Source organism: Benincasa hispida, chromosome 5, assembly GCF_009727055.1.
Source record: "Benincasa hispida cultivar B227 chromosome 5, ASM972705v1, whole genome shotgun sequence".
NCBI classification, from domain to species: domain Eukaryota; kingdom Viridiplantae; phylum Streptophyta; class Magnoliopsida; order Cucurbitales; family Cucurbitaceae; genus Benincasa; species Benincasa hispida.
This window is the reverse complement of record NC_052353.1, coordinates 23,086,004-23,158,092: the sequence shown is the minus strand read 5'-3', so window position 1 is coordinate 23,158,092 and position 72,089 is coordinate 23,086,004. Positions and strand designations below refer to the sequence as shown.

Sequence of the window (72,089 nt, the reverse complement as noted above, 5' to 3'; positions counted from 1 at the left end):
GGAAGGCATTCGATTAATGAGATGGGTTGCAGTGAGTACAACATCGCCCCATAGGTACGAGGGTATGAATGCAAGAATCATGAGTGCCCGAGCAACCTCAATAAAGGTGACGATTTTTTTGTTCGGCCACCCCATTTTGTTGTGGGGTATAGGCATAGGAGTTCTGGTGAATAATACCTTTAGAATTTAAAAACTCACGGAGGGACTGATTAACGAACTCACGGCCATTGTCACTTTGAAGGATAGCAATTTTGGTATTGAATTGGGTTTCGACCGTGGTGTAGAATTGCTAAAAGACTGTAGTCACTTCAAACTTATCCGTAAGAAGGAACACCCATGTAAGATGAGTGTGATCATCTATGAAGGTGACAAACCACCACTTACCCGACACGGTTGTGATATTAGATGGGCCTCACACATCACTATGTATCAGGTGGAAAGGTTGGGAAGGTTTATAAGGCTGGGAAGTAAAAGACACCCGAGGTTGTTTTGCACGAATACACATATCGCAAGATAAAGATGAAATATTAACATTACGAAATAAATTGGGAGATAAATACTTCATATAATGAAAATTCGAATGTCCAAGATGAAAATTCCATAACAGGAAATCCGTTTCAGAAATAGTAAGGGAAGATAGTAAACAAGTGTTATATAAACTCCTAGATAAAGCATCCTCCGAGAGGAAGTAGAGCCCTCTACTGTGCCGGACAGTATCAATCGTCTTCCCCGAGCTCAGGTCCTGAAACAAAACATTAACAGTGAGAAAACGACATTACAATTCAGATCTCTGGTTATTTTACTGAAAGATAGCAGATTATAAGATATCTTTGGCACATGCAAGACATTCTGTAAAATCAACCCTTGAATCGGAGATAGGTGACCTTTCCCAGCAACAGAAGTAAAGGACCCATCTGCAATTCGTAATCTCTCATTTCCCGCACTTGGATAATAAGAGAAGAATTGATCAGGTGATCCAGTTAGGTGGTCGGATCCACGATTCATCCCCTTCGACCAAGAAGCTAAAAGACTGAGAAGTACCTGATTACGCGACATTGCTGGTTCCAACCATGCTGGACTCTACCTGGCTAGTGGCTAATGATGTACCATCCCCTATTTCACTGATAAGGGCCCGACCGGTTTTTGACTTATCATTCACAGACCATCGCTTGCCATTCGGTGGGCGACCGTGTAACTTCCAGCATTGATCTTTGGTGTGCCACGATTTCTTACAGTGCTCACAGATTGGTGGGGATTTTCTGTTTTATTTTTGCTCTCTGGTCCCGAAGACTTGGCTCCAAACGCAGCAGAATCTAAGTGGTTGTTGCTAGTGCCATTTATAGCTCTGGTTCTGTCCTCTTCTAACTTGACCTCTAAGCATACTTCCATTAGAGATGGTATTGGTCTCTGTCCCAAAATTCGACTTCGGACACCATCAAATTTAGGGTTTAAGCCAGCCAGAAAATCATACACCCGGTCCGCCTCCTCAATCTTTGAGTACTGAACTCCGTCAACAGGACAATTCCACACGACTTCGCGGCACAAGTCCATTTCTTGCCACAACAGGGACAATTTATTAAAATAAGACGTTACGTTAAGAGTCCTTTGTTTGCACTCATGAATATGTTTCCTCAAGGTATAAAGACATGAGGCATTTTGCCTCTGTGAATAGAGCTTCTGGACAGCTTCCCAAATATCCCGAGCAGAGGCTGAGTATAGAAGTGGCTTCCCGATCTGGGGTTCCATGCTGTTTATCAGAATTGAGCGAAGAAGAGAGTCCTCTCCTTTCCATAATCGTTCCTGGGGATCACCGGGGTTTGGTTTTGGTATTTATCTAGTTAGATACCCAAACTTATGACGTCTCTTAAAGACCATTCTTACCGATTAGGACCAAGAAAAGTAATTCTCACCATTAAGTTTCTCACCAATAGACATCTCTGCAGAGTTTCCCACAGAACCAGACATAATATTTGCTACAGGTAAAGTAGAGTAAGAATTTACCGGCGTTTCTGAGCATAAAGAGAAGTTTGAATGTGGATGAAAACCAGTCGTAGGATTTGTCGTGGATCTAAGGGTCGATATTTGCTACTATAAGTTTGCCAACTACTGTTCAAAACCAACGGTTTCGCCAGAATTTGCCATAGGTTGGTTTTGCCCATAAATCCCTGGAAAGGTAGCTTCATTTTGGCTCGAGGACAAACCAAAAGAAGGGCTGGGAACTGGCTGACTATACTGGTTCGGCTGGACCGAATTTGGTTGGACCTAGTTCGGTTGAACTGGGTTTAGTTGAATCGGTTGGTTCGGCTGGACCGGCTGAGAAGAGTGGGTCATCCATGGACGAGCTGGAACGTATGATAGGGCCGACGACTGACTTGCAAACGCAGGCTGAAGATCGGCTGAAGACCGCTAGTCATGAGCAGTGATGTCGGGTTGTGCAAAAACTCCCAAGGTTGATGATTTCCCGTGCATCGGTGGGATCTGAGGCAGAATATGGTGGAAATCAGATGGGTCGTGGTCAGCACAGCTTCGATCGATTACTGGTTTGATGAGATCTGTGTAATCCATTGGTCCGTGCATCGTGGAGAAGCTCGAATCTGTGTGCCGATCGAGTCTAGGAGTTCTGGTGGTCGGGTCTGCAAAGGAAGTCCACTGGCTACAGATTTGAGGATTGGGTCGGGTATGGCTGGAAGTTAGATCAGACATGGATTTGAGGAGTTGAGGCAAAGCAGCGTGAAAATAATGTTAACGGCTTCTCTTATGGCTACAGCAACTTCAGCGTTCATGGATCCCTTCGTTCCAATGGAGGTTTCTGTTGAAGTTTCTGGTTTGTTCTCATCAATGATGACCAGGGCTTCGTCGCCATGCTCTGATACCATATTGAAAAGAGAAGAGAAGAAAAGAAACACAGATTTACGTGGAAACCCTAGATCAGGGAGAAAAACCACGATAAGAGAATTTTTATTCTTTTAATTTTTCTGATACACGGTACTCAACACAAGATAGGTATAAACAACCAAACAAAGAGAAACCCTAGACAGTAGACACTAAGAAAAAGACTAAAATGCCCTTAGGGCTAAAACACCATTTCAACATAGGGACGGTGGAGAAAGGGGAGAGACGATGGAGAAGGGGAAGAGGAAGGGAAAGAGATGAAAGAGGCTAGGGTTTGTTCGATTTTAATATTACATTTTTATATTTTATTTAAAAAATTTAGGGTGGATCTTTAATGTCGGTTTTAAACCGACATTGTAGCCTATCTTTAATGTCGGTTCAAAACCGACCTTAAAGATCCATTTTTTTAAACCGACATTATATACCCGATTTCACTTTTCCCAACTGACATTAAAGCCCAAAATTCTTGTAGTGTATAGGCGAAGGACTCCTAGTAATGCATGTTTAGCTCAATACCTCGAAGTGGTAATTGGGTTTAGAGACGATTGATGACGGAATCCTCGCTACATACTCGTAAGGTCAGTATAACTAGGAAGGTGATGGATAGAGGATCCACATCCCAAGAGATGAATTCAAGTTTTAGTAAAACTTGTTAATGAAGAATGTTATGCGTTGAGTTGGCTCCGTATTAGCAAGGACTGAAGAGGGATGGACTATGTCATTTATTGATAACAGTTGATAAGTTCATAGGTCTCAAGAAAATAAGCTACATGAGGTTGCTTAGCATCTTCCTCAAGTATGTGCTTGGGTGATCGCATTCCAAGGTAACATGATAGCCTTATTGCATAAAAGGTATCCTATGTTGAAGCATGCATTATAAGGATTGTAGCTAAGTTTCCACCAATTCTAAGTGTAAAGCTACGTTCTTGAAGGTTTTATAAAAGATATGATGTTAAGCATGATATTTCTTTAGTAAATCGGACACTGAAAGCATGGAAGGTGTCCAGGAAGTACCTAAGGTGTTGACGATACTTAATAACTCCACGTGCACATAGAAGGTTCGGAAGAAGAGGCTGAAGTATGGGTCTCTTGGGCCATAAGCGAAAGGTCGATGTGTGGATCTCCTAGGCCATATTAGTAACTAAGGCTGAAGTATGGGTCACTTATAGTGATACAGACGTTGGAGGCTTGAGCAATGAATGCTCATTCTCAACTAAGGTTCAAAACGTATACACATAACGTTACCATGTTTTATGCTTCGAGTGTTATGAAGCTGTTCGATGAGTTACAGTTAATGGTTTAAGTATTGGTCATAAGTGACACATTTTGACTAAGGTAATAGTGGTAGTTGGGCCGGAGGGTCCCTCCCCCAACCAAGTTGAGGTTCAGTAAGGTTATGTACAAGAGTAGACTAGAGGAGTCGCTCTCTTGTAAAGATATTTAATGTGGAAGCTGAGGCCTACGAGTCTCCCAGAGTTGAGGCTTATGACGCGTATGTTATGGTTAAATTCTAGTAAGAAGAGTTTTATGTAATTACTTGCTTGGCTAGTTTCTCATTTTCAGCAACGCTTTTCATTTCATGATCTCCTTGTTAAACATGACTGATGTATATGTCGTTTATGTTCAAAGGTTAGTCACTCAATGGGCTTCTAGCTCCCCTCTTTAAATGTTTTCTCCACATGTAGCGGTCATTCCCAGAGGATGGCTCTGCTGTTGCTCTGCCACTCAAGACCAAAATGTTAGAAGTCTATGTGAGGGTTTTGTAATAAGTAGTACACATGTACTATGTCTTGTAGGGACTGTTGGGATTTGTGCCCTAAAGTCTTGTGTCCTGTAGTTTGTAAACAACTTTGTACGAACACTTGTGATGTATAATATATGATATTTACTTCACCTCTTGACTTTGCACATTTAGATGTTTTTCCACAAACCAATAAACTTAATATCTCTGGTTGTCTTTATGTAACTTAAGCATGTATGTAGTGACATACAAGTGGATCATGTCTTAAATGACAACCAAAATAGTCTGTAGTATATGAATGTAGGAGGGAAACCTTATCATGGTAACACTACTGACGCGACTCGCTTTGTGGAATTGTTACAAATGTTGTGACTTGTCATAAATGGTCTAATCCTGATCATTCGTGTAGTGGATATGCAAGCGGGGGCATCCTATACAAAGAGTTTGTATAAGACCTGACCTTGAAGTGTTAATGTCTTGTCATATAACTCCGTTCATGACTGAGACTTCACTTCACTAGGATGACCATAAGTAACATGACCTCAATCCTTAGTGAGTTGGGAACTCCTGCCATTGAGGGTGACCTTTTGATTTGCATGGGTGCGAGTGGCCAGAGCGCCGACTCAAACCTACCATTTTGGGGATTCGTCTGATTTGGGAGCTGAGAACTCAGTTTCATAAGATGGAGTTCACTTATTCCTCAAAGTAGGGGTAAGTAGATAGATTGTTCGCTTAAAGGCTGATCCCGGGGCTTGAACGATGTGGCGCTACACACCTTCTCATGGCTCAAGAGGTGTTCACACATAGTAAGGACTATGTTGTATTGTTCACTAAAGGGATCAGTGGTACTTAAGGAGAAAGATGTAATTACAGGGGCAAAACGATAAATTAGCCTGCTGTAATTACGAGCATCTGTGAAGGGTCATCGTACTAATGATTGATTATATTCAATGGATATAGAAATATATCTATGGCAAGAAGAGTTCAACTGTCGATCTTTAATGGAATGCCTGGCAGTTAACAGATGGTGGATATCGTGACTAAAGAGTTTAGTCAGTTATTCACGTACGATTGGAGCTTCGAGCCATAGGTCCATAAGGTCCCCTTGGTAGCTTGGATACAAATTGAGAGTAGTTTTTGGGTCAGTTTGAAATATTCAAATTAACAAGAGGGAGTTCGATTATATATGATATAATTGAACGAGTTAATTAAATATGATATGATTAACTTTATGTATGAGATACATTAATTTGGAGGAAATTGAATATAAATATGATTTATATCTAGTAGAGGAAAATATTGTAATTAATATATGATATTAATTTATATGTTATGAATATGATGAGATCACATTCATTGGACAGTTATAAAGGAAATGAGACGGCGTCTCTTCTATTCTAATAATAGATGAGTGTATTGAAAGATCACTTTGAGATCCATAAATAGCTGACGGTGTTTTAAGCATGAGATACACGGATATTGTGTGAAAGAGAGTGTCATCGCTTAGAAAATCAGTGCTTATACGATAATGCCTACACGATCGCTTACATATACGATATTGATAAGCGATCGGTTATCAATTACACCTTCGCGTGCTATTAACGAAACAATCGTTTACCTTTTCTTAAGCGATCGTCTAGCTCCCGATATCTACTAGACGATCGCTTAGTTTTTCCTACACGATCGTTTAGATGATCGCTCACCCTTTTCCTACACGATCATTTAGACGACCGCTTACTTTTTCCTACACGATCGTATACTTCACCTAAACGATCAAGCATCTTGTCTATGCGATAGACAACCTCATCTTGCTTGATCATTGTGTACGGTCTCTCTTCCACCTTTCCTCTACCAAATCCGAACAAAGCCCACACTTTGGATTCTCACTCCAAGAATACTGAGGTCTCTGAGTGGTGGTGTCATATCCGTTTCATTCTATTCGAGTGTGATTGTTCAAGGTAGATGGTTGGGTTTTAGACTTACTATGAAGAAGAAATCTTCGTTTGGTATGACCTCTTGATCTCTTTAGCATTATGAATGCATAATAGTATGTTTGAATGTATATGTGGTAATTATATCACAATGAATTGGAAAAGATCCGCTTCTGCTCGTAGGTACTCTTGAATGAGAGTTCCTTCAATTTATCAGAGCCAGGTTTCTGATATTCCAATTCATTGCTGCAAAAGAATTGCATTTACATTCGCGGTGGGTGCAGCATGTCTACTCTCTGTTCTAATTTTAATTTGTTTATGGATGTGTGGATTAATGGAAATTTTTGGGATGTAACCTCAGTTTGTGGAATTCTCTAGTTAATTATTAAGGCCCCTGCATTTTTTTGGGCACAATTAATTGCTTTCGAGTTTGTAAATTCAAAGTTTGTTTGAGTCATGAGTCGTTCGTGATGAAGTTCGGAGCAAGGGTTGTTGTTCTTCATGGAAGAAGACGATCAAGTGTTGGNAGTCATGAGTCGTTCGTGATGAAGTTCGGAGCAAGGGTTGTTGTTCTTCATGGAAGAAGACGATCAAGTGTTGGTCGAGTCGTGTAGATGATGAGGTAGACGATCGCTGAGTATCGGATGCTCGGCTGTCGTTCAACACGCGCGCGTACTAAACGATCTTATAGTTGAGTTTGGTGGGCTTTCTGCTTATGTAAAGTGTATAAGTCATATTATTGAAGAGTAGTGTATAACTCGGTTAATGATTGTCATTTGTTCTTAAGTTGATGATTGAGTATATTTATATATATGCATTTCACGGTTCTAAGTTAGGTTAAACAGGTTAGTAGGCAGTAAGTGCAAGCAAGAGGGTTGGTAACTGTTGCGATCACACCTCCTTGCAGGTTTAAAGGGTAATCTATGAGGGGTGTGACAATTTATCTACTTACCTCTACTTCAAGGAAGGAGTGAATTCCATCTTGTGTAGCTGAGTTTCCAACTCCCTAATCAGACGAATCCCCAGAATGGTAGGCTTGTTGAGTCGGCGATCTTGCCACTCTCACCCATGCAAATCAAAGGACCGCCCTCATAGGCAAGAGTTCACAACTCATTCAAGATTAAGGTCATATTACTTATGGTCATCCTAATGAAATGAAAGTCTCTATTATGAACGGCATAACGAGACTAAACATTTTGTGGTCTGGTCTTATACAGACTTCTTTGTATAGAATATCCCCGCTCGCATGTCTAATACATGAATGATCAGGATATCATTTGTAGCACTTTACAACATATGTAACACTTACAAAGCGGGCCATACTTGTAGTGTCACCAAGATAAGGTATCCAACCGTATCTATATACTATAGACCATTTAGGTTATCATTTAAACATGATCCACCTGTATGTCTCCACATACATGTTTAAGTTACAACGATAACCATGGATGTTAGTTTATTGGTTTGTGGTTAATGCAACTAAAATATCAAATATTTCATAGACAAAGTGAATAAAATATCATATATTATTAATCACAGAAATGTTTGTTCATACAAGGTTTACAAACTATAGGACTCTACGAGATTTAGGGCATCAATCCCAACACACTGAGTATAAAAAATCAAACAAAACTTGTGAATAAAAACACTTTTGAAACCAAGTTGTGTAACATTTTGAAACATCCAACTTATAGACTGCCATTGTAAAAATTAGGCATCAAAATTGGTGTATGAACCGTAAAAAATATCTAAAAGTAGGAAAAAGATTGTTTTTTAGATTTTTATCTAGTTGTATGAAAAAAAGTTCCAATACAAACACAAATTTTAATAAAAATACACATTTAACATTTATATAACTAACTAAAAGTTTAAGGACCAAAATTATATAAATATTTGCATGTCTTTGGGTCCAATTTTAATAAATGGTATAAACTTGAGTGTCGTTGATCTATGCACAAATTAAAAAATAAGTTTGCTTAATTTATGTAGTTGACAAAATATGATATTTAAGGGGATGTTTTGCTCACCAACATGAGTTAAGTTGATACCAACTCAATATTTGACCCACCAACTTTAAATGTTGGTAGAGTTGAGTTGGTATAATACCAACTCAATATTTGATCCATCAACTTTAAATATTGGTAGAGTTGAGTTGGTATATTTTACCAACTCACCACAATTCACCTTCAATTCTCCATTCTTCCAATGTTTTCATGGCTCCACCCATCGGTGATTATCATTGTCACACTCCGAGAACTAGCTTCGGGATTCGACAACCACCTTCGATGGCAAATCTCGCGACCAATTCCAACCACCTTTGATCTCGTGACCAATTCCAACCACCTTTGTGCAACCAACTCTGACGACTAATTTCAAGCTCCAACCACCTCTGATGACAACTCCAGTGACCCAACTCTGACGACCACCTTCATGCTACCAACTTCGACGACCAATTTTAGGCTTCGACAACCACTTCCAATGACCAACTCCGACAACCACCTTTAACTACAAACTCTAACGAAAATCACCTTCAATGATCAACTTTTATGATCACCTTCAAGTGAGAAACTCTGATAACCAACTCTGGGCTTCGACAACCACCTTCGAGGACAAACTCTAACAACCAACTCCAATACCACCTTTAGGCTTTGACAATCACCTAGGACTATAAACTCCAACGAAAATTATCTTCAATGATAAACTTTGATGACCACCTTCGTGGGACCAACTATGGGCTCCAAAAACCACCTTCGACGACAAACTCCAATACCACTTTCATGCGACCAACTTCAAGCTCCGACAACCACCTCCAACTACGAACTTCAGTGAAAATCATCTTCGATAATCAACTTCAACAACCACTTCCGACTATTATAAGATTGATGACTGTTAAAGTATGTTGTAGGGTTGTTAATTATATAATAATAGTGTTTTGTCTATATTAAGTGCAATATTTATACGTAGAAATTTGTAAAATATGTTTTATTTAATTGAATTCACATATCAAACACTATAAGGATATTTGGAAAAGTATGTATGGAGTTGAAAAGTATGTAACATATATATATATATATATAAACCATAAAATATAGATCTTTTTTCCTAGAAAATTTTCTAGCAATAATTAGTGAAAAATGGAAATATATTTTATGATGATCCTCTGTCACACCCTTTCCTAGGCTTATCTCTTTCACCCAAAAGGAGGCGTGAAGACAACAAATACCACCCTTTTGTGATACTTACTACCTGTTTAGACCTGTCCTACCTAACTACTTTTAAAACCAAATAGACGTTTGAACTTGAAAATTTATTTATTGTGTTGCAACAAATCAAGGTTTATACAACTCAATGTTCATATAAATTGTTTACAAACTCCAAACCCTTCAATTATCCTAACCCTTATAATTGAATTTATAGAAAGAAGACTAATCTTCTGGTGTGGCAGACCTCGTCCTCGTCATTGTATGGCACCCAAAACTCTACTCTTTTGTTGTTGGATTTGTGTCCTAAATCTCATATATCTTGTAGTTTGTAAAAAAAAAAATATGTATTTAATAAAATAAGAGGTATTTTATTAATGTTTAGACTGCATTAATTCAATCCAATAAACTAAGATACAAGGTTATTTTATGAAACTTAAAACACGTATATGGTTGACATACATGTGGATCATGTTTAAGTAATAACCTAAATGGTCTATAATAGATGGATAAGGTTGGATACCTTATTCTGGTGACACTACGAATATGACCCACTTTGTAGTTGTTACAATTGTTGCAAAGTGCTACAAATGATCTGATCCTAATCATTCATGTGGAGACATGTGAGGGGAGTATTCTATACAAAGAGTTTGTATAAGATCAAACCACGAAATGAATAATCTCTCCATATAAAAACCAGTGTTAGAAGAGATTTACATTTCACTAGGATGATCATAGGTGACTTAACCTTAATCATGAGTGAGTTGTGAACTCCTGTTTATGAAGGAAATCTTTTGATTTGTACAATTAAGAGTGGCCATGTTAATCGACTCAACAAGCCTATCATTTTGGGGATTTATCCGAGTAGGGAGCTAGGAACACAAATACACAAGATGGAATTCAGTCCTTCTAATCTTAGGACAAGTAGAGAAATTGCTCCCTTAATAGCTGATTTCGGGTCTTGAACAATGAGGCCTCACCCTCTCATTGGCCTCAGAAAGGTTTGGTTATAGTTGAACTATAACTAATTGTTCATTAGAGAGATCAGTGATACTTAAGGAGTTAGATGTAATTACAGGGGCAAAACGATAATTTTGGCCTAATTGTATTTATGAGCAATTTGTAAAGGGTCAACACACTGTTAATTGGTTATATCCATGGACACAAAAATATATTTGCAGTGCAAAAAATGCAGCTATTGATCTTTAGTAGAGTGACCGACAGTTAATGAATATTGATTAATTTAATTAAAGAGTTTAATGAATTAATCTCATATCTTTGGAGCTTCTAATATATAAGTCCATAAGGTCCCCTTATTAGCTCACTGAGGATAGTAATAAGGAATGATTTGAATTGTTCAAATCAATTGAGGGAATGTTATATTAATTATAGATGTGATATGTAATCCAAATTATATTTGAATGAGATTTGAATATTAAATGCATATGAATTAGATTCATATAGGATTGCAGTATAAAAGAGATATATTTGAATGAGATTCAAATACTAGATTTATATGAATTGGATTCCTAAAGAGATGTATACATATAAATATATGATATTTATATGTTAATAAACTCTATATTAAATATGATTTAATATAGTTATTTAATTGATTATGATGGAGATTAGAGGCTAGTGTAAATATGTAATATTTATGTTAATTAATTAACTATATATTGTAAATATGTAATATTTATGTTAATTAATTAACTATATATTAAAGTGGATTTAATATATGGTTATTTAATTTATATGCCAATTAATTAAATAAAAGGTTATATAATTAATTAACTTAAAATGGTGGAAAAGAGAAAACTTGGAGAATGGGTTAACCCTTCTCCATATAAATTCACAATTTTGACCCATTTAGGGCCAAAGGTTTCATTTGTGTGAAAAATCCTAGTCCTCACCAAAACAACCTATCTACTCTCTCAACAATTCCTCCATACCTCTTCCTCCTCTAAGTGCTAGAGACCACATTTCTACTCTTGGAATCCTAAAGAATAACAAGGTAACACTCATGGTGGTGTCCTTGTTCGTTGAAAAGGCGTTCGTGAGAAGACGGAGAGAAAATCATGAAGATCGAGATTCGACAAAGGTAAGATCCTTTTATGCCTTTGCTTCTCCTTCTAAAGCATGCTTATTATGATGTTTATCCTCTGTTCTTCACGTTTTGTTTGCTGCATTTTGTTTTTGTAAAATCGAATTTTAAAATGCAAGGCGATCTCACACTTCCACGGAAATTCGATTCCTTTCATTCGCTACTTGGGGGATGAGACAAAACATTTAGAAAATGTGAGCTGGGAAGCCCAGTGAATGGTGATTTTAATATGAACATAGGTTTTTCTTTTGAAAACCTTTTTCAAATAATTTTAAATGTAAATCAAAACTAGAATACTAAAATATTCAATTATTTTCCAAAACACGAGCATCAACCGATAAGGTATAATAAATAGTAATATGGCATGATCATAAATTTCCTCAAACATATCCAAATTTCGAAAGCCAAACCAAATCTTGTACTCTCAAGCCTTAATTGAAGCTGAGAACTGTCAATCATCAGCTTCATCTCCTTGACTAATGAAGAGTAACCTTTAAAATTCAACATTGTTATTTTTCTAACTCTCATATGTGTATGCAGAAATGCCCCAAAAGGCTAAGCACCTCTTGCACATAGTCCAAAGCCTATATGTGTACCAAGGTGGGTTCTAGAGATCTTTCCCAAATACCCTCTCCTCGTACTTTAGTATTGGGTCTCCCATATACTTTCTCCTCGTACTTCGGTAACGGGTCTCTCGTATACCTTCTCCTCGTACTTCAGTATCGAGAGTTATAAGTTTTCTCATATACCTTCTCCTTGTACTTGAGTATAGGAAGTTATGGATTTCTCTTATATCTTCTCCATGTACTTAAGTGTAGGGAATCCTTATTTCATTCAGGGTACAAAATATGATGGCATTCCAGTGGTTTGATATCCAGTTCCATCAAAACCACCATTAATTCTAAATCAACCAATTCTAGAGTTCTAAATTCATAAACCATTTCCATGTTAAAATAGTAAATGAAATATGACTTAAAACATGTTCTCATAGATAAAGTATTTTTATCTAAATCCATAGTTTATATTAGCAAAAAGGCTTATAAAACAAACCATGCCAACATTCCAAATCATACATATATATATGTATATAATATCAATAAAAAAAATTGAAAGTAAACCACTGACTGTTCACCGGCGAGGATTCCTCTCTCTCCAAGCCTCTCCAGCTTCCTAGTTTCCTCTTGGATTCTTAGTTTCTTCCAAATACCAACTTACCCTGAGTTTGTCGAAATTTAGCATAGAATCCAAAATTAGGGGTAAAAATAACCTCAGAATACCTTCTTAGCCCTAATTTAGCTTACTAACTCCAATGGATGTAAAACTAGACTTTCGGTAACCAACAGCAAAAGTGGGCACAAAGATGACATTTTCAGACTTGTTGGGTGCATAATTTGCTCAATTGGGCACATAGCCAGCTTCCCTGGCTAGGTTGGACATATAGCCCTTTAAGTTGGACGCCTAGATGAACTCCTCAGCTCATACTCAGCCTTTTGGATGCATCCTAGTCACCAGTTGAGCACAAAGCATGTCGACGGACGATGTCGACGACGGTCGACCTCATTTTTCTCACTTCAATTTCTTAAGTTATTCCTCTCACACCTCTCTTTTGAGTTTCTTTAAGAGCTTCACAAATTTATGAAGTAAATGATCTCTTCATCTTGGTATTTATAGGCCTTTCCAAACCATCCTTGTCACTCCTAGCTCACCATTTTGTTTGACACCTCCTTCTTGCATGCATGTCTAGGTGACTTCACATGCACATCCCAACACAATACTCCCCTTTGAGGTATGTTCACCAGCTCGTAGCATGGTTTTTCCTTGCTCCATAGGTGGCCACGTCCCATTTGAACTTAGTCAAGACTTTTTCCAAATTCGCCACATACACTTTCTAACTGTCAACTTAGCCTTGTTCCCCAAGTAACCTCTCTCAACGCATCCTACCTACTTATTTTGGATGCATGGTCCATACCATGTGCCCAACTTGTTTTTTTTCTTCCTTATTTGGTTTTGGTCTCCTTCTCATAGCATGGTTTCTCCCCTTGATTATTTTCCTAAGTGCTCAAGCTTACTGATGACATGCAGAAATGCATGTCATCTTAGGCCTTTTACTTAGAATTATGAAGGTTGTTAGGCAGAATATGTGTCAATCATGATAGAAATTCACAAGAATATGGGCCTGCGTCGATCAGCATGGCGAAATTTCAGCTAACCCATTACTTTGCATTAATTGTGCGTTCAATGCTATATTTTTGTAGCCAATGTAGGACATGAACGCAAATGCGGAAACCGAAACACCGCATAGACGACCGCATGCGGAGAAACACTCCATCGCAAAGGCAAACGCATCGATCAATGCATGGATGTTGCGGTAATCAGCCATATACGTCNCGATCAATGCATGGATGTTGCGGTAATCAGCCATATACGTCCATCGCATGGGAGTTGCGCTCGTCAAGCAATTGTTTTCATCATGTAGAGTTGCGATGTTAAGCGAATGCGGCCATTGAATGATTGCGGCTACGCGACAACGCATTCTAATGGGATCAATACAAGGTAGGTGGAATGAACGCATCAACGCATCTACCTTGAGAAAATCCAAAGATGATGTTGACATTTCACCTACCACGCCGTTAGTGGTAGAGGTTCAGAAAGGACGAACGCGCCGAACATCAGACTCAGAGCAGTCCAATTAATGTTGTCGGTGACCCAAGCTCTATAAATAGAGGCCAATGAGCTGAAATTCAATCATCCGGAGATTATCCCTCAGCTGGAGATTCTCTCCGCGATCCAGACAAACACGTGAGAAGATGGCTGAGGTTCTTCACCTCCTTCATCCATTCCGAGTGACAACTAGAGACTTTGACCAGAGTTAGATTTCGAGAGAGTCAGCTCCTCTGCCCATCCATTGCACCACCGGCAGCCTTAACGCACATCTGCTGGAAGCAAAGTTTTGCTTCCAGCCGATCATTCCTTTTTCCTTTCTTTTCCTATATTGTATTGTATAACTTTTTGAATTAAAAAATTAATACAATGTGTTTTTCAATGCATTTCTCTATTCCTTCGACTTCATCTCCATCTTCTTGCTTAGCATCTTTACTTTCATTGCAACACTTAGTGGGATTGCATGGGTATTGCACACTTAATCATGTGGATTAGGGATATGAAGCATGTAGCAACCCACCAAGAGGTGTACGTTGTACAAGTGTGTGAGTAACCTTATTTGCTTAGTGTGAAGCTGCTGCAATGCCTGTCTATAGGCTAACGCATTGCTTGTCTATGAATGAAGTCAACAACAATCAACTGCCCAAGAGGGTAAGTGGTTGGATGCATTAAGCAAGGTATGCGTTGTTCACTAGGGATAGTAACAATCTTGTGTCAACCAAGTTCATGCATTTATCTTGTCTTATGTTGTGCCCAACACCCCTTTAGAGCTACTCGAGAGAGAGTCTAAAGAAAGAACCTAATGACTCAAGAGAGCTAGGTTAGAATCTAGACTCGAAAGAGCGAGATTAGATTGGCATGAGCAAGAGATAGGGACTTAAAGATAAGCTCTGTTTGTCGACACTGCATCGCATGCATCCTAGGAATAGGAATAATGATATGTGGTCACCTTGTTTGTGTATCATCACATAGACAAGAATTAGAGGCTTATGTGTAGGACCTATAGACACCTCTGCACATACATCGCATGCGTTCTAGCATTAGAAGCCGTAACATTCGCACTGAAAGGTGGTTTACTATTGTGTGAGTGTTGCATGATCGCATTAGTTTGCGTTGACTAGGGTTACCCTTGCGGTCACTCTTAAGGGTTGCAATGAAAACATCTCCGCATTTTATCTACTTTCCCATACATTTATTTCATGTCAAGGTTTGTCGCATCTCTACCTTTCATGCATATTCTCATTGCGTTGTCTGATAGATAGGAGGAGTAGGATTACCGTAGCAATATCCCCTCCATTATTTTATTCAACCACCGCATGCACAATCATTGCAAACATATAGTTACAAGTCCCTGTGTTCGACCTCGGATTACCCGAGAAACTTACGTTCATGTTATACTTAGCGTGAACGCAAGAAAACTTGTGGCAGGACGCATGGTCATTGCATACATTCGTTAACGCAATTTTCATTCCAACGTATGACCATCGACGCATGACTATCAATGCATATCTTAGGAACATGCATCACATACTGCGTCCGAGGGAAGTTGGTTGTCGAGTAAAATTGACATCCAAATTTCTGTCATCACTTACTCACCCCCTTACTTTCCAAGTATGCACCCAAGCATGGTTCTCTTAGGCTTCCAAGTTGTTTTCTATGCGTTCAAGGTATATCAAGCTTAAATCATTGAGATTATGCATCCAAGATGACCTTCCCTCCTCTTATTTAGTGTTGATATCTAATGGTACAGCTCATATGCATCCAAACTCATATCTTCCCCTAGTATGTGCTCAAGTATTCTCATTTCCTCAAAGCATGTGTCCAAGAAGTTTTCCTTTGGTTTCTTGGTACAACTCTCCTCAAGGTAGTTGTTTCATGCTTCGATTATGCTTCTCATGTGTCCAAGATAGTGTTCAAATAACCTTCTAGATGTCCAAAATACCATTCCATGGTCCCAACACTTAGAAATTTTCTAAGTACCATTGCTTCCTTCAAAGCGTAGTTTGGACACTTAGCCAAATTTTTACCTTAAAAAAATTCTAGCATGCATCCCATTTTAAATTCTTGGCTCAAGTGTTTGTATAGGGCATCTTAAGCTTAAATGTAGGGAAAAAGGAGTCGAGGGTTTGCCTCCAAATTTAAAGTAATTGAAAGTGAAGTTGTTGAAAGAAATGTGGTGACATTCCATTGGCTCTTAAGATGATGGAGGAGATTCAATTAAAAAAATCATGACAGAGTAAAAATACAGAGCAACAAGAAGAAGAAGGAAAAAAAAAGATGTGATGATGAAATTCATGTAGAAAAAATAGGGATCAAAAGTTTTGATTTCTCTGTGGTTTCTCATTTTATTTAACCATATATTTTTGCAAGAAATGTAGTGGATTAATTGTTGTTCATTACCGGAAAAAGAAAGAAGAAGAAAAAAAGAAAGAAAGAAAAGCTTTAAAAATTAAAAGAAAAAAATTGCAATCCATATTTTATTCAAACAAAGATGAGTAGAATTATTGAATAAAAAAGTTTCAAAACAAAATTAGCAATCATAAAATCAAATTATAAGACCTCGGGGTAACTATTTTATTTTCCGGTTTTGTTTTTGAAAATTAAGCTTATAGACATTACTTCCACTTCCGAATTTCTTCATTTGTTATGTACTTTTCACCAATAATTTAAAAAAAACCAAGTTGAATTTTGAGAACTAGTTTTCAAAAAGTTGTTTTATTTTTAGAATTTAGCTAAGAATTCAACCATGGTACTTAAGAAAGATACAAGTCATTATAAGAAATGTAAATGATATAAACTTAATTCTAAAAAACAAAACAAAAAAAAAACCAAATGGTTACTCAATGGGGGCTTAGAGTTAAAAAAATCAGTCCATATATATGAACTCAATTCTAACCGAAAAAGAGAGATATGAACTCAAACCAAACAATTTTTCAGACATCATATCTCAGCACCCCCAACATCCCTATAGTAACATACAAAATCCTCAAAATAATAAGGGAAATTTGTATGGATGACCCAATTTTTGGGTCCAAAATGTCAAATGACCCTTTTTAAAAATTAATGTCAATTGATCCTCTGCTTACGTCATCACGGGATGAGATCACATGAATTGCCCCTGATAACCATCTCACTCTCACTTCGCTAATGTCGCTCTCGCTGTCTATTCATCTTCCATCGTGATGTGATTGTTTGTCATTGTACGATTGATTTGACAATTTTCATGAAATATGTCTACAACATAAAATCGTTAACATACAGCAAAATGGTGAATTCTTTAAAATCTAAACTTCTCATTTTGTTGAACGGAGATTTATTGAACGAGGTTTTCCAGAGTGGGGTTTTTTGGAACCAAACGGCGTTTTCAGAACGGGTTTTTCAGAATGGAACATACTTTTCTTGAACTTGGTTTTATTGGTGTTTGTAGAAATGTGGTCTCAAAACAGGTATGTAAATAGACATTATAAAATAGCATAACGAAAGGGGTGTGAGAAAGAGGAACAAAGAGAAAGGTGGAGAGAGCGACATTGAGCGACAGCGAGAAAGATGGAGAGAGCGATATTGAGCGACAACGAGAGAGTGAGATTGAGCAACAGCGAGAGGCGCGAGAGCGAGAGCACATGGGAGCGACAACGAGAGAGATCCATGTGTATTGCTATCTGCTTAATAAAAACTGTTCTCTTGCTTTGTAGGATGACATAAAAGTGTTTACTAATTTGATATGGAGGTCATTAGGATGAGAACCAAAATTTGTATGTTGGAGGCGAGCTAACAGGAATCGTTGTGCCTATTACCTTGAAGTATGAAGAACTTAAAGCTCACATTTACAGGATTGCAAATGTAAATTCTCAGAGTTTGATGTTGTTATGAGAGTTAAATATAAGCTTGACTTTGAAGCCCCTCCACAGTACATACGGAATGACGGTGATGTTTACTTCCTTCTTTGTCGGGACGATCTTTCTACAGTTCAGTTATATGTAACACTAAAATCATACCACGATGAAAATGTGAATATGAGTGATGATTGTATAGGTGTAGACAGAAAATATGAGGCATCATATGAGCTTAATCGAGAAGAGGGTGATATTCCATTGTCTATGAAAATTCAACCATCAACATTATTAATAGACAATGACAGCATTCGTGCAATGAACTTGGAAAGAGAAACTCAATGTAACAGACCTGCGCTTGGTAATGAGAGATCAGCACGCTTGAATTTTATGGATTGTGATCCTTCAGAAGAGCGTGATCCTTTCGTGGTCGATAATGAAATATCAGTAGGATTAAATTCTATGGACTGTAGTCCTTCAGAGGTGCATAGACCTATAGTGGTTGTTACTGAGAGATCAGCAGGATTGAATTCCATGTCTTCATGTCGTAGAGGGGAATTGATTATGCCTAACACCTCTTCATCCGAGATAGATGTTGAAGTTGGTCAATTTTTTTTTTAGTAAGAGTGATTTAAAAATGAGATTGTTTATTCTGTGCATAAACAATAATTTTGAATATAAGGTAAGGAAGTCAACTAAGTCTTTATTTACTGTTAAATGTATAGGGGATAATTGTAAGTGGAGCCTTCATGCAGTTAAAATTCCAGAGTGTGACATATTTAAGATCATGAAGTATATGCGGTCGCACACATGTTCTATTAGAATTTTAAATCATGACTATAGACAAGCAATGACTACAGTAATTGGTGAACTAATCAAAGACAAGTTTACAGGCATAGGACGTGTTTATAAACCTCGTCACATCGTCGAGGATATGAGGAAAGAGTACGACGTAAACATAAGTTACGGTAAGGCGTGGCGTGCAAGGGAAACCGCTTATGCTCTCACCAGGGGTTCTCTAGAAGAGTCGTACACATGTTTTACATACATATGGTGAAACGTTAAAGATGGAGAATCCAGGCACAAGGTTTGAAATCGAACTTGAAAATGATGTCCATTTCAAGTACATGTTTATGGCATTAGGACCTTGAATTAAAGGTTTTTCAAGTTGTCGGCCTGTGATAATTGTTAATGGATCGCATCTGAAAGGAAAATACAAAGGGATCATGTTGGTCAATGTCTCCATGGATGGCAACAACCAAGTTTACCCACTAGCATATGCCATAGTGGACAATGAAACTGATCGAGCTTGGAAGTGGTTTATGTCGAACTTCAAGTGTGCCATTGGAGAACCTCTTAACTTGGTGTTTGTGTCCGATCGAGCGGTATCTATTGGCAATGCCATTCGTGCAGTTTTTCACACAACATTTCATGGATTGTGCAACTAGCACCTAGAAAATAATATTCTTTCCAACTTTAAGAACAACACGATTGTTGGGATGTTCAAGGATGCAGCCAGGGCATTTCGCATGTCAGAGTTCCAAGCACAGTGGGACCAACTACGTACTTTTTGAAATAGTCAGTATCGAAATATTTAGAGGATATTGGTCTTGAAAGGTGGGCACGTGTTTATCAAACAAAACGAAGATACGATAACATGACGTCCAATAGTGTAGAGTGTTTCAATTCATTGACCAAAGAATATCGACAACTACCCATAATGTGCTTGTTGGAATATGTTCGAGGCCTCATCCAGTCATGGTTTTATGAACGGAGAAATTATTGGGCATCTCGAATGACATCACACTCAGACTACTATGAAAATCGATTAGCAACTGAGTGTGACAAAGGCAGACGATATCGAGTTGAGCTGATTGATTGTTATAGGATCCATGTGCGGGACAATCGATTGAACGATAATCCCTTTTAAAATGCCTCGCTTATAAGTTTGATTACTAAAGTTTGTCTATTCATGAATCTCTTTAGATGTCTCGTCTATCTCGCTCTCCCTTTTATAAGTGTAATTAAATTATTGGTTATTTGTGAACCATTCTGGAAATGACTCGCTCTCGCATATCTCGCTCTCCCTTTTATAAGTGTAATTAATGATTATTGTTTACTTCTTCTAAGCGATCGTGTAGCAAAGCCCTGTGATCGTGTAGTAGTTGGTAAATGATCGTGTTTTAATCTGTAAGCGATCGTGTTATAATCTGTAAGAGATCGTGTAGGAGTTTGTAAGCGATCGCGGAGTATTTTGTAAGCAATCGTCTAGTATTTCTTAGTGATCATGTAGAATTTATAAACGATTGTTTAACATTTGATAAACGATCGGGTAACAACTGTAAGCGATCATTTAGTCCTATTTGACGCTTATCGTTTAATAAAGAACTTAGTCTTCGTTTAGTTGTTGTGCCGACCGATTACGTTAATCAAAGTCTTATTAAGAATCAGTTTCCTAACAATTAAATTGTTTGCTATTGATGGGTCTCCAATTATGTTGCAATATCAAAAAAATAATATTGTCAATGCCGTTGGGAGAAGCTGAGGTTTAAAAAAAGGGAAGAAATCGGAAGGGAGGGTAGTGAATGTGAACCCTAAGCCCTAATTTCTCTACTTGAGTATGTTCCCTACTGAGACTAGTGTGGTGAGTAGGTTGATGTGGAAACTAATGTGTAATTGTAGAGAAAAGGGTGAAAAATTAGAAGAAGGGTGTGAATTTGAAAGCTTGACTCTTGGATAAAGCTTGGAAAAATTGGCCAAGTGTAACACATACGTTGGAAGCTAGAAAATTGGCTAAGTGTTATTCCATGCATTGGCCTTGCTCATTTTAGACGTTGAAGAAAGCCAAAGTGTGGCCAAGAGAAACGCATACGGCAGCCAATGTCTTGAGAGGTTAGCAAAGCATGCGACAGCCTCAAGTTTGCGCGGGCATGGGCGTTGCTGGACGATCATGTAGCAAAGGAGTGGTACTACATGATGAGGTAGGCGATCGTGTAAGTGGGCGCTGGACGATCATGTAGTAATACGGGGAGCTAAGTGATGCGGTATGCGATCGTGCGATAAAGTGCGACGCTAGATGATGTAGAGAGTCACGCTAAACGATAGTGCTATGCGATGGGCGGTAGCGTTAGACGATGAGGCGTTGGCACTACACGATCGACATCAGCGTTAGACGATGACAATGGGCGTGTGCGCTAGACGATAGCCATGCTTCGCTAGATGATGGGCGTCAGCGCTACACGATGAGTAAGAGCTTTGCGGTAGAATAGTGCTATGCGGCAACGCTATGCGATGGTGTTATGCAGCGACAGAACTAGACGATGAGCTATACGGCGATGAGACGAGCCATGGTGGACGCATGGTGAAATGTCTTGTGTTGCTAAGGCTTGCGGTACATAAGGTTGTTATGCATTGGTGATGTGCCATATGCGTTGGACATTCGAGGGCATGTGGGTGCATAGGACAAGACTAATACTATGCGTTGGAAAAGTGTTGGTCATTATCCTAGATGAGCGCATAAGGGAAAGGTAAGCCATGCGAAAGAGAAGGATATGCGGCCAAAGATGAGCCTTGCAAGCATCTAGCATATGTGACCAAGTTGTGTCAATTGGATGCACAAGGTAAGATTGAATGAACACATTTTGATGTTGGATGGACGTATGCGCCAAGGGGTGGTGTCCGGACATAAGTATATTGCGCCAAATGGATGGACGCAAATGAGGTTGGACGCATATGAACGCATTTGTGGTAAATAGGCGCATATGAGATTGGATGGATGATGACATGCAGATATGCATGTCATCTTCCTTTTTCTTAGAATTATGAAGGTTGTTAGGTAGAAATTGCGTCGATCGTGCTAGGAATTCATGAGAAAAAGAGTTTGCGTCGATCAGCATGTCGAATCTCAGCTAACCCATTACTTGCGTTAATTATGCGTTCAATGTTCTATGTTTGTAGCCAATGCAGGAAGTGAACACAAACGCGGAAACCGAACCATCGCATAGACGATCGCATGCAGAGAAACACTCCATCGCAAGGCAAACGCATCGATCAACGCATGGATGTTGCGGTAATTAGTCGTATGCGTACATCGCATGGGAATTGCACTCGTCAAGCGATTGTGGTCATCATATAGAGTTGTGGTGTTAAGTGAATGCGGCCATTGAATGACATCGGCTATACGACAACAATTCTAATGGGATCAACACAAGGTAGGCGGAATGAATGTATCAACGTATCTACCTCGAGAAAATCTAAAGCTGATGTTGACATTTTACCTACCGCGCCATTGGTGGTAGAGGTTCAGAAAGGACTAACGCGTCGAACGTCAGACCCAGAGCCTGTCTCTTATACACATCTAGATGTGTATAAGAGACAGGGTCAGAAAGAACTACGTCTGAATGTTAGAGTCAGAGTAGTTCAATTAATGTTGTCGGCGATCCAAACTCTATAAATAGAAGCCGATGAGTAGAAATTCAGATCATCCGGGGAGGATCCTTGGATCCAAAGATTATCCCTCAACCGGGATTTTTCCCGCGATCCAGACAACTAGATGACTGAGAGTTCTTCACCTCCTTCATCAATTCCGAGTGATGACCGGAGACTTCGACCGGAGTTAGATCTCGAGAGAGTCAGCTTTTCCACCCATCCATGGCACCACCGGTAGCCTTGACGCGCATCTGCTGGAAGTAAAGTTTTGCTTCCAGCTGGTCATTTCTTTTTCCTTTCTTTTTCTATATTGTATTGTATGACATTTTGGAATTAAGAAATTAATACAATGTGTTTTTCAATGCATTTATCTATTCCTTTGACTTCATCTTTATCTTCTTACTTAGCATCTTTACTTTCATTGCAACACTTAGTAGGAGTGCTTGGGTATTGCATACTTAGTCATGTGGATTCGAAATATAAAGCATATAGCACCCCACCAAGAGGTGTGCATTGTGTGAGCATGTGAGTAATCTTATTTGCTTAGTGTGAAGCTACTGCAACGCCTGTCTATGGGCTAACACATTGCTTGTCTATGAGTGAAGTCAGCAACAATCAACTGCCCGAGAGGTTAAGTGGTTGGACGCATTAAGCAAAGTATGCATTGTTCACTAGGGATAGTAACAATCTTAGGTCAACAAAGTTTATGCGATTATCTTGTATTATGTATGCTTCATTCATCCATTAAGGATACTCGGAGGATAGTCTAAGGACAGGATCTAGGGAAGGTCAGGTCAGAATCTAGGCTTGGGAAAGCCAGATTAGATTACATAATACAAAAGGTAGGCTTAGAAATAAGCACTATTTGTTATTAATGCATCGCATGCATCTTTGAGATAGGATACAATTGAATGCGGTCACCTTGCTTTCATGCATTTTGCATCATCGCATAGGACAAGAATAGAGACTTAGGAATAAGCTCTATGGACACTTTTGCATTCAACACATTCGTCCTAGAATTAAGAGCACCACATTTCCATTGGAAAATGACTTACCGTGTATGGTTGTGGCATGATTGCATGGATTGCATTGACTAGGGTTGCCCTTGCGATCACTCTTAAGTTCTGCAATGAAAACATCTCCGCATTTTATCTATTTTCCCACACATTTATTTCATGTCAAGGTTTGTCGCATCTCTATCTTTCATACATATTCTCATTGCGTTGCCTAATAGATAGGAGTAGGAGTAGGATTAACTTAACAACATCCCCTCCATTCTTTTATTCAACTGCCGCATGCACAATCACTGCAAAGATATAGTACAAGTCCCTGTGTTCGACCTCGGATTACCCAAGAAACTTGTGTTCATGTTATACTTGGCGTGAACACAAGAAAAGTTGTGGCAGGACGTATGGTCCTCGCATACATTCGATTAACGCATTTTTCATTCCAACGCATGACTATCAACACATATATTAGGAACATGCATCACATACCGCGTCCAAGGGAAGTTGGTTGTCGTGTAAAATTGACTCCCAATTTCCCATCATCAAGTTTTTGGCCACCCCCAAACTTAAAATCATGGTTGTCCTCAAGCATGCGTTATACTCAAGAAATTCTAACTCACCTTCTTGCTTTCTTTTGCGATGACCAGCTTCTCAGAATATAATTTACACGCACCTTTGACTATCACGCAATGCTCTCCTCCACTTTAACCGCTTCTTAAAAAAGATCTTGTCTAAGTTAAATCCGACAAGCCTTTGCTCAAAAAAATTTTTATTCATTCACCGCAATTTTTTGTTTAGCTTCTAAGCTTGCGTTCATTAAAAAAAAAAAAAAAAGTACTTCCAAAACTTTGCGATGACTTATTCAAATGTGGCGTTGAACCTGGTTACGCCCCTCGTTTTGCTTACCCCCACGTGTGTCATGCGGGCATCCAACTTCGGTTGCGTTCTATATTCAACTCAACTCTTGTCTCATTTGTTTTGGCTTGCGTCGGACAGAGGAGTTGCACTAATGCACTGATCCTGGTGACTTGCCTTCGTTTTGGCTTGCCCCCACGTGTGTCATGCGGACATCCAAGTACGAGCAAGTGCCTTTCACAACTTAACTATTATCAACATGGATTTCCCTATTACGTTGACAGTGGAGTTATTATTCCCAAAATCTCACTTCAATTTTTTTTTGTTCATTTTTCATTTTTTTTAAATGATCGCAATATAATGAATGCAATTCTCCGAGACCGCTGCCACCCCCAAACTTAGAGGTTGGCAACATTCTCACCGCAAAGCTAGAAACAAAGTTACAAGAATGCGATAATAAATGTTTGAACACGGGTTTGTGCAAAATAAAACTTAAGACTTTCAAAATTTGAAGAAGCTAATAAAAGTAAAGAATGCCTTGCATTGATTAGTTAGAAAATGTGGTGAATTATACGTATCATCATAGAAACATCGCAAAACAATGCAATCGGGAACAAAGAGAATTTCAAAAGGATAAGGCATACAAAATAACAAGAAAAGACCTTAGGCGGAACAATGCATGCGCTCATGCGTTGGAATCCATGCGATTGAAGCCTTGCGTTGAAGGGTGAAAGGACTTCTTCCGTTGAACTACGAACCGAGGAGACTTATTGTTGCACCTATAAGAGAAAATGTACCAAAAACCAAGGAAGCAGCCATATATCCAAAATAAAAATAAAATAGAAATAACCTATACTAAGAAAGCAAAGTAAAGATAGAGTAGAAGACGTCCTTGGAAAAATAAGAGTGTTGTCACCGCAAGGAGTCTTCCATGCAGGAGATGGCTTTCAACTGCTTGGGTCAAGTTGCCTTGACCATTGGAACTTCCGACAATTGTTGGGCATATATTGGCCACCATGAGCTTAGAACTGCCTTCGGCTCTTTTGCGACTGATTGCCCTTCTACCTTGGGTCAATACTGACTTTCAGCGCATCACCTACACTTCAATATTGTTTGCAACCTGGTCGCACAAGCTGCAATACACCCAAGATAAAAAGTTTGCTCGCAGAGACACAAAACTTAACAAACATTTAGTTGCCAAGTCCCTAGCAACGCGCCAAAAACTTGATGAAAGAAAGTTGGTTGTCGAGTAAAATTGATTCCTAATTTCTCGTCATCAATGGATGCATTCAAGGTCGTCATCCGGATATGTGGCTTGTTAGGGAGAAATCTTAGGCCTTAAGCAAATGAGGTGGATGCACAAGAAGACATGCAAAGTTAAGCATTATGTGTTGGCTAAGGAAGAGGAGGACACCTTAGATTGCGATGGCATGAAGGTTGCATTGATAATGTGGGGAAAAGACACTTGGACATGCAACCAAGTAGGAGGTGTCGGCCTTAGAGAGATTTTTGGATGCCTATAAATAGGGACAAGGACTTTAGATCATAAATCAAATTCTCTTTAAAGGACATTAAGAAGAGTGTATGAAGGCTGATTGTGAGGAAACTATGCATTGATGGAAGAACGCATGCGTTGGTAGCAAAACAATGCTTCGGTCATAAAGCTTTAAGAGGAGACGCAGCTGGACAGTGAAGTCTGGAAATAACATCAACTTAGGATGAGGATATCTCCCAGCATACTCGTGCATTTGGAGTGATTTCAAAGCCACCTAAAAACTCCGCGAGTCTAGTTTTCAGGGTAGGGTTTCTAGAGAAGAAGCTCGAAGGAATAGGGCTGGAAAGTGAAGAAAAAACAGAAGGATCAAGCTGTCGGGTGAGCTTGGGCCAGTCTTGAGGATTTGATGATTCTGGCCAAACCATGAGAAGTTCTAAGCTAATATTTTAAGGTAGGCTTCCTGAGACATTATAGAGCATGTTTACAGAAGGAAGTATCTCAAGATAAGGCTTAGAACTATGAGTAATCTGAGCTTTAAATTGAATCTAGATCTTAGGGTTCAAAAGGGAGCCCGAGGTAACCAAGGAACTTCTAGAGAGAAAGGTTCCTAAACGACCCAGGTAAGTGACTAAATATTTACAATGTTTTAAAGAAACCATATTTTAAAAGAAAGATTATTCTCATGCTAGCTAGTTTTACAAAGTAATTTTCAAGCAAACCATGAGTTATGTTTTAAACGCATGCCATGTATGAAAGTTTATTGAAAAACTATTTATGTGTGTTTAAATACACCAAGCATGCATTATTATCTTTAAAGACATGTTTTCTATGTGGTATGCTTTACATGCTTTAAAGAGAAAGTCATTTCATGACTAGTTTTACTTGAAACTCGATACCAAAGGACATTTGAGAAGGTATCCGAGCAACTCGATACTGAAGGACAAGTTTTGAAAAGGTATCTGAGCAAAAGTAACAAAGGTATGACGGTGCTTAGTATGACCACGTGCACGTAGGTAGTTAAAGTCAAAGATTGAGCAAAAGGGTTCTCTCTTGATTAGCAATTGACGTTAGGATTTAACCACAGCAGGGTTATTCTCAACTAAGGAACAGTTTTAATGTTTTCTGATAAAAATAGCTTTATATGCTTTATGCTTGGAAAATATTTATACTGCAGTACAAGGTTACTGTAGAAATTTATATTTCAGTTTAATCTTTTTATTGAGACTTTTGCATGAGAATCAGTTTTTTTTTCTTAAGTCACTCACCGGGCCAGCAAGCTCACCCCGTTTTCAAATGTTTTCCTTTCCCTCAGGTAGCGGTCAAATCCTCAAGAGATAGCTCTGCATTTTCTCTGCCCCTAAAGGATAAAGATAATGTAAGCCGTCTGTTAGGTAGTTACTATAAATATTGTACACATATTACAGTTGTTCATATTGAGGCTAAGGTTTTAGGCATCAGGACTTGTGAAACTAGTAATGTAATCACTCTAAATATGTTGTGTTTTTAAACTTAATGAATTTTGCCTAAGAGGCATCCACTGTATATGAGTTTGCATATTGGTATTAGAGTTATTTCCGTAAGAGTTATTAGGCAGTAGGCATCAACAAAACGGTTGATAACTGCTGCAGTCATATCCTTTCCTAGGCTCAGAGAATAGTCTAGGATGGGGTGTGACAGTGAAGTCTGAATATCAGAAGTGAGGAGGGAGAGTTAAGCGATCGTGTAGAGTGCCGCTCATCGTCTACTTCTACTAAGCAATCATGTAGCAGAGTTAAGCGATCGTGTAGCATTTGGTAGGCGATCGTATAAAATCTAATAAGCAATCATGTAGTATCTTGTAAGCGATCGCGGGGTATTGGTGGGCGATCGTCTAGTGTTACTAAACGAACGTGTAAAGACTATAAACGATCATATAGAGTTCTAATCCCTTTTAAAATGTCTCGCTTATAAGTTTGATTACTAAAGTTTGTCTATTCATGAATCCCTTAAGATGTTTCGCTTATCTCAATCTCCCTTTTATAAGTGTAATTTAACTTGTTGGCTATTCGTGAACCATTCTGGAAACATCTCGCTCTTGCTAATCTTGCTATCACTTGTAATCCCTTTTAAAATGTCTCGCTTATAAGTTTGATTGCTAAAGTTTGTCTATTTATGAATCCCTTCAGATGTCTCTCTATCTCCCTCTCCCTTTTATAATTTTAATTTAACTTGTTAGCTATTCATGAATGAATCTTCTATATTCATGGTGTTCTATACTAACAATTTAAACAACATGTTAGTAAAATTACATCAATAATATACATAATACACATAATATATATAATATACATGTACATCAATAATATAGAGTGTTTGTCCACAATTGACATGCCAATTGCATCCTATAGTCAGTCATCTTATCCTGAGTTATTACAGATGGGGCACTACCAGTCACTAAATGTTCTAAGAATTTTACAACAAATATTCCACAATCTAACGACTCGTGCTATGTATTCGTAAAGGTAGGTTGGGATATCTTCCAATGAGACGTTTTGATGTCCAACTTTCAACGTTTCAAGTCACAGTAGTGAAGAAGCAATGGTAGGGTGTAAGTCAACGGTTCAAGGAAAGACTCCAGCTTCTTCTTCGATGTCATGGATGGTAGTGAATCAAATACGAACAATCGGCCTCTATTTAGATCGAATGCTATCAACATCCAATGCTGACTAATGTTTGTTGTCGTGTATACAAAGTCCACATCTGACCACTTGACATCAAATTTACCCATGACATAATTCGGTAACGTCTCATCTGCCTATGCTACGGTAGCATCCAAGGTCGACTTGTTTTTAATATGTTTGTAGACCCCATCTCGAGAATTTAGGTGACTCTACACGGTGAAAAGCACATTAAAACACATAATAGTCAACCATTGAATTCCTATTCAAATGTGCAGTAAATGATTACCGTTATTCCAATTGGCAGGATGGTGAAGCGGGCCATACACATGACTGGTCGCCTATAGAATTTATCTTTCATGAACTCAAATATGATATTTAGGGTCTGCATCCAGAACAAGATATACGTTAGGAGAGGGTTTATAACTATATGTACTTGGTAAAAAGGACAAGGATCGTAAACTTACGTCATACTCAACCCATGAACTTGGTTCAGTCAACTCCTGGAAAAAGGTTTTGGATAATGGCTAAACTACATTTTCTCGAACCTCGTTGTCCGTATTCTTATTGGCAATCCAGTTCACCATTTCTTTCAATATAGCAGCTGGAACCTCATGCTCCAAGGAGTATTGGATCGTCGCTTTAAACTGTATCGTAGGTACCCCAGGGAGAGGGTACTTAATATTTGGACGATCCAAAGGAAGTTGAACCTTAATTTCCTTCTCCTTTGTTATTTTTTTTTTTTGGTTCAACAGGAGGTGTGTATTTATCAACGGCCTTCCTCTTACATGTTGTTTTTCTACCCTCGACCATAACCTACAGAAATCAAAATGGTGAACATGTTGAATAACAATTATGAAGAAAGAAATTTTCGAATCACATAATGATCATACCTGTGAATCGAGATGTAGGGTGCTAGAGAAGGTCGTGATATCAAGCTATACAGATGAATTGAGAGGTGGAGGTGGGATCGGTGACTTAGGTGGAGGTGGGGTAAGTGATTTAGGTGGAGGTGAGGTATGTGACTTAGGTGGAGGTGGTGTAAGTGACTTAGGTGGAGGTGGGTTAGGTGACCTATGTACAGTTGGGATAAGGGACATAATGGCATCCTGGCCTGTCTGTGGAGTGGGAGACCTCATCGCCTCAAACACTGTGGAATCCTTCATAGACTGTAATAGAAATAAAATAATTGACAATTGTGCTTTCATGTCCCTCGTGTCCGTCTCTAGGTTTGATACACGGGCATCCAAACTCAATATTGAGCTGTCAATGCTCCGCAGGTACGCATATACACCAGGATCAACATTGCCTCCCTCCCTGTGGCCCGAAACCTCCGGGACAGAACACTCCTCCTTAGGTCAGGACGTACGTCACCCACCAGCACATCATGAAACATATCCTCGCTAGGGGTGTAAGTAGGTTGGTGGATGTTTTGGTCCCCATCAGATTCGTCATCCCTCACTCCACCTTCTGAATTACCCTACTGTTCACCTTCCCCACCTTCTGAACTATTATTATATGAACTACTGCCACTATTTGAACTATTAGAGCTCCCTAAACTCTCGATGTCGGAGTGTGCTTGTCTTACGACCCGTCTATCAATTGAGGTGTCCCGAAACTCCTTCTCAGTATCGGACATGACAAGACCCTCTTTGACTTTTGTCTACATTAAGGAACCCAATAAGATGGTTAGTGTACATTTAACTACCGAATAAACATATTGTGGCTACATAGATTATACTTATATTTTGAGACTAAAAAATGTCTCTCTCGAGTGATTTGAATGACACCGAGTGGGAGCATGACCATCATAATATACGAGGAATGGCTACCTTGCTCTTTCGAGTGGCAACGTTCCCTGCTATTGATGATAGGATCTCGTACGTCTATACCTAAATCCAAACAACTCAAATTTATAACTATGTTAATGTTAAACCAAAGATAAAGTTAAGTTAAGGAACATCTACCTGGAATGCTTGGGGAAATCCATGGAGAGTACTTCATAACATAATTTTTATTTCCCCTCACTCTCTCCTTGTATAAACCAACCTTGTCATTAAGTGCGGTCTTCATGGCGTCGAGTGTCCTCTGCCAAATAATTGTACCCCAATCAAGATTGTTGTAGTGGTCTATGTCTTCAACATCATCAAATAGAGTACGATCGACAACATTCTTTTGCTTGTTTTTACCCATCATTGCAACCTCTGTGTAATATACTAGGGTAATTTTCACAGCATCATCGTCATTTTCAAATACCAATTTTTTGTATTCTTCTTCAAGCAAATTCAAGTGGAATGCATCTTAGGTCGACCGACTACCAAAGTACCTCGTAAAAATTTCTTGTGAGGACTCCTCACTCCGTCCAACTCGCGTAGGAGACCGTCACAAACCAGTGATCAATAAAAAGTCGTCCTTCGAAAATGTGACGACCTTTCCTCTGACAAAGAAACTAATTGAGTCCATTCCTGACTTTTTCACTTCCCTCAATAACATATGGTGGATTAGTGGGCTATTGAATACAAGTTCAATGTCTAAAAAGCGACCAAAAACTGTTTTCTTGAACATCTCTAACTGCCTTCCGGTAAGCTTTTGCTTTCCAATCTTGTTGGCATTGGCAACGTGGGCCAGGCAAGTTACTTGCCCGAGAAACCTATCAACTTCACGAATTTTCAAAGATTTTGACATCTTAAATTACTCTTACATTGTTCAATGAACATTCAATTTATCAGTTAGCAGGTCCATACNGTGGGCCAGGCAAGTTACTTGCCCGAGAAACCTATCAACTTCACGAATTTTCAAAGATTTTGACATCTTAAATTACTCTTACATTGTATGAACATTCAATTTATTAGTTAACAGCTTCGTACTAAAAAATCATTAACAAAACATACCGTTAAAGTCTTGCTAATCTCGCTCTTGCCCATCTCGCTTTCGCTCGTCTCGCTCTTGCCCATCTCGCTTTCGCTCGTCTCGCTCTAGCCCATCTCGCTTTTACTCGAATCGCTCTATCACATCTCGCTCTTGCAAAACTCGTCCACTACCTTGTCTGACTCTAACTATATCTTTTTCATTCTCAACCAATGCAGAACACATCGAAACCCAAAATAAAAAACAGACGCGATCGATTAAACCCCGAAACCAGTTATGAACGTGACGACCGATCAAACGAAACCAACCTAATCAGACGCAACACAGCATGGAAGACAAAAATTAAATTCACTAACCTAGTAGAGAACTTTGATTACGGCAGTAGATGGACGATGATTTTGCAGAGCGAGGTTGAATGACACTTGCACAATAATTTTGAGCGGAGTGGGACAACCGTTGAGTTTGAGCGCACTCGTATAGACTAGAGGGGCATTTTTGTAATCTCATCCTATTATGATGTAAGCAGAGGATCAATTGATATTATTTTTTAAAAATGAGTCATTTGACATTTTAGACAAAAAACTTGGGCCATCCGTACAAATTTCCCAAATAATAGTTTGCCATTTAATAAATTTGAAGAAATAGATAGAGACAAGCCGACAGTATACAGTTAGCAGCATAGTGAAGAATGGTGGGAAGTTCCGGTGCCGGACCATTGGGCTTTCCCTTGTTCCTTGAACCCACTCCCGCCGCCGTTGATCTCTTCGCAACTGCCACTTCTCTCCGTCTCACTCACTTTCTCCGCCGCCGTATTACCCATCACATTCGCTTCGCCTTCAATCTCCATTCGTTCGATAAGGTTTTCTCTTTCTCTCTACTTACCATTTTCAGTTTCGATATCCAGAAAATTCCCTTTACCTCAGTTTTGATGACTCGAATTTTGATCTTCTGCTATTCAATTTCGAAATCATTTCCAGATTCGACTTTTGTATGGGTTTGAACTGTAGTACTGTTGACTGTTGAGAGAGGCGCATTAAATTTCTTGAGTTTTGTCTCTCTGTTTGGTGATCTTGTATATTTGTTACTTACGGCTAGCTGCGATGCGTAGGCCAATGCTCTGCATGAATGTTGATAGGAAGTTTGGAGGGTTAATGTAATTTTGTTAGATGATATAATATTAAATTTACCTCATCCATCGTCAGTTTAAGTTTTTGGGTCAATCGATAATTTAAGGTTTTGTATTTTTCAAGAGGCTTGTAACTTTGGAAGATTTGCTGCAATGGTTCTCTTATTATTAATATTTTGTTTGAATACAAAAGTTTGTATTAGTTGTAACCTTCTAACCCCATCTGAGTCCTCTTGACGCCTTCAATTGTTGTTTCTATTCGTTGATTCAAAGTAAAGCGACTGACGGGCTTAAAAACGTTCCACCAAAGGACTTTAGTTTTACCACCTTTTGAAAACCACATAGAACCTTATGAAGAGAGATGTTTGAGTGAAGGAAGTGATCGTCATCTTTTGTAGCGAAGTTAGGGTGAAAAGAGATGTTAGAGGACCTGTAAGCCTCTTCTAGATTAAAGGAGGCGTAAGTTTATAGGCTACAAGTTAGAGCCTTTGCCTCAAGGTGAGCCTAAAAGCTTAGCCTCGCCTTTTAAACAATTGGGTGCAATTTGGGGAGGATGTTGGGAATATTCTATTTATTAATCCAGAAGTTTTGTGAAAGGTTGAGATTTTAGCCACCAGTATCTATGGAAAGCATCTCATTTAGTACATTTAATATAGGAAAAAAAATACCCTTTTGGTTCTTGAGTTTTCAAGAATAGGTGCGTTTAGTCCCCAATGTTTCATATTGGCCATTTTGATCTTGAGTTTTCAAGTATAGGTTTAAAACTTAAAAGGTCCCTGAATTAATAAACCAATTAAAATTAAACATAAAATTGAGTAAATAGATGATGTGGCAAAATGAGTTGGAAAAATAGATACTTTTTTTTTTTAATATTTACCTATATTCTCTTGTTCTCTCTCATCCCAACAGATGTAGAAGATTACTAGGCATTGAGGTGGGAAGATGAAAGAAGTGGAGAAAGGGAAGAGGAAAGAGGAATTTGGGGGCTTAGTGGGGATTTTTGAAAGGGTACAAAGCGTGATGGATAGGGAAACTAATTTTGTTTTGTTTTGTTTTGTTTTTTTTTTTTTTTTAATAAAAACAATGACTTTCATTGAGAACAAAATGAAAGAATACAAGGGCATACAAAAAAACAAGTCTACAAAAAGTAACCCCTAAAAGAAAGGGTTTCTAGCTAAGTAAGATGTGGCCTAGAGAATAATTACAAAAAAGCTTCGAGACCGAAGGCCAAAGCGATATATGGAACCTAACTAAGGACCAAATCTCAATAGGGTCCTTATACATACCTTTAAACATCCTATTGTTTCTCTCCTCCCAAATATCTCACAACACCACACACACCCCAGCAAACCACAACAAGTGGCCTTTCTCTCTGAAAGGTGGATGGAGGAGGAACTTCTCGATCATTGCACGAATATCCCTTTGGCTAGCTATCTGAACGTCAAACTCTTGCATGAAGCAAATCCACATAGTTCTCGCAAATTGACAACTCCAAAGAAGGTGATTCATGTTTTCCTCCGCCTTCCAACAAGGAATACAACAAAAAAGACCCACTAGCGGGGCCATCTTCCTAGCAAACCTATCCAAAGTATTTACACGACCAAGCAAGACCTGCTAGTAGAGGTGATCATTAAAACCGTTAAAATCGAACCAAATGCTAAACCGAACCGAAACCGAATTAACGTGGTTTAGTTCGGTTTGATATATTTTCAAACCGGATTATTGCGATTCGGTTCGGTTTCAAATCTGAAAACCGATTTGAAACCAAACCGAACCACCTTTTTAAAAAACAATATATATATAATTTAGAAAATATGAAAAACATAAAAAATTAAAAAAAACTGTGAAACCGAACCAAACCGAACCGCTTATAATTTAGAAAATATGAAAAGCATAAAAAATTAAAAAAAAAAAAAACCGTGAAACTGAACCGAGCATTTCGGTTTCATAAAATATACTTTTAAAGTTTGTGGTTCGGTTCAGTTTGGGAACCGTGCACACCCCTACCTGTCAGGTAAATAACTTGGTTTTCCTTGGTAAAGATGAGGATACGCAAGACAAAGAGGGCTATCTACGAAGAGGGAGATGTTGGTGGTTTGTTAGTGAGAGCGAGGATCGGGGATTCGATGGTGGCATTGCTGTTTGCCGAAGAGGGAGACATCGGTGGAATTGAAGCCATTGAAGACAAAATTGAGGATGGAAATGGAGTGGAAAAGAAGGGGGAAAAAGAGGAGGAGACTTGGGATTTTGAGTACGACCATTGGAGAGGAAAATGAGAAACAAGAAGATAGTAATAAGTTGTGGAGCTAGTACAATTTTTTATTTGTAATATAATATAATATAATTAAGATAAAAATGCTCCAGTAATAATCAATACATTTATATTCTATTTCCTGTTTCGTTATTACAGACTTGCAGTTGATCAGACAAGTTGTGGAGCTCTTGAAGCAATTTTTGTAATGCATAAGTACTGCAATTTCTTTTTTTTTTTTTTTAAAAAAGAAGATTTAGGGATATTGAAGGAGATATTGGACTGCCCGACATTTTTTGTTGTTTTTAATTCTTCCTTTTTCATATCTCCATATTATTCTCCATAAACCCAGAAAGGAGGAGAGAGAACCAGAGAAGAGAAGGGAGGGGGATGAGAGAGAATGAGAGAGGGAGAAAAAAGGAGAAAAGGAGGAGAGAGGTGGCAAATATTTAGAAAATATATACTTTTTCCAAGTCATCTTGCCACATCATTTATTTACTCAAAATTCATGTTTAATTTTAATTGATTTATTAGTCGAGGGACCTTTTAAACCTATTGTTGAAAACTTAGTGACTAAAATGACCAATTTGAAACAATAGGGACTCAATGAACCTACTCTTGAAAACTCGTGGACCAGAAGGGAATTTTTCTAGTGTAGCCTAAATGAGAGTTTTATTCAAATGATTGAAATCTAATGAATACAAGAGAGGGGTTCTCTATTTATAGAGAATGAAGTGTGGGATAGGGTAACTAATTCTAAACTTACTAAATTATCCCAATTCCTATTACATCATATTCTATCCCTCCCAAAAGAAACTCGTCCTCGAGTTTAAAAAAAAATTTGAATGAAAATATTGGGCGAGTCATTGTTGCAAAAATACTTCTTTCGATGTTGCAAAACACTTTCATAGAAAATTGCCGTTTAAGATCATGAACATGGCAAAGCTTCCAAATTAGTGACACCTCCAAAGATGTTGAAAATTGACATAGAGGAACCTGGAAATTAATATCCTCTTCCTTGAAAAATACAAAGCTAAATTGATAAACTAGGTAGCCCAATATCCTCGGGTCACTTCTTTAAAATAGATGGGTTGGGCTTGATCGATGAAGAAAAAACCTTTGTTTGCAAATCTTCCATCGTCGTCTTCCTTGCTTTTTTCTATAACAAGTCTGGCTTTCCTTCATTTACACAATGAATCAATCGCAAATGATACATTTTTCTTAATTTTCTCCATATCTTTCATTCAAAATTGGTTGCACAAGCCTTGATTTCGAAATGGTTTTATTGACTTCATTTCTACAGAAAATTTCATCTTCGTTCTCAACATCTTCATCTTTGATTTTCAAATTTTCGATTGATTGTTCTTCCTCATCCGATTCAAACCATGCAACCTCGATGTCAGCTCCTTCAATTTTTTCATCTTCGCCTAATATGGCCTTCACACTTGTGTTCCATATCTCAACTTGTTTGCTTTCAATTCTTTCATACACAAGTCTTGAATCTCTTGGCCTTTCTTTTTTGTTTGTTTCTAGTATATTTTCACACCTTGTTTGATTGAATTCTTGATCTTTTTGAGTGCTTAAATGTAGTTCTGGAAGGATTCTTGGAAAATCTTGAAGATTATAATTATGCCTTTCTTGAATTTCATAGTAATAACTCTCTCCTTCACTTGACGAATTAGAATTTTGCAACATGTACCCCTTGGTTTTCTTGAGATGGAAATCTTGATCGATACAAATTTCTCGAAGTTGGAATCTTGCTCGGTTTATGTTCTTGATATGGATCTTCAAAAATCTTGGTCTTTCCTAGGTTTCTTGTAGGTTCAAATCTTTCAATAGGGTTCGATTGTTTGGTTTCTCCTAGTTCCCGCCTGAATCTTGTGATTCTTGAATTCGAATACCACCTTTGTTCTGTCGGTCAATGTGTCTAATGGTAGCGCAAGTGCACACGTCAAATTATAATATAGTAAAACGGTCAAGAGACCGAGTATCGTCCTTTGAGGAATTGGTTTGACTTTTAGCTATTGAGAGATTCTTCTAATTTTATTTAGGGGACCGGATTGTGATGAGAATTAATCTAATCTAATCTAATCCTAAAAAGCAAGAAAAGATAAAATTGTAGTGAAATTAGACAAAGACACGTTCTAGGGTATGATTTCGTTAAACGGATTAAACAAATTAATTACTTTGACCTTAGATTGATTCATGCAAATTATAGATCTAGGAGTCTTTTATCCAGGTATCCTCTCTCGAGCTCAACCCTTTCTAATGACTAACCATCGATCTGAATCTCTTCTATCACTTGACTAGTCACAACATTAAGTTCCTCCGTCAACAATCTCTATTAATCTCCTATCACTCTTGTGCATACTCGATTAATAGTTTAACCTGCTAGATCCAACTCAACACCTTCTCTCTCGAGATAGACATTAAGTAAAGAACATTCAATTAGTGATCAGTTAATCAAAAGCTTAAGAACAAACATGCTAAAATAATTATGCATAAATTCAATCCAAGAAATAACCAAATAAGTTTTAACAATCCATAAAACTAAATCAACACCTTAGAAACACAAATCAGTCACTCATGGTTACAACACAAACATAGACCATTCATGAGGTTTCCAAATACGAAGGACAGAAAATAAAAGAGGGAAGAAATTGCAAGCCGTGTTCTTGATTCTCGTCCTCGAATCCAGAATCGCAACCCAACGAACTCTTTAAATCTTTGATTCTTTGAAGCTTCGAGATGTTGCCTCTGTCCAGAATTACACTCCCCATGGAGGTCTCACCGAAATATTGCTTTACGCTCTCAAGATAGCCCTAAAAGTGCCTCTCTTGGCCTCCCCGAATCAAATCGGCCATAAACTGCTTATATAGGCAGCAATCACAATGTTGCAACGCTCCAGGGTATGTTGCAACTCTGACGGTAATTAAGTGCATTCTAGTCGTATGCAACGTTGTGATGCTGCCTTGTTTCCATGAGCTCTTTGCCTTGCAGCGTCATGGGGCAGCGTTGCAACGCTTGTTCAACACTGCGCTGCCTCCGATTTCCGAATTTTCTTTCCTTTTTCTCCATTGATCAATGCCTATGGTCAAAATTTGACCTTCTTGGGGGTATTTTGGTCATTAATCTTCCAAAATTGCATGTTCTCATCCAATTCCTCGATTTCCTACAATCAAACAATAAAAGCATCAAAGATCTCAAATTATGCATAAAACTAAATAAATTCTAAACCCAGAAAACGCACTTTTTAGATGCGTTTTAGTGTCCTTGATAGTCTTCCACGACTTGGATGTTCAATCGCAGCAAGGCTTGGGCCACTTGGGCCAACATGGAATGGATTTCTCCAATTTCCCCCTTTCATCTCAAAGACTGATTTCTCAACAGAAGACAAATGGGCTTCCACGACCTTAGTTGATGAGGATGCTTCCGCGTCCACGATGTTTCGAGATCCAAAAGGAATGCGCGTTGGATTGGCACTCTGATACCATTGGATGTAGCCTAAATGAGAGTTTTATTCAAATGATTCAAATCTAATGAATACAAGAGAGAGGTTCTCTATTTATAGAGAATGAAGTGTGGGATAGGATAACTAATTCTAAACTTACTAAATTACCCCAATTCCTATTACATCATTTTCCCATTAATTTATCATATTGCTTTGCATCACACAAGATTATGACATTGCTATAGTCTTAGTTTTTGGTGAACATAGATTTCTGACATAAATCTTTCTCACTTTTTGTGCATATAAAAGGCCTTATTTGAGTTCTATTTGGATTAAAAAGTCTCTACAAAATTATTCAATGTGTATTGAGTATTTCAAATTGCTTCTGTGATAATCTCAACACAGTTTCTTCGGTTTCTATTATCTTTTAATTGGTGAATCTTGGTTCTGTACTTCCTAACTCCATTTCTTTGATGCTGATTGAAGCATAGTAGTACTTCGTAATTAATAATTTCTTTTATTGTCATGCTCTATTTCTTTTCCAGCAGAAACTTGCTCCTGTCATTGAATTCTCTTCTAAAGTGAAGAATGCATGGTGTTCAAGTGCTCTTCATTTTCCAGGATTAAATTTTCTTGAAGTTATTTTATCATCCACACATGCTGCTTGTTTATATTTCTTTGGTGGTGGGGAAACTGGGAGTAGCTTAAAAAATGAGCGGATATCTCACTGGAAAACATCAAATAGAAATCCACAAAATGATCAAAGATGGACCAATATTCTTCTTGCTGTTAATATTTTGTGAGTTTTACAGTTAGCTGTTTTCTCTTTGATATCGTTCCTACGATTATGTTATCTGATGTACATCTTTTCTTTTATTCTTCTAATTCCTGCTTATCTTATCTGTTAAACATGTGCTGTGTAATTTCTACAGAGCTTATCTAGCTCAAGTAGCATCAGAAGGAAAGTTACTCCTATGGGGAGCTAAGGTGATCCTCAGTTACTACAGATATCATGTTTGGTATATAATTTTGTAACTGTGTATGTTGGACGTTTACTGCATGATTCACTTATAATTTGCAGATAAATGGTCTAATTGATCAAGGACAATTATGGAGGTTGGTCACGTCTTCTTTTTTGCATGCAAATATTGGGCACTTGATGGTATATGGTTCTAATATTTTGTGGCACATGCTACATTGTTTTTGTCTTCTTTAATGACTTGAAATAAACAATTGAAAGTTTTTGTCCCAGGTTAATTGTTATTCTTTAAATTCTGTTGGTCCCGCGGTGGAGAAAGTATCTGGTACTTGGAGATTTCTTGCAGTGTACTTTGCCTCGGCAATTGCAAGTACAACTCGTAATCTCAATAAAATAGCCATGATATTATTAAATACCATTTTGACTCGATCATTTCAAGAAAATCAGGTTCATCCATGAGTTATTGGTTCTGCAAGGCACCTTCTGTTGGTGCATCAGGAGCAATCTTTGGACTGGTATGACTCCCTTTTCATTTGCATACTTGATTTTTGGCAACATGCATGGCAGAGAAAACTAAAAAACAAAAAAGAAAAAAAGAAACGGAAAGTAGCCATTGATATTTACCTTATAGTGGGACAAAAAAACCTTAACAAGGAAGTAGGTATCAGGATGTTGGGTTTTTTTTCTATTTTTTTGTCATTCCAGTGCTTCATTTAACGGTCTTCTATAAATTTCACTTCCGCTACTTCTCTAAAGATTTATTTGAACTTGAGAAACTGCAAACTTTATTCTGCTGTGAAGATTTTGATTAATTGCATATTTTAGCTCCATAACTAACTCAAGCCTGTGCCTGGGGTAAGAAGCTTATTCATCAGAAAGAAGGGGAAAAAAAAAAAAAAGGAAAACTTGTCATAAGAAGGCTACATATTGTTGACATGGAAGAAAAAAGCTATACTTGTTACGTTTAAGCTATTTTGATGAATGGTTGGCATTTTCTTTGTTCCCAAGTATTTTAATTGTTAGACTTCTGATTCAGGTTGGATCCTTTGCTGTATTTGTTGCAAGACATAGGAAACTGGTCGGTAGAGGCAAAGAAGATCTTCGGCACATCGCTCAAATAATAATCTTAAATATGGTGTGTTTTCTAATTTCCTTTTCTTTTGTCAGATTGGTAAGAAAAGTGGATATAAATTATCACATGATCTCTCAGACTTCCGGTGTGCCTGATAAATTTACTTCAACCATAGGAATCGGTTGGCATTCACTTACAAACACTTAGAATTGCATCTGTAATTACTATTCTGTAACGTTTAATCTATTGGTTGCCATTTAATTTTTTGTATCTGTTAATAGGAGAATAATATCAATGATCATTTGGTTTGCAGGCTATCGGGATAATGTCCAGAGGCATCGATAACTGGGGACATGTAAGTTTGAGGATAGACAATATTTATTTATTTATTTCTCCCTTGAAGAACACTTGAACTTCAGTTAGTGATGAAATTATACTCTTATAGTTTTTTTCTTCTTTTTTTCAATGGAAATAACCACTTTCATTGAGAAAAAATGAAAGAATACGGGGGCAGAAAACAGTCCACAAAAGAATGGACCACCCTCTACAAGAAGGGACTCCAACTTTGCAAAATAACTCCAATAGAGTAGTTACAAAAAGTCTTCGAAACCGAAGCCCATAAAGATACATGAAAATAGATGAGAGACCAAATCTCACTAGGGTCTTTCTCCACCCCTCTAAAGACCCTACTATTACGCTCGCCCCCACAGCCCCCATAGAATAGACCCTACCATTTACTTTTATAGTTTGTGAATAGATGAAAACTTTTTTTTTTGTTGCTGCTCAATTAGAAGATATCTGGTTGTCATGAAGTTTTCTTGATATTGTTGATCCTTTAGTAAAATGCTTCAGCATCTCGTGCAAAACCTAAGTCTGGCAATGTTCAATAATTGGAGGTGAGAAGCTTTAGACCTCATTTATTTTATTGCTTAGTTTGGTTTGGCTTCGGTCAGTCATACCTGGCCACCTGGGTGTAGGAATTATCCTTTCTTTTTCCATTTGACTGAGTGGGAATGTGAGGACCAAGGGATGTTCGTGTTTTTTCTGGAATGCTTGTTTCTTTCTTTTTTATTTTACGTATGTATACTGTTAAGGTCGAATTCACTGTATTTTTCTAGATTTTGGGGGTTCTCAAGGTTTTCATTCTTATGCAAGTTTTGTTTTAAATATGAACAAAATCTGGTGTAGACTACTTGAAGAATTCTCGAACTCAATATTATTCAAATTGAATTCAGAATTTCAAACACAAGCTGCATCATCCTTTAAATAGGATGAGCCCCACAAAGCTGTTGAACAAAACAGCCTAACAAACCAAACTTACTAACCAACAAGCTTAATGATAAAAAAAAAGGGGCCAGATCACAGATTATACAAAAGAAAAACCCTTCAAAACCCCTATATTCAAAATCTAAAGAATAGTTTGATGATAGTTATGGTGAAAATGTGTGAGAAAGTCTGCGTGAAGTTGAAATTTGATAGTCATTAACCAAACACAATGATTGAGTGGCTTGTGGCTGAAGAACTCATTGGTATAACTTATAACGGAACCTTTTCCCCCCCTATTTTTTTAGGGGAGCATGGGTTGCTAAAAAGTTGGGATGAGGGATGTTAAGAAAGTGTGATTGTATGAATCAAGCCATGTGAAGCTAACCCAGGGCACATGATCATCTAGGTAGATGACTCAACTATAAGCTGCCATACCAAGAAGGCATATAAGTTTGTCCATAAACCTAGCCTAACCTCTATTTTACTTTATTTCTTGATGCTTCAACATCCAGCACTGTAAGCAGGAAGGACTAGAGCTTCACAGAGGGTTCATCGAGCTAGGTTAGTAGATTCTTTCCCACGTTCATCTTTATCATTAGGTGCTCCACCTATAAGCCATATAGATTAATATCCTTCCGACATTCTAACCAAGGATTACAATGTTTTCTCTTAGCGCAACTGGACAATTGATAAACCAACAAAATTTCTATTCGGTTTGAAAGCTTGTTGGTGTAGTAGATTTTTATTGAGTGGTTGGGTCAGGTTTCAAAGAATTAGTTGACATTACTATTATTATTACTGTAGTTTTGGTAGACAGAATTTTTCTTATTCCTACGCTATACAAAGGTAGAACCCTAAATTTAAAGAGGGGTAGAAATCATAAAAGGCAATAATTCAACGGTAAAATGAGGAGAAAGATTAAAAGAATTAAATATGCACAAAAGGAAATTATAAAAAAGGAAAAACTAGTAATTACAAAAAATAAATATTCCTATTTTCAATACTCCCCCTCAAGCTGGGTTGTAGATGTTAATTAAATCCATCATGGTCTTTAATGCATCAAAGATGTTCTTGAATAAAGCCTTGGTAAGTATGTCTGCAATCTGCATCTTGGTGGTATGTAGGAGAGATGCTTTTGTTTTCAAATTTTTCTTTGATAAAATGTCGATCAATATCTACATTTTTATACGGTCATGATGGACAGGGATTTTAGCAATACTTATTGCTATTTGGTTATCACAGTAGACCTTCATTGGTTCTTCAGATATGATTCTTAATTTTGATAAGATGCTTTTAAGCCATACTCCTTCACCTATTCCTTGAGCAAGAGCCCTCAATCCTTCTCCAAGTGTTCCTTTTAAGTATATGAGAATCCTATAAACAGCTTGTATATTTTCTTCAGTAGGATTGTTCATAAATTGACTCACAAAACTTACTACGAAACAAATATCAGGTATAGTGTGAATTAAGTAAATCAACTTCTCAATGAGTCTTTGATATTGTTCCTTATTAACAAATGTGTTTTCTTTTCCTACGGTGTAGTTAGGATCAATAGGAGTATTAGAGGGCTTACACTCGAGCATACCTGTCTCTTTTAGGAGGTCAATGACATATTTTCTTTGAGAGACACACAAAACTTTCTTTGAGTGAGCCACTTCCATCCCTAGAAAGTATTTGAGGTTGCCCAATTTTTTTACTTCAAATTCTATAGCCAAGAGTAACTTTATGTTCCTTATTTCTTCGTCATAATCTCCTATGAGAATAATGCACATAGACAATAATAATTACAATTTTTCTTCTGGATGAATGTTTTATGAATAGTGTGTGATCAGATTAACATTGCAAGTATCCTTTGTCTTTCACAACTTTTGAAAATTTGTCAAACCAGGCTCGGGGATTGTTTTAGACCATAAAGGGATTTTTTGAGTTTGCACACTTTATTAGTGGTTTTTGTTGATTTCATACCAGTAGGCATATCCCTGTAGATTTCTTCTAAGTCACCATTAAGAAAGAGATTTTTTATGTCTAATTGGTGTAGAACCCGATCATTATTCATTGCTAAAGAGAAAAGAACACGAATAGTATTTAATTTTGCTACCGGAGCAAAGGTTTCTTGATAATCAATACCGTAGGATTGAGTGAATCTTTTTGCAACCAGTCTTGTTTTGAGTTTGTCTATATCTCCACTTGCTTTGCATTTGACAGTGAAGATCCATTTGCATCCTACTGTTTTCTTTCCTAAGGGTAGGTTTGTTATTTCTCACGTGTTATTTCTTTCCAAGGCATTTATTTCTTCCAGAATAGCTTTCTTCCAATTAGTATCCTTAAAGGGCCCCATAAACATTATTCGGGATTTGTATGTTGGTTAGATTAGATGTGAATGCTTTGAACTCGAGAGAGATATTTGTAAAAGAGGTATTTTTGAATGGGATGTTTGGTACAAGTTCTTATCCCTTTTCGTTGAGCGATGTGGATCAATGTCTTTTGTTTGAATTTGCATTTCGGAGTTGGGAACAAAATTCTCTTATATTTCGGTTGTTTTTTGGCCAGGAATTGGTTCAGGTTTGGAAGTGGTTTGTTTTCCTTCTAGTATAGACTATTGGTTTTTTTTTTTTTTTTTTTTTTTTCATTCATCCATCAAGGCTTTGGGACATTGAAAATTAAAGGGTCTAACAAAGTATATGCGTCTGTCAAGATTGTGCTAGTGCTTCCTTCAGTTTCAGTGAGGAAGGGTGTTTCAGTGTCATTTCCTTGTTAGAAGTAGGGTTGGTTTTCAACGAAAGATACATTTATGGAGATATAGGACTTCTTTGAAGAAGGTGAATAACATTTGTATTCTTTTTGACTTGGGGCATAACCAATAAAGATACATTTGATTGCCTTAGGATCTAGTTTACTTCTATTGGGCTGATGGTCTTGAACAAATGCAGTACATCCAAAAATTCTTAAGGGAATTTTAGAGAATAATCTTGTACGTGGATAGTGCTCCTGAAGTTTTTGTAAAGGACTTTTGAAACCTAGAATTCGTGATGTCATTCTATTAATGAGGTAGGTTGCAGTTAGAAAAACTTCTCCCTAAAAATGATTGGGGTGTTAGAGGAAATCATTAAAGCTCTAGAAACTTGTAGGAGGTGTCTAATTTTCCTTTTAGCAATCCCATTTTATTGAGGAAAATCTGGATAAGTACTTAAGTGAACAATACCCTTTTTCTTTAAAAAATTTCCTAAAGACGTATTAAAGTAATCTCTAGCTTTATCAGTTTGAAGAATTTGAATTTTAGTAACGAAGAGATTAAGAATCATGACATACAAACTTTGAAATATGACAATAACTTCAGTTTTTTCTTTAATTAAAAATACCCAAGTGAGTCTAGTATGATCTTCAATAAAGGAAACAAGCCATTTAGCTCCTGTTATGCTTTTAACCCTACTAGCCCCCCACACATCGCTATGGATCATAGAAAAAGGATGAGAGGGTTTGTAGTTACTTACAAGGTATTAGCCAATTCACACGACTCAAATTGAAAAACCTGAGAATATTTACTCAAAAGGTTTGGGAAAAACCATTTCAAATACATAAAATTGGGATGGCCTAAACGCTTATGCCATAACATTATTCTACCATCATAATTATCTTTAGAAATAACAAGAAAAGTAGATTTGTCAACACCCAACTCCTTAACTTGAGACTTGGGAACATTCAGGATGTAGAGACCCGAGGATTCTTTAGCATTGCCAATCGTCTTCCCCAAATTCAAATCCTGAAAGATACAACTATGTGAGTGAAAAATTGCTCTGTAATTTTTAATACGAGTGAGTTTAGTTATGGATAAGAGATTGCATTGAAGGTTTGGAACATGCAGAACATTTTCTAGGATAAGGTCTTTAGAGGCAAAAACATTGCCAGTTCCCACTATTTTATAGTAAGCTCCATCGGCAATTCTCACATTAGGTTGGTCAGTACAAGGTGAGTAATTAGTTAGAAGAGACACGTCATCTGTCGTGTGATCTGTGGCTCCAGAATCAACAATCCATGTACTAAAATTTGTAAATGCATTAAGGGCATAAACAGAATTACCTGATTGAGCAACAAATGCTGCACTTGCTTTGGATGAATTTTGTGTAATCTTGGGTTGTCCAAATAGTTTTAGGAGGAGATCCAATTGTTCTTTAGTAAAAATATTATTTTCTGAAGCTACATTACCTTATGATGATGTACCTGCTTGGTATGCCTTTCCTCGTCTATCACTAGTGCCTTTGTTTGACTTCCAATTTGGAGGCTTGCCATGAATATCCCAGCATACATCTTTGGTATGCCTTGGCCTTTTACAATGCTCACACCATGGCCTTGGCTTTTGTGGTCAATTTTCATTTCCATTGTAATTCTGATTTCGATTATAATGGGTATCATGGAAACTTATATTTGGAGTGCATACCTCATTACCAAGAGTTCGAACAAGTAAGGTAGATCCTTCTGGTTTCAAGTTTGCAATCACTCCGAACGTTAACTTCTTTTTGCTTTCTTCTCTTCTTACTTCTGCAAAAACTTCTCTAATATTAGGTAGAGGTTTAATTGCTAGGATTCAGCCATGTACCTCATCTAATTCTTTATTGAGATCGAGGAGGAATTTGAACACCCGTTTCTTCTAAACAATTTGTTTGTATGTAGTTGCATCTTTAGTGCACTCCCACTTATGACTTTCAAAAGTATCGAGTTGTTGCCATAGACGAGAAAGTTGGGTGAAGTATTGAGTAACTTGCATATCACCTTGCCTTAGCTCGTGAAGTTTTCCTTCTAATTCAAAGGATTCTGAAGTATTTTCTTGATCGAAGTAAGTTTCACAAGCTGCTTAGAAGAATAAAAATCCTTCACCAGTTTCAGTTGTCATGAAATTGATTAACCATGACATGACCATATTGTTTTTGGCTTTCCACACCTTGTATTGTTTATCATCTTTATCTGGGATAGAAGTTTTACTATGTAATCTTTCTTTCCTTTTCCACAACAAACATCATAAAGACTGTGACCGGAGAGATAATTCTTCCCAATTAATTTGTGATTTGTGATTGGAAGTAAGGTTCCCTCTGGATTGTTGTGAGTGGAAGATGCCATTGATGAAGAGGCTTTGTTTTCTGTAGTTTAAGCTAGGAAAGAATAGATTGCAAATTAAAATTTGGGCCTGACCCAATTGCCCAAACAAGTTTAAAATTTGCAAGTAATCTGAGAAACTGACCCAATTAAAAGGAGCTTGCCACTGACGGATGTGACCCACAGAATATAGCATACAAGCTTGGATGAGAGATACGTCTGCAACACACAAACTGCATGAGGTGGTCTCAGAAATTCCAGAAAATATGCAACCCACGATGAGAGAAAAATCTCAAAAAATTCTTCCTCTTCATCAGAAAAAAAAAAAAAAAAAACCTTAGATCAGCAACGATTTTCCTGTTTTTTATTTTATCTTCTTCTTCCTTTTTGCCTATGACCAATAGGAAGAAGTTTGTCTTTAGTCAATCTAAAGATGCAATACTTGGGACATTGGTTTTCTAGTAGTAACTTCAACCAATTAGTTTGACTACACCCAAGACCCTCTCAGTGACATTCTTGGGGTAAGGCCAATTCACCATTGGTCGTATTTCATCTCCATCAGCTCCAAAGCTATAAAGTCATGTCCTTTGGTTTGTAAAATGCAAACGTAAAATATTTTCAAGATAAACTGCTCAAGATGATAGAGATTTATGTTGTTGACCTGCTGTAAGGCCCCCCTATTTATCACACTTATGTGAGAAGGGGCGAGAAAGGAATTTCCCATGAGTAGAGTTGGCAGTGAACGTCGAGTCTGTTATTCTGGGATATGGGGACCAAGGCTGAAGGGTTTAAGAGAGAGTTTGCGGCATCAGAGTAAGGTGTGGAATATTTTGCTGAAGATTGAAGAAGGCAACAGCCAACGCTCTAGAATTTGCTGGGGAATTTGTTAGGACTCTTCCACCTGCACACAGAAAAACCCAACAAAACACCCAAATCCTTAAAAACAGGGCAATAACTTCTCTGACTTACATATGTATGATTCTGGAAATAACAACACAAGTTTAACAAGAAGGAAATAATAAGAACATTCAAAAGATAACAAGCCAACCCAACACTTTCGAGAGAGCTGGGAAATTCTCTCCAAGAAGACTACCATCTTCTACTAAAATCTCCACACCCAAACAGTAAAGAAAAACTCTACTTAAACCTTTAGATGTCCAGCCTCCTCCAGCCATACTTGTCGTCCCCTCCCTTTTCGCATTGCATAACAACCTTCCCCTCCCATTAATGGTTTGTCCCCTTGGGAGAAACTCTTTGTCCTTTCACTCATATGTGTAAGTGTGAATAATTGGTGGCCTAACAGAATTATCTTTGTTTGTTTTCTTGTTCGTTTTTCATCTTTCTTTCACCGTTCTTGAAGCTTAAGTCTTGAGTTAGAAATATTATTACAGTATATCAATCAAGGAGTATATTTCCCTTGTTTTTTTATTTTTATTTTCTTGCATTGTTTGGATATTTCCCGAGTGCATGAACCTTTGGAAACCTAGCACATGCTTGTCAAGTCCACATGGCATAAAGCTCCATCTTACTATAGGTGTTTTGGAAGTGCTTCTTCTAAAGTACTTTCATCGTAGGAACTTTAATGAGAGGCTAATAATTAATCGTATTGGGGAAACATGCGGAACAATAGTGAGAAGTTTTGTTGTTTGATATGCGACGGAGAAAGTTGGAGGTGTCGATTTTCAAAGGGACGTAGAGGATGATCCCCATGGATGGCTCCACCGTGTAGCGAGACATTTTGAAGTTAATCGTATGTCTGAGAAAGATAAATTGGAGGTGGCGTTTCTCTGTTTGGAAGGGGTAGCCCTTGAATGGCATCAATAGGAAGACGTGCATACACCCATAGCGAGCTGGGCTGCGTTTCGGGAGCAACTACTGTTGGGATTCTTGCCAGTGAAGGAGGAGGATCGATGAGCACAATTATTAAACCTAAAACAAGAGGTAATTGTTTGTGAGTATCGAAGTCGGTTAGAACAACTGTCCAATTAATTGAAAGATTTTCTAGGCTCAGTTTTGGAGTGCAAGTTTGTAAGTGGGCCGACTGAAGACATTCAAGTTGAAATGAGAATGTTTCATTTGGTGGGCTTGAGAGAAAAAATGACGACGACCCAGTTGATCGAGTATAGTGAGACGACCTGAATAAAAAGGTGGGGAGTGTCAGTACCCAATACTAGTGTAAAGACCAGTTCCAGCCCATCGGCCTAGAAAACAGCTAGCCCATCCAATCAGTCGGGTCAATCAGGTTAGACTCCTCAGGCCGACCTCTTTGTCATAATTAGCCCGAATCATAACATAGTGGCCACCTCAAGCCAGTCCTCGAGAACTATAACCCTAAAAGACACGAACGTGAAACCCTTTATGTAGGGACTTACCGACAGCTCTCAGACATTGAAATAAAGAGTAGACAAGAGAAGGGACTGTGCTTCCAATGCGATGAGTAATATAGTTCGGGGCATTGCTGCAAGGAGAAAGAGTTGAACCTAATGATGCACTTGGATGAGGAAATGAAAGAAGTGGAGGACAACGCGGCTGGCACGGAATCAGGGGAAGCCGAAGAAGTAGCGGCAACATTGTAAACACTTGATATGGAGGAGTAAGAGATAAGACAAAGTGGGATTATCCCTCAACTCCATTGTGGGCTTGGATTTTCCTAAAACGGTGAAGGTTATGGGATTGGTGGGGGACAAAATGGTGGTGGTCTTAATCAAGTGGAGCATCACATAATTTTATCAATGAGGAGTTGGTGAAAGCCCTTAATATGCCTCAATCTCCCACTTGAAGCTATGGAATACTATTAGGCACTTGAAAATTCGTCCGAGCTACAGGCATGCGTAAAGTTGTCGTTCTTACCCTACTTGAATTAAATGTTATTAATGATTTATTTCCTTTGCACTTAGGCAATGCTGATGTTATCTTGGGAGTTCAATGGTTAATGACCTTAAGGCGCGTTGAATATAACTAGCGAACATTAGAGATGGACTATCAAGTGGGAGAGTGGAAACTAACATTGAAGGGTAATCGTAGCTTGATTAAGACCCAACTTATTCCAATTTTGTCAATACTTTTCACAAGCGCAACTAAAAACTATCGACAAAATTGGAGTAAGGAAGTCGGGTACATGGTACACGATTTCCTTCAGCTCCAATTTGCTCCATGTCATCTGCCATGAGGTAGCCATCACCACATGACTCGTGGATGCAGTCCACGAGTAAGGTGAAACTCATGTACCCCATACCCGAGTTTTCTTTTTTCTTTTTTCTTTTCTTTTTTCTTATTTTAATTTACATTTAAATTTAAATATAAATGTTGCCTAAGAAATGAAGTTCAAATTTTTCTTGTCTATAAAACAAAATACAATAAAAATACATCTAATAAATGATTTAGTTTGACACGTAGTAGGAAAAAAGATTAATTAAATTATATTTTAATAAAAATACATCTAATGTCAAAACTATCAATTAGAAATCTTCAGAAACTCATATGCCACACGATGGTCGTCTTATTTGACGTTGGCCACGATGAGGTACAAGAACCTCGAAAAGTATTGTTGATGCTGAATTACATCATCAATGTCTCATTGGGTGACAACAAACGAAAATTCATCAGGTGTATAATACTCGTGTTGCTGACTAGAGCTAAACTCTTAGTAAGTGTCTAGGAGAAGCTAGAACCAGATCATTAGCTATGTGAGGTTTTGGGTCAATGTGCTTTAGAATAGTGTCGACCTCCAGTTGTTGGCGTCTACAACGAACATGTCTCTTATTAGTGTCGGCAACAATAAGTCTACGTGTATGTTGAACAATATCTTCTACACTTACAATACACCGGTCACACTTCGAGGTTCTTGTACCTCGTAGTGGCTAGCGTTAGAGAAGACGACCATCGTGCGACACATGAAATTCCTATTAATTTGTAATAGATAATTTTGACTTTAGATGTATTTTTATTTAAATATAATTTGATTAATCTTTTTTCCTATTATTTGTCAAACTACATAATCATTTCTTAGATGTAATTTTATTATTCATTTTTATTTAGATGTATTTTGTTTTACAAACATAAACCAAAAAGTTAAACTTCATTTCTTAGGCAACATTTAAATTTAAATTAAAAGAGGAAAAGTCGTGTACAGGTACACGAGTTTCATCTTACTCGTGGACATGTGGTGATAGCTGCATCGTGGCAAATGACATGGAGCAAATGAGTTGAAGGAAATCGTGGACCCTGTTCCTTACCCCAATAATGTCAATACTCTCCGGCTGCACCATAGATAAGACATTTGTTTTTTTAACATGATTTTCAGAAAAATGTTTTCCACCACCCACTTTTTTCATGTTTTTTTTTTTTAAAAAAAAGTACATGATTTTTGGAATTATCTAGTGATGTGTCACTATTCTTTTTTACATCCATTTGTAGATCTTCTTAGGTGTTAAATAACATTCTTTTTTGTATTAGACTTGAGTGTTCTACCCATCTTTTCCTTTCATCCAATGTTGACCCTTCACAAATTAAATTAGTAATTTTCCAATCTATTTGTGTAAACATCTCTGAAGGTACCAATTCATTTTCATTTTGTGCATTTGAATCTCCAAATAATTCATCAGTTTCTGCCTCAATATCACTGTCCCCTCTATTTTCAGGTTCAAGAATGACTAAATCTTCAGGACGCACAAACATATTGAACCAACTTGTTTACAACCGTCCAAAATTAAGAAAATGTGACTTCATTAAATTTTTATCACACTAGTTTACTTAATAGCCTAATATTAATCCAAATCCAAAAAAATAAAGTCCAAACAACCCAATCCAACATCAGTCCAAATACCAAAAAAAAAAAAAAAAAAGAAAAGGTCCACATAAACCCTAAACCCAATCCAACGTCAGTTCAAATACAAGAAAAAAGGTCCAAATAACACTCCAAACTAATGCCGTATGGCAGTCCATTTTTTCTTTTGAAGTTAAACATTCCAAAATCAAACCATAAATCAGTCAAAATTTAAAAAAAAGGTCCAAGTAAATGGTTCAAAATCAAACCACAGATAACACATCCATACACAACATTATAGATCTACACACAATATCATTTAATGTTAAAAAAAATCTAAAATAAGAAATCCAAACAATAGTCCAAAAACGAACTAGATCACACCAAACAACAGCCCATTAACCCATAATTCAATGCGCACAAAAGCTAACTAGATCCAAACTAATCTACAAAAATATGGAAAATTTTATAAAAAATCTAGATCACAGCAAATAACACCCTAGATCTATTGATCTATTCATCCATACACAAAAAACATTATAGATCTACACCCATAATATCACATAATGTTAAAAAAAAACCCTTAAGCAGCAACGGACGGCAGCGGGTAGTTGGCGGTATATGGCAACGAGTGGCAGCGGTGGCTGGGGAAGAAAGTTGAGAGCAAAGAGGGTTTGGAGCGGGTGAATAGCAGATTTGGAGGGGGGCAATTTTTGGGGACCACGAACTCGTGGACCCGGCGGCCATATCTGACGAAAATTGTGGACCCGGTTCATGATTTAACTTAACTAGACGTGAGCGCGGTACATGTCGGGTCCATGATTACTGACCTTATTTTGTCAATATTTTCTCCTCCGTCCTATTTTTATCATTGTTTATTAAAATAACATTATTTAAAAAAAGAAATCGCCAATTAAGGTTAGTTGAACTTTTTAGGTAGTGGCCTTTACTTTTTTGCTGCTCATTAGATGATCAACGAAAAATTTTCATCAAATGATAAAGATGAAGCTTTCCTTCTCTTTTTCCTATTTTCCTTCGTTTTTTTGTTTGGTTGTCAAAGTAAACATGGACAATAGACAGAGTGAGAGGGTGGGGAAATTAAGGAATGAGCAGCAGTAATTGAGAGAAAGTTGTAGTCTTGAAACGATTGAAGACAATAGTTGGATGACTTGGGTGAAGAATTCAATGCCAAAATATCAACATTTTATTTCCTCTTGTTGAATAGTGAATAATCTTAATATAAAAATTGAGTTATACTTTTTGCTGAAGGACATAAAATATCAACATACTTTTTCTTAGTCCAAGTACGGGGTGGAGATTTCAACCTCCAATCTCACACATTTGTTTTAGAGTGACTTCCTACTTGTTTTAATTTTTTTTTATATAATTGAAAATATGTTGCTATACATGCAATGTAGTTTTTTACATATTATTTTTGTACTTTCTTCTTCAATTGAGGGTAAGAGATGCTATAATAGGCAGGTGTGTATGCGTGCATGTGCAGCTTAATGAAAAGTCTCGGTATCTTTTTTTTTTTTTTTTTTTTTTTTTTTTTTTTTTTAATTAAATTAAAAAAAAAAAACATAACTTAGAAAGGAGTATAATCGTGCAGGAAAGAATTGCATTTGAAGTACCTGCAATTTTCCTCGTTATTTGTTGACTTGATCTCTCCTCTGATTTGTTTGGGATGAATACTTCTTCCAAGAGAAATTTCAATTTCTTTCTTTAACTTGGTTCAAGATAGAGGTGGTAATAAAATCAAAACTTGAGAGGATATTTGCATAGGAATGTTGCCCTTTTTCAAGCTCTCCAAAAGTCTTGAGATCTGTATTTTTGCTTGAATGTTGCATCATAAAATCAAAGGAGAAAGTGTAAAATCCACTTTTATGTACTGTTAGCTTGTTATAATTGTATCTTCTAACTTTCAATCTGAGCATTTGTCTTCCTAAGCTTATGAAGTTGTCACTGTTCAACTTCGTTAGGAAAAATACGCAACCCACTTCTGAATTATACAGATTGTTACAAATTATACCTTTGAATTAAAGAGGTAATATCAAAACTTTAAAATAGTTGCAATATTAGTATCAAACTTCTACTGCAAACGAACCGCTGATTTGAATTTTAATTGCAATGAAATAAGTTCATGTGGATAGTTGCTCAAACTAGGGGGGCCGTTTGGGATGCAAGATTGGTTATTATAGTCAATGCTTTAATCTATAGGTTATAATAGTCTATGTTTGGCTTGTGGACTATTTTAATCTAGGTAGGAAATAGTAAACACTGTAACAAAGAGGGACGATGAGGATTGATAGAAAATAGTGAACATTCTAACAATGAGGGATTTCAAATAGTACTAGTGTTAATTGGAGGTTATGAATAATGGTAAGCACTACTATAATAGCCCACCCCATTAACTTTTAAGTCGGGGGCCCAAATAGTCCCTAGGGTGTGTTTGGCCCAAGGAGTTGTGAACTTCCACTCCTTGTTTGGTTCAAGGAGTTGGTTGGTCCCACTACTAAAAAAACACTAATTATATATCTTATCAACTCCTTTTATTGTGAGTCTCAGGAGTTCACAACTCCCTAGACTTCATAACTCTTCACTCTTCACTCCTCACCATTTCACTCTTTACCTCCAAGTGTTCAAGTCTGCAATTATAAGAGTGGATTTGACCAATCATTTCTAAATTTAACTCATCCCGTGAAATGTGATTTATAGATAGAAATATTTTCTGCATTTTAAGCATTAAACTTTGGAAAGATTCTTATATGTGTAGTGTGATTCTGGTGCTGATTTTCTTCCATTGATATGTCAGCTTGGAGGATTTCTAGGTGGGGCTGCAATCTCGTGGCTTCTTGGACCTGCTTGGAAGGAGGAACCTTCGTTTGAAAATGGCCAAAGAACGTTTACAGATAGGGCTCCAATTTTTTTCCTCATCAGTGGAAGGAAAAGAACCTAGATGAGACGATTTTCAGTATCCCAACACTTGAATTTGTTGCATCTTTTAGAACATTGCCTTCTCACAAAGCTTTTTCACCAATATAGATGGAAAAATTGTTAAAAGCATTAACTGGCTACGAATGTGAAAGTGAGGATAGTTGAGTAGTAATTGAAAAAAATAATTGTGAATATTTGTATAAATTAAATTCAAATCAAAATATTAGCTTTGCAACGCTATTTTTCTATAAATATTGAGGAAAGGTGACATGATTGACCTCTGAACTATTGATTTGTTGAAGATTAACGTTAATCTTTATTTGTCCCTAAAGATTGTAAAATGGTTGTGAATGGTTCTTAAACCCATTGGACCTTTACTTGACCTAATGAAATGTTGATCAAGCTATTAATGGGGCTACTTGTATATAGCAAAACTTAAAATTAATTACAAATATAACAAAATTTACCTCTAATTCACATAAAATGTCCAAAAACTCCATTGAAGGTTAAAAAAATATGTTGGAGGTACAAAATTTTCTAATTTAGTGGTAAGACACTATTACTGTTTATCAAATCAGTAGACATCGATAGACTCTATCATATTAGTGATAGATAGTGATAGATGTCTATCACTGATTTTATTTTTATTAAGAATAAATAGTAATAGAAGTCTATCATTAATATATACTTATTTAATACATTATTTGTTTCAGATTTGTATTTAGTGATAAACTTATTGTTTGTCTCTACATGTAACCACTTTGAAAATTTGAGACCAAAGAGACAACAAAAACCTATAGTATATTGACAAACATTGATAGAAGTATATAGAAGTATCAACGATATTGTAATGCCTCACATTTCCAAAGAAATCAATTTCAGTCAATTGAAATTTAATTTTGGAATTCATCTTGGTTAAGTAATAGGTAAAGTTGGATTAGACTTTGACAGAAGTAAACAGAAGTATGTCACTTATAGAATTATACCTATATGATTGATAGACCATTTTCTTGATAGATTTAGATAGATTCTATATGACTGCTTCATGTATGATAGACTTTATAGACGTATATAAAAAATCTTTCACTAATTCTTTATTCTTTATTATTTTTATTTTTGTATTTCAACTCTGTCAGCCATTATCATTGGTTAAGTGCCAAATAAAAGTCTATCAACAATAGAAGTGATAAAATGAAGTATGTTAGTGACAGACTTCCATCACTATTTATCTGTGGTAGATTTCTATCACTCATTCCATCACTCTATATCAATGATAGATAGTGATAGAAGTCTACCATGATTATATTTCTTTCATCGATAAACCGTGGTAAAAGTCTATCACTGTTATGTTTATTTGATACTATATTTGTTAGAGGTTTGTGTTTAGTGACAAACTAAAAGTTTGTCTTTGCATGTAGTCACCTTACTAACTTGAGACCAAAGAGACAACCAAAGCCTACAATATATTGATAGACTCGAATAGAAGTATCACTACAAAAAAACATTTCTTGACGTTTTCGCAATGTCAAGTGTCACTATACTTGACATTTTTTTTTAAAAAATCAAGATATCCAGCATCAAGAATATGAGTGTTTTTTTACAAGAAAAAAGGTCAAGATATACTTTACTTGATATGTTAAAAATGTCAAGAATATGAACGTTCTTGACAAGAGCAAAGTGTCAAGTGTATAAATTCTTGACAGTTTCTACTTGTCAAATACACATGCACACGCGCACGTGCACGCATGCGTACACGCACATGCACACACATGGACATGGGTACACGGACACGGACACAGACACAAACATGCACGCACATGTGTACACACACGCATACACGCACGCGCGCGCGCACACACACATGCACGCACACACATGCATTACTTTTTTTTTAAAAAAATTGTAATATAAACTTTATCTGTAAATCGTTCCTGTATTTTGGTTCAACAATCACATTGATATATATAGGACGAACATTCATCAATCAAATAAACAACACATATTTTCAATACTATCAACCAAATTTTCATCCATATCTGAAATAAAAGTTCACTTCTTCAAAATTGTTGAAAGTATGGAGAAAGAGTGTCGTAAACTTCTCTCCGCTAATCAAATAAAATTTATAAGTACCAAACTCTATTAACTACCATTGAGTAGTATAGGTGGTAAGTTTAGGTTGATTCATAAGGAAGTGCGAGATGTGTTTCATTATGTTAATTTTCTAGTTATAGCAGTAAATGGGGAGTTTGGTGTAGATAGAGGGAAAATAAAAATTTTCAAGGATGAGGGAAAACAAAAAGGTGTGGAAACAATTGGGTGCCCTATTTGATATTTTTAATTTTTTTAATTAATCAAAATTATTCTTGACATTTAAAATCGGTCAAATAAATTACGAAAATTCTTGATATTTTTAAAATTTCAAGTTTTATGTTAGCGTGAAAAAACCTAAAAAACTCCATCAACCTCTGCTTTTTTTTTTTTTCCACTTTTTTTGACATTTTTCTTTAAAAATGCATGTTACTTTTTTTTCCCCATAAAAACGTTGTAATTAAAAGTTGAAGCATCAAGAAATATAGTGTGTGAGCAATTACTATGAAGAGATGTTATTACTTGAGGAGGTTAACATGTTTGAGGATGAGGAAGCTACAATAGATCCATTCTACAAAGAACTTAATTAGGAGATTGTCGATCTGCTTGTCAATCATGAAGAGACCACCTTGTGAGGATTTAGAAGAAATAGTGCACGTTGCCATCAAGATAGAAAAACAATTCCAAAGAGGATCTTAAAGGTACACTAAATTTAAGTCCAATTCCAATCCTAACACATTAATGGAAAAAGTTAGTCTACCTACCATATTTGGGAATTTTGACAAGGTGAGAAGTAGTAAAGAGAAGCTTGCTAATGTTTTACCTATGCATGATAAAGATGTTTTGTCTAGCGAGTTATTAGATTGCAAGAAATTACATGATGGTAATTTTGAAGGGATTTGAATCCCAACAGAAGTGTGTGGTCGAGTTTTTTTGATTTCTTGAATGAATTTAAAATACAAATAATCAAGAAAAGGTCAAGCAACATACCTTTTTTGATCCACAAATGTAGGAAAAAAACTTATCCTCAAAACCGGTAGTCTTCTCCTTGTAGTCTTCTTATTTTATGAAATCTTTCTTACTATGACTCTGGCAAGGATTCGGCTTGCGGGAACCACTTCTTGAAAGAATAGAGAAGAGGAATTTTCTTAGAACTTTTCTAAGAAAATTGGGAGAATTTTTAGAGAGAGAGTTTCAAAGTAATCATAGAGATTATTCTTGTAGAGTGTAGATGTAAGTTCCATGAGGGCTCCATAGGGCTCAATTTATAGAACTCTACTGGGTTACTCCTAATCTTACTAGGATAACTTCTCCGCAGATATTTTAAATTAAATATTTAATAATATCTAATTAAAAAATATCTTCTCATTTAATATCTCATATTAAAAGGTTTAAAATATTTAAATTATATTTAAATATTTATCTTGTGCAGATTCACTTTAATTTGAATCTCATTCAAATTAATTAATTAATTATTTGAATCATATTCAAATAAATTAATTCTTTCATCCCTATAATTGGTATCAGAGCCTTCTCATATATTAATTAGGATTATGAAATTTGCACTAAGTTTTGATGGGATTAATTGCATTGTGGATGTTTATTACGAATGAATGTTTATGGTATTTTTGGCCTTAGATTTACATATTTTTTATTTGATCAATTTTAAAGACACTTATGTTTTTAGTGAAGGAACCAGTGAAGGTTATTAAATGGAAATAGGGATCAGTCCCAAATCTCAATTTTTACAGAACATGAATTTTACGGAAACAGGACAAAACGTTATGCATCCAAATAAAAATTACAACATGCTAATTATGAATAAAAGAGAAATGAGATAAGAATACCCTTACCTTTGAAGAACCCTTCTTCAGATTTCTTCTCCAAAAAATCACGAACAATCAAGATGGTCCACTAATTGGTTTACTGGATTCTCTATGATGAGAATCCAAGGAGTTTGTGGGTTCTTGGAATTTTGGGAGAGAAAAAAAATGAGGTGAGAGGAAGGGATTTTTCTCTGGCAAGAAGCAATTACACACACAGAAAGAGAACTCATGTCTCCTAAGAAGAAGATGAAGACCCTTTCACCTTACCTCACGATCTTGAGAGAATTCAAGGGGAGGGAGTTACAATTCTCTCCCAATTTAAAATTCAAAAATAAATTAAAACCAATTTAATTATTTAAAAAAATATATGATAACTACTTTATCATATGTTATTTACATTGAACTATATGTTATATCAAATATAGCACATAGCCCATAGTTTTATATTATAAAAAATATCGCATATAACCCATAGTTTTATATTGTATCAAATACAATATAACTTATAGTTTGAATTCTCTCATTAATGACATTTATTATAAATCCAATTCATATTAAATTTAATTATATGAATACAATTCATATAATTAATATTTGAATCATACTCAAATATTTATTTCCTCTCAAATAAACTTTATATCATAATGTATCAAATACATTATAATAATTGTATCATATATAATTAAAATAAACAATTATATCACATATAATTAATTTCCTCAATTAATTTGAACAATTCAAATTAATCCAAAATTGATTCTCATAAACTTCTGTTGAGCTACAGGGGGGACCTCATGTGCCTAGCCTTAAGCTTCAACGATACTTCAATAATTAATTAAACTCATTTAATTAAATTACTCAACATCCGTTAATTGTTGGACACTCCACTAATGACCAACAGTTGTACTCTTCGCATATAGATATATTTCTATATCCATTGGATATAACCAGTCAACAGTATAATAACCCTTCACAAATTGTTCGTAAGTACAACTAGGTCAAAATTGCCGTTTTGCCCCTATAGTTACATCTACCTTCTTAAGTACCAACTAATCTCTCTAATGAAAGTCATAGTCTAACTATGACCAAACCTCTCTGGGACCAGGAGAGGGTATCGCGCCACATTGTTCAAGCCCTGAAACCAACCCTTAATGGAGAAATTTATCTAATTCCTGACGTTGGGGAAGGAGTGAATTCTGTTTTGTGTAGCTGTGTTCCTAGCTCCTCAATCAGATGAATCCCCAAAATGATAGGCTTATTGAGTTAGTGATCTGGCCACCCTCACCCATATAAATCAAAGGACCTTCCTCATAGGTAGGAGTTCACAACTCACTTAGGATTCAGGTCATGTTACCTATGGTCATCTTGGTGAAATGTAAGTCTCTATTATGAATGATGTTATATAATGAGACTAGTCATTTCGTGGTCGATCTTATACAAACTCCTTTGTATAGAATACCCCTGCTCACATGTTTTCACATGGATGATCAAAATCAGATAATTTGTAGCACTTTACAACAATTGTAACATCTACACAACGGGTCGTACTCGTAGTGTCACTAGGATAGATACCTTATCCATCTACTACAAACCATTTGGGTTATTACTTAAACATGATCCATCTGTATGTCTCTACATACATGTTTAAGCTACAGAAGATAACCTTAGATGTTAATTTATTGGTTTGTGGGTTTAATGCTACTACATGTCAAATAAAACATCTAATATTTTATTAAATAAATAAAATATTTGTATAATACAATTACAAACCACAGGACTCTATGAGATTTAGGGCACCAACCCCAACAATTTACCACTTGAGCTAGTGGGGTATACATACAAATCATAGTAATATATAAGTACACAAATCAATAAACTAGAGCATAAAACGCACCCAATACAAAATCTCCCATTTGCCCTAGACTATATATGGCCTGTCCTATCGACCCATATTCTGCAGGTGACCCTTAAACACCTTAGTCATGAGGGCCTTTGTAAACGAATGAGCAACATTGTGCTCTGAAACTATTCATGTGACGGTTACATCCACTCAATACACAATCTCTCAGATGAGATGATACTTTCGTTTTATGTGTTTTTCGCGTTTGTGACTCTGAGGCTCTCGGGAATTAGCCATAACACCATTACTATCACAATAAAAGGTGACGGGCTTTGACATATATGGAACCACTTCCAGACTTGTCAGGAGTTTCCTAAGCCATACAGCTTCCTTAACAGCTTCAAAAGTCGCTACATACTCAACCTCCGTGGTGGAGTCAACAATGCACCCCTGCTTGGTGCTCCTCTAAACTACTGCTCCTCCATTAAGAGTAAATCTCGATCCTGATGTAGATTTTCTAGAATCCTTATTAGTCTAGAAATTAGAGTCTGTGTATCCCGTAAGGATCAAATCCTTAGAACCATACATTATCATGTAGTCTCTCATTCTCCGTAGATACTTGAGGATGTTCTTAACAGCAGTCCAATGATCCTATCCTGGATTAGACCGATATCTTCTGACTATTTCCATCGCATAGCAGATGTCAGGTCTAGTACATAACATCACATACATCAGGCTACCAATAGCTGATGCATAGGGGATCCTTCTCATTTCCTTAACTTCTTGAGGTATCTTAGGACACTGTTCCTTAGACAATATAACTCCATGCCTAAAAGGGAGTAAACCCCTCTTGAAGTTTTGCATAAAAAATTTGACAAGCATTTTGTCAATGCATGATACTTGAGACAGAGCTAGCGTTTTTTTCTTTTGATCTCTAAAGATCTGAATGCCCAGAACAAACTACGCCTCTCCCAAATCTTTCATTTGAAATGGGGTTACTAGCCGATTCTTAATTTTAGTCAATAGTCCTACATCATTCCCAATGAGTAGGATATCGTCTACATATAACACTAGAAAAGCTACTGAAATGTTGATGATCCTCTTGTATACACAAGGCTCATTAACATTCTGATCGAAGCCATAAAATTTAATCGTAGTATCAAATGTATATTCCAAGATCGAGAAGCTTGCTACAATCCATAATTGAACCGATTAAGCCTGCAAACCTTTTGTTCTTGACCTTGGGTTATGAATCCCTCAGGTTGCTCCATATAAATGGTCTCTTCAAGATTCCCATTTAGAAAGGCAGTCTTGACGTCCATTTGCCAAATCTCATAGTCATAATATAAGGCATTGAACAGGAGGATTCGAATAGACTTTAACATAGTAATAGGCGAGAAAGTCTCCTCATAGTCGACTCCTTCAACTTGGATATAACCCTTTGCCATAAGTTTAGCTTTGAAGGTTTGCACCTTCACATCAGCACCCCGTTTTCTCTTGGAGATCCATTTGCAACTTATAGGTTTTACCCCATCTGGTTGATCTACAAGATCCCAAACTGAATTGAGGTACATAGACTTCATTTCGAGATCCATAGCTTTGATCCATTCATCTTTGTCAACATTCTCCATTGCCTTCTTGTAAGATAATGGATCCTCAACATCTCCGTTAATTACCATAGTTAGGATTTCTGTTAAACCCATGTAACGGACAGATGGGTTTGCAACCCCCCACTACATCGAGGTTCCCTCAACACTTAAGGTGGACATGACCTACTGGATGAACCAACTTTAACAACTCTTGTTGAGGTGTTTGGTTCTTCAATAACTCTTGTTGAAGGTTATTTAACACAATCTTACTGTGAGTCTTATACTCCTTAATGTGGTCCTCATCTAGAAAGGAAGCATTTATCGACATAAACATTTTATTTTCTTTAGAATCGTAAAAGTAACCACCTCTCGTTGCTTAAAGGTAGCCTACAAATAGGCATAGTTTTGAACAAGGTTCTCGTTTCTTAGGATTTTCCTCAAGCACATGCGTTGGGAAACCCCAGATCTTGAAATGGCATAAACCACTTTTACGACCATTCCATAATTCCAAAGGTGTTCTGGTAACACACTTTAAAATGTATGTTGTAGTTTGTACTGCATAACTCCAAAATGAGTCAAGTAGGGATGTATAATCCATCATAGACCGAACCATATCCAACAGGGTTCAATTTCTCCTCTCGGATACACCATTCTGCTGAGGTATACAAAGAGCTAAGAGTTGGGATACAACTCCATGTTCTATCAAATAGTTCTGAAATGTAAGATCCAAAAACTCTCCACCTCGATCAGATGAAAATGTTTTAATCATTTTATTTAATTCATTTTCTATTGGGGTTGATGCCCTAAATCTCGTAGGGTCCTGTAGTTTGTAAATGAAGGAACTCTAAATAGAGAACTAGTGAGCGGAAGCAGATCGTTCCAAATTTCATTGACAAAGAACACAAACAATTACAGTCTAAAAGAATAGGTTATGCATAAACAATAAATTACAAGCATGCTTCTTTAATTGAACAAGGGATAGAGTATGCAAACCTTTGAAGAACTCTTTCTTTGAGTATCCCTCAATCATTCAACAAATCGTTCAACAACACGAACTTAAACGCAATGATCAGAACAACCAAGAGCACGAACTGAAGAATCCTCGACCACTATCAAGTGCAACTCGATCCTTAACCCTCAAATGGAACAAGAAAACCACCATAAAAGTTATCTTGATATTCTCGGTGTGAGAATCCAGGAGTTGTGGGCTCTATGTGACATTGGATAGAGGAACGAAGGAGGTAAACGTTCGAGTAAGTGAGAGAAGGAAGAAGTCTATTGTATATGCTTGATACTCGATCGTGTAGTAAGAAGAAGCCTATCATATAGACTTACTACTCGATTGTGTAGTAACGAGTAATTATCGTATAGTAAACTCGATACTTGATCGTATATGCTCTCTTTGCTATCGTTTAGTAAAACACGTTTACTCGATAGTCTTTTTGTGAGACCAATCCGAATGAAATTCACTTTCTAATTTGGAAAACTATTTTTTTTTATCTCACAGTTACCACAAACTGCCAAAAACCTCTCACTGAAGTCAGTTATTGTGAAAAAGAATAATTAATTATCATGTAATTAATATATTATAAATAAATTTAATAACTAACTTATCATATTATAATTGAAGGAAATCAGACATGAGGATTTCCATGAGCGGCGGAAAGATCTTTCAAAATTTCAATCATATATGAACATACACGTTATAGTCACAAATGAAAACAAATGGCTATGCGCAAAACAGAAATTACAGCATGCTTTTTTACAGATCAAGGGAAAGAATTAACAAACATTTGAAGACTCATCTTCAAGATCCCTCGGTCACGAACGCTCGAACAAACTGCAACACTCGAATGCTCATACAACACGACCGCTACACTGCACGACACAGCGAACTTGAAGAAAGAGATCACAAGTCACGAACACCCCAAACACCACGAATGGCCCTAACAGAACCTCGACGTGGTCGAGTTGAGTATGACACCACCAGAAAGGTTACCTCGGTATTCTCGGTGTGAGAATCCAGAGTGTGGGCTATGTGTGGACGTGGTTAGAGGATGAGACTGGAGGAGGACAATGCCGGAGGAGGACAATCCAGAGTTTGGGCAAAGCAGTGGAAAACCTCCCAACGATCTACTAGCACCTAGCGAGTCTATCGACTGTAACAGCACGATCCAAACGTACATGAACAATGCCGTGGGGACGAACACCACAAAGAAACTCGGGTATCCTCGGCGTAAAAAATCTAAAGAGTGGGCTCTGGTGAGTTTGGTAGAGGATGGAGGAGAAGACGTCGTGTAGACGATAAGAAGTGGAGATGAACCCTACTATCGTATAGAGGAAATGCTTATTGTATAGTAGAGGTACACGATCGTTTGGAAAAACTGAACGATCGTTTAGGAAAGATGAAATATGATCGTTTACGAGAAACAGTCGAACTAGACGATCGTTTAGATGAACGAGCTTTATTGTATAGGCTCTCACGATTGCTCTTTCATGGATTCTTTTGGGTGCTGGCGATACGAATGCACGACTCAATAATTAATCAAATGAAAAATGATTTTCAAAGCTTTAACCTCCGGTTACCAATAACCTTCGTAGCCCCAACTTCCACGTCCAAACGTGGATTAATCGGTTAATTATATAAATAATTTAATCAAATTAATTTAATTAATAAATATAATCATATTATATTTATATCCTATAGTTTGATATCTATATCTACTATAGTTCTTTCTCCTCTACTTGATATAAATCATATTTATATCTAATTTCCTCCAAATAATGTATCTTCATACAATTTAGCCAATTATATCATATATAATTGAACTTCCTCTTGTCAATTTGAACATTTCAAATTAACCCAACACGGTCTCAACTTTATCCAAGCATACCTATGTGACCTAATGGACCTGTGGCTGAAGCTCAAACGGTATGTGAATAGCTGACTAAACTCTTTAGCCACGAGAATTCCTATCCGTTAACTGTCAGTGATTCCATTAAATACAACCACTGAATCTCTTCTTACACAGATATATTTCTGTGTCCTCGATATAACCAATCATGAGTATGATGCTCTCTTCAGGAATGCTCGTAAGTACAGTGGCCATTACCGTTTTACATTGTAGTTACATCTCACTCCTTAAGTACCACTGATTCCTCAATGAATAATACAACATAGTCCAACTATGTGTGACCTCTCGAGCTAAGAGAAAGTGTGTGGCGCACATCATTCAAGCCCCAGAATCTGCCCTTAGGGGAGCCATCTATCTACTTACCCCTACCTCAGGGAATGAGTGAATTCCATCTTGTGTAGCTGAGTTTCCAACTCCCAAATCAGAAGAATCCCCAAAATGGTAGGTTTGAACCGACGAATTGGCCACTCGCACTCATACAAATAAACGACCACCCTCAATGGCAGGATTCCCACTCACTCAGGATGAGGTCATGTTACCTTGGTCATCCTAGTGAAGTGAAGTCTCTGTCATGAACGGTGTTATATAACGAGACATTAACACTTCTTGGTCAGGTCTTATAACAAACTATTTGTATAGGACGCCCCGCTCACATGTCCCTAACACGAAATGATCAGGAACAACCATCTGTGGCAAGTCAAACACTTGTGACATTCATTTCCAAAAGCATGCCACGTCCGAGCATTACCAGGATAAGGTTTCTCTCCTACCATTTTGGTATACATCAAGACATGATCCACTTGTTACTACCACACACATGCTTGAGTCACATATAGATAACCAGGGATTTTATGTTTATTGGTTTATGGTAAAGCAAATAAAACAAATAACCAGCAAAACACAAGATGTGAAGTAAATATCATATATTAACAATCACTGGTGTTCGTATATACTGTTTACAAACTACAGGACACGAGACTTTAGGGCATCAACCCCAACAAATCGTGTAAACGATTGAGCAAGTAGGAGAAGATGAAGCCTATCGTATAGGTCAATGTCCAATCGTTTAACAAAAGCTATGCGATCATTTAGCTAATTGTCCAACTGAGTGTCTATCGTGTCGGAACACTCCACGATCGTCTAGTTTCTCCAAGCCGTTGTTTAGTAAATCTAATTTACTTGACGGCTTATCTGTGAGAACTTTCCGAGATTGGAAATCTCAAATTAACATTTTGCAAATCTTACTAAAATTAGGAAAACATTTTTCCTTTTATCTCACGGTGACCATGAAACCACCAATAACCTCCCACTCAATTGGTTATTAGAGAAAAAGAGATAATTATCCAATGATTAATATTATCATAAATATAAATGATAACCAACTTATCATACTATATTTATAACCTATACTTTTAATATTTCATCTCATGAAACATACAAATCATAGCTCTTTTTCTATTCCATGGTACTTAATGTAAATCTCATTTACATTAACCCTCCATTTGATGTATCTCATATACCACAACGATCATATCATATATAATCGAAATACCTCTTGTTAATTTGAACATTTCAAACTAACACTAAGAACTGATTCTCAACTTGAATCTATTGAGCTACTAAGGGGACCTTATGGATCTATACCTCGAAGCTCCAACGGTACATAATAACTAACTAAACTCTTTAGTCACGGGATCCAACATCCGTTAACTACAAGGCACTCCACTAAAGACCGAAAGATGAACTCTCCTTACTACAGATATATTATGTGTCCATCTTAACCAATCAACAGTGCGATAACTCTTCACAGATCCCTCATAAGTACAGCTTGACCAATAACCATTATGCCCCTATAGTTACATCTAACTCCTTAAGTACCGCTGATCCCTCTAATGAACATAAGTCATAGTCCTACTATGACTGAGTCCTCTCTTCCAAAGAGAAGTTGTGGCCACTATGTTCAAGCCCCAAAATTTACCCTTAAGAGAGCAATCTATCTATTTTCCCCTGCTTCAGGGAAGGAGTGAATTCCATCTTGTGTGATTGAGTTTCCAGCTCCCAAATCAGACGAGTCCCAAAAAGGTAGGCATGTTGAGTTGGCAATCTGGTCACTCTCACGCATACTAATCAAAGGACTGTCCTCATAGGCAGGAGTTCCCAAAACACTCAAGATTGAGGTCATGTCACCTATAGTCATCTAGGTGAGATGTAAGTCTCCGGTATTAATGGTGTTATATATAGAGTCTAATCATCTCGTGGTTCGGTCTTATACAAACTCTTTGTATAGGACACCCCGCTCGCATGTCCACATGAATGGTTAGGATCTATCATTTGTAGTAGTTTACAATACTTGCAAACCTCTACAAAGCGGGCCATAACCGTAGTGTCACCAGGATCAGGTATCCCTCCTTAATCCTTATACTACAGACCTATTTAGGTTATCACTTAAGGCATGATCCACTTATATATCTCATATACATACTTAAGTTTAAATACAATAACCATGAAACTTTGTTTATTGGATGTGAGTAAATGCCAAAATGAAATAATGCTTATTTTATTCATAAACAATGTGTATAATTACAAACAATGAGACTCCGAGAGAATTAGGACACCAATCCCAACAATCTTCCACTTGTTCTAATGCCTCGAGAGACTAATGTACAATACAAAAAAACATGTACGATATACAATAAACTAGGGCATACCCCAGTATCATCTCCCACTTGCCCTAGACAAGATGCCACATGTCTCGTAGACCTACACTCTTTAGGTGACCCTCGAACACTTTAGCCGTGAGAGCCTTTGTAAAGGGATCAACAACGTTGTGCTTTGACGCGATCTTCGTGACTATCACATCACCGTGATGCACATTCTCCCTAATCAAGTGGTATTTTTGCTCTATCTGCTTGCCCCGACAATGACCCCGAGGCTCCTTCAAATTTGTCACAGCCTCACTGTTATCACAATAGAGAGTGATAGGAAAAATCCATATTTGGAACAACTTTCAAATCTGTAAGGAATTTTCTCAGCCCAAACAGCCTTCTTAGTTGTTCACAAGCGGCTACATATTCGGCTTCCATAGTGAAGTCCATAGTGCATCCTTGCTTGATGCTTCCCCACCCACTAGAACCCCTTTATTCAGAGAGTGAAAACTGACTCGATGTCGATTTACGAGAATCTCTATCGGCTTGGAAAGTCAGAGTCTATGTATCCTGTAAGGATCAAATCCTTTCTCCATACACGAAGCATGTAGTTATATCGTTCTCGAGGGTACTTGAGGATTGTCTTGACCGCCGTCCAGATGATCAAATCATGGATTTGGCTGGGTACCGACTGACAATCCCTACTGCATAGAAAATGTCGGGTCTGAGGATTCGTCTGATTGGGGAGCTGGAACTTAGCTAAGATGGAATTCACCCCTTCCCCGAAGTAGGGGTAAGTAGATAAATTGCTCCCTTAAGGGCTGATTCCAGGTCTTGAACAATGTGGCGCCACACCCTCTCTTTGATCGAGAGGAGTTTAATCATAGTGGGAATATGATTTATTGTTCATTAGAGGGATCAATGATACTTAAGGAGTTAGATGTAACTATAGGGGAAAAACGGTAAATTGTGAAGGGTCATCGTACTATTGATTGGTTATATCCAATGGATACAAAAATATATCTGTAGTGCTAAGAGTGCAACTATCGGTCTTTAGTGGAGTGCTTCGACAGTTAACAGATAGTGGATAATGTGATTAAAGAGTTTAATCAGTTATTCACGTATTGTTGGAGCTTCAAGCAATAGGTCCATAAGGTCCCCTTGGTAGCTCAATGGATTTAAGTTGAGAATCAGTTTTTGGGTTAATTTGAAATGTTCAAATTAATAAGAGGGAATTTGATTATATATGATATAATTAAATTAATTCAATTATATATGATATAATTGATATAATGTTTTTGATATATTATTGTTTAATTGGAGGAACTAATATTTGAATATGATGTAGATATATTTTCTATGAATTAGATTCATAGTTATTAAATTTAATATAAATATGATTTATAATAAATGCCATAAAATAGGGAAAAAGAACTATGGTTTATATATTGTATATGATGCAATATTAAAACTATAGGTTATAAATATAATATGATAAGTTAGTTATCATATTTATTAATTATTTGATAATTTAAATTCTTTTTCTCCATAACCATCCTTAGTGGGTAGTTATTTAGTTTTATGGAAAATTAGGATGAATGAAATTTTTTTAATTATTACAAAGACAAGTGAATGAAAAACAAGGCATTAGCAATTGAGTTACTATACGATCACTTGAGAGACTAAACGATCGAGTGGGAAGTTTATGCGATAGACTAGTTCGTCTACACGACAGTGTAATTCCCATCTTGATCGTTTTCCTCCTCCACACCAAACTTCCCCTCTAACCAAAATTAGCCAGAGTCCACCACTCCTGGATTCTCACACCGAGATTACCAATGTATCCAAGTGGTAGTGTCCTATTTTGTTCGAGGATCGAGTTGCTGCTTACTGCTTGTTTTAGGGAGTTTTTGATTTGTTCGCTATGTTCGTGAACAAGTTAGATCGAGGGATTACTTGAAGAAGGCTTCTTTAAAGGTATAGTCTCTTGATTTTTTGTTTTTATTTCAAAGCATGTTATAATTTAATCATAATCTGTTATGTATGACTGTGAACATATGCGTTCAATTACAATGGGCTTTGGACGATCCGCTTCCACTCAAAGGTCTTCTGTAAACGAAGTTTCCTCATTTTCAACTTCAGCCTTAAACTCTTTGAAGTTTTCAAAGGCTTCAGACTTCTGTTTTATTAAATAAACATACCCATATGTTGAATAATCATCAGTAAAAGTGATGAAATATTCAAACTCTCTTCTTGCTTTAACATTCATAGGACCGCAGAGGTCTGAATGTACAAGCTCTAACGGTTCTTTGGTCCTATGACCTTTTTCAGTAAAAGATTTTTTAGTCATTTTGCTTTCAAGGCATGACTCACACATAAATAAAGAATTTTTTTCTAACTTGCTTAGAAGTCAATTCTTTACCAATATCTCAATCCTATTGAGATTGATGTGTCCTAATCTTAGATGCCAAAGACGAGCATTTTCTTTAGGAGAAATTTTAAGTCTTTAATTTTGAGTTACTGCAGTTTTAAATATTTTTGTGTTAAGAAGGGCTTTAGTTGCTAACGATCTTAGCACATACAAATTATCTTTAAGAGTAGCACAACAAATTAATACTCCATTATTGTAAATAAACACTTTATTTAGTTGAAAATTAAGAGTATATTTTTGTTCAAGAAGACAATTTAAAGAAATCAAGTTCCTTTTCATGTATAGAATCACATATATATTATTTAATAAAATATAAGATTCCTATAAGCAGAGTCTAAACCCTTCCACTGCCATAGCTGAGACGACGTGCCAAGTTACAACACGCATCATCATCTCCCCAGCTTTTAGTTGCCGCCAGGAACTAATTCCCTGAAATGAAGAACAAACATGGTTAGTGGCGCCTGAATCAATTATCCAGGTTGAATCATCATTCTCCACTAAACAAGTCCCCAATATAAGTAAATAAGATTTACTTTGCTTGGCCTTCTTCTTTTCTGCCAAGTATTTGGGATAGTTCATTTTCCAATGTCCCTCATGATTGTAATGGAAACAGATTCCCTTTGCAGTCTTGGCCTTCTTTGGGCAGAAACTAGTGGGTTAGTGTTCCCCTTTCCACCTTTCTTCTTCTTCCACTTTTTGTTGTCGGAAGAAGAAGGCACAAACTTAGTTCTAGAAGACGATCCTCTGTAGAACTTCTTTGAGGATGAGGCAACATTTTCCTCTCCTTATTGTTTCTTATTTTTCATCAAGGACTAAAAAGTCTAAAGCTCATTAAGCAAGGTGGTTAGGTTGTAGTCAATCCTGTTCATAATAGCATTGTTATAGAATTGTAGGAAACTTCCAAATAAGGATTCCAAGATGAAGCTAACCTGACTGGCCTCATCGATGACAGACCCATTCATCTCCGCCATGTTGAAGGGACCATCATGTTGAGAATGTCTTCTCTAACATATTCCCCCTCTTGAATACGGGCATTGAAGATGTGTTTTAGAGCATCATGCCTGAGTTGTGTAGATGGTTATCCGAACATGCCCCACAGGGACTCCATGATCTCATAGGCAGTGATCATGGGCTCATGCTTCTTGGGCAGGGCATCAGAAAGGCTATCCAAGATATATGCTCGAGCCTTTTCATTTTCCCTTATCCATCACTCGTATACCTCTCAAACATTTAGAGTGGCATTTTGAGCAGGAATTGGAGGACAATGTTCCATAAGGACAAAATGCAGATCGTCGATGATTAGTATTATGTTGATTGTGTTTTTCCACGTTGTATAATTTTCGCCCATAAGTTTGTCGGCGACAAGCAAAATTAAAGTCGCAAAAGTAATGATTAATAAACTATTGAAACCATAAAAATTATTTATATTAGTATTGTATGAATTAAGGAATTTTCAAAAATCAATCAAATTTAGTAAAATAATCTAATGCACCTAAAGTGACATCAATTTTGCAATAATTTTTTAGTGAGACAGAACAAAAGCCATCATAGGGTGATCAGGTGCCTCTTCACAGAAATGAGACTATCTTAACCAATAGACAGAACAACTCCTTGTGTAACTATCAGGCAGGGACTCCATGATCTCATAGGCAGTGATCATGGGCTCATGCTTCTTGGCCAGGACTTCAGAAAAGCTATCTAAGATATACGCTCGAGCCTTTTCATTTGCCCTTATCCAGCGCTTGTATGCCTCTTGAATATTTCGAGTGGCATTTTGAGCAGGAATAGGAGGACAATCCTCCATAAGGACAAAATATAGATCATCGATGATTAGTATTGTGTTGATTGTGTTTTTTCACGTTGTATAATTTTTGTCCGTAAGTTTGTCGGCGGCGAGCAAATTTAAATACGCAGAAGTCATGATTAATAAATTGTTGAAACCATATAAATTATTTATATTAGTACTATATGCATTAACACATTTGTAAAAACCAATCAAATTTAGTAAAATAATCAAATGCACCCTAAGTGACATCTATTTTGCAATGATTTTTCAGTGAGACAGGACAAAAGCCATCGTAGGGTGATAAGGTGCCCCTTCACTAAAATGAGACTATCTTAATCAATAGAGAACAACTCCTTGTTACTGTA

General features: G+C 37.0%; 2 protein-coding genes across 6 annotated transcripts; one reads left to right on the top strand and one right to left on the bottom strand.

The window, feature by feature from the left end:
- Positions 1-30,281: 30,281 nt before the first annotated feature.
- LOC120077257 lies at positions 30,282-31,486 on the bottom strand. The gene is made up of 3 exons (XM_039031153.1): positions 31,192-31,486; positions 30,851-31,017; positions 30,282-30,464 (listed from the first exon to the last, which is right to left on the bottom strand). The coding sequence occupies exons 1-3, from the start codon at positions 31,484-31,486 to the stop codon at positions 30,282-30,284; spliced, it is 645 nt and encodes a 214-aa protein (XP_038887081.1).
- An 820-nt stretch (positions 31,487-32,306) lies between these two features.
- Positions 32,307-54,889, top strand: LOC120078051 (RHOMBOID-like protein 10, chloroplastic). 5 transcript variants are annotated; one of them, XM_039032241.1, is made up of 10 exons: positions 32,307-32,528; positions 39,043-39,296; positions 39,430-39,484; positions 39,579-39,659; positions 39,750-39,846; positions 39,924-39,991; positions 40,513-40,611; positions 40,862-40,903; positions 42,327-42,375; positions 54,483-54,889. In XM_039032241.1, exons 1-10 carry the CDS (start codon positions 32,358-32,360, stop codon positions 54,554-54,556), a joined length of 990 nt encoding a protein of 329 aa, XP_038888169.1. In that variant the 5' UTR covers positions 32,307-32,357; the 3' UTR covers positions 54,557-54,889. The 5 variants fall into 5 exon arrangements, 4 of the variants coding, with proteins under 4 accessions (XP_038888169.1, XP_038888170.1, XP_038888168.1 ...); XR_005481902.1 differs by lacking the exon at positions 42,327-42,375 and adding an exon at positions 51,543-52,470 and having other exon boundaries at positions 32,308-32,528; positions 54,483-54,619; XM_039032242.1 differs by lacking the exons at positions 42,327-42,375; positions 54,483-54,889 and adding an exon at positions 51,035-51,535.
- Positions 54,890-72,089: the final 17,200 nt, after the last annotated feature.

Excerpts from the sequence above, each read along its gene's own strand:
- LOC120077257 (XM_039031153.1), bottom strand. The coding sequence starts at position 31,486 with ATGTCAAAATCTTTGAAAATTCGTGAAGTTGATAGGTTTCTCGGGCAA. Across the intron at positions 31,018-31,191 it reads CGACTTTTTATTGATCACTG|TATATTACACAGAGGTTGCA; the intron begins GTTTGTGACGGT and ends AAATTACCCTAG. Across the intron at positions 30,465-30,850 it reads AGACCGCACTTAATGACAAG|ACAAAAGTCAAAGAGGGTCT; the intron begins GTTGGTTTATAC and ends TCCTTAATGTAG.
- LOC120078051 (XM_039032239.1), top strand. The coding sequence starts at position 32,358 with ATGGTGGGAAGTTCCGGTGCCGGACCATTGGGCTTTCCCTTGTTCCTT. Across the intron at positions 39,992-40,512 it reads CAGGAGCAATCTTTGGACTG|GTTGGATCCTTTGCTGTATT; the intron begins GTATGACTCCCT and ends CTTCTGATTCAG. Across the intron at positions 40,612-40,861 it reads AAATAATAATCTTAAATATG|GCTATCGGGATAATGTCCAG; the intron begins GTGTGTTTTCTA and ends TTTGGTTTGCAG.